The sequence below is a fragment of the Gorilla gorilla genome, chromosome 19 (genome assembly GCF_029281585.2).
Source record: "Gorilla gorilla gorilla isolate KB3781 chromosome 19, NHGRI_mGorGor1-v2.1_pri, whole genome shotgun sequence".
NCBI lineage: Eukaryota > Metazoa > Chordata > Mammalia > Primates > Hominidae > Gorilla > Gorilla gorilla.
Genome location: NC_073243.2, coordinates 84,030,677 through 84,102,765, shown reverse-complemented (window position 1 = coordinate 84,102,765; position 72,089 = coordinate 84,030,677). Strand labels below are relative to the sequence as shown.

The 72,089-nt window shown below is 34.4% G+C and overlaps 1 pseudogene; it reads left to right on the top strand.

The window, feature by feature from the left end:
* The first annotated feature begins 41,141 nt into the window (after window positions 1–41,141).
* LOC134757549 (uncharacterized) lies at window positions 41,142–68,339 on the top strand (annotated as a pseudogene).
* Window positions 68,340–72,089: the final 3,750 nt, after the last annotated feature.

Here is a 72,089-nt window from a genome sequence, read left to right as displayed (position 1 = left end):
TGTGAGATGGTATCCCACTGTGGTTTTAATTTGCATTTTTCTGATGATTAGTGATATTGAGCATTTTTTTTTTCATGTTTGTTGGCCACTTGTATGTCTTCTTTTGAGAAATATCTGTTCATATCCTTGGCTCACTTTTTAATGGCTTTGTTTTTTTTCTTGTTGATTTGTTTAAGTTCCTTATAGATTCTGGATATTATTTCTTTGTTGGGTACATAGTATGCAGCTATTTTCTTTCATTCTGTAGGTTGTCTGCTCAGTTGATTGTGTCTATGCTTTGCAGAAGTTCTTTAGGTTTTAGTTTTATTCATTCCCATTTGTTGATTTTTCTTTCTGTTGCATTTATCTCTGAGGTCTTAATCATACATTTTTGCCTAGGCCAATATCCAAAAAAGTTTTTCCTAGGTTTTCTTTTAGAATTTTTATAACTTAAAGTCTTCCATTTCAATCTTTAATCCATCTTGAGTTAATTTTTAAATGTGATGAGACATTGAGGTTCCAGTTTTATTCTTCTACATATGACTTGCCAGTTTTCCCAACATCATTTATTGAATAGTTTTCTTTCCCCATTGTTTATTTTTGTTCACTTTGTCAAAGATCAGTTGGTTGTAGGCGTGTGCCTTTATTTCTGGGTTCTCTATTCTGTCCCATTGATCTATGTGTCTGTATTTGTACCCGTACCATGGTGTTTCGGTTACTATAACTTTGTAGTATAAAGTTAGGTAATATGATGCCAACAGATTTTTTTTTGCCTAGTATTGCTTTGGCTACTTGGACTCTTTTTTTTTTTTGGCTCTTTATGAATTGTAGAATTGGTTTTTCTAATTATGTGAAAAACAACTTGGTAATTTGATAGGAATTACATTGAATCTCTAGGTTGCTTTAGGCAATATGGTCATTGTAACAATATTGATTTTTCTAATCCATGAGCATGGAATGTTTTTGCATTTGTTTGTGCTGTTTATAATTTCTTTCAGCAGTGTTTTGTAGTTATCCTTGTAGAAGTCTTTCACCTCCTTGGTTAAGCATATTCCTAGCTTTTTTTTCTTTTTTCTTTTTTTTTTTTTTTTTTTGCTATTGTAAATGGGATTGCAGTCTTGATTGCCTCTCAGTCTGAATGCTGTTGATGTATAGAAATGCTACTGATTTTTGTAGATTGATTTAATATCCTGCAGCTTTGCTGAAGACATTTATTATTTCTAGGAGTCTTTGGGATGAATCCTTAGGGTTTTCTAGATAGAATCATATTGTCAGTGGAAAAAGATAAATTGACTTCCTCTTATCCTATTTGGATACATTTTATTTCTTTCTCTTGCCTGATTTATCTGGCTAGGCCTTCCAGTATTAGGTTGAGTAGGAGTGGTGAGAGTGGACATCCTTATCTGGTTTTAGTTGTTAGAGGGAATGCTACCAGCTCTTTCCCTTTCAGTATGATATTGGCTGTGGGTTTGTTACAAATAGCTCTATTATTTTGAGGTGTGTTTCTTTGATGCCTAGTTTGTTCAAGTTTTTAAATCATGAATGGATGTTGGATGTTTTTGAATAATTTTTCTGCATGTATTGAAATGATTATATGGTTTTTGTTTTTACTTTTGCTTATGTGGTGAATGCATTTATTGATTTTTGTATGCTGAACCATTTTTACACTGCAGGCCAATATTTCTGATGAACATAGGTGAAGAAACTCTCGATCTAACTTTTTTTTTATTTATAGGTTCTTACTATATTTTCAGTTCTTCAAGACATTAAAGAATATTTTTCAAAATATCTTCCAGCCTTTTTGTCTTCGTTAAGAGAGCTGATCCAGATTCCTAATAAATGTTATAAACATAAAGTCAACACTTTAATGAAATTACATTAAGAAAAAACTAAGCTATTAAAATTACAACATTTTGGAAAAACTCTGATTTTTTAACAAAATGTAAAACGTTACTTTGAAATACTCTATGTACTAAAATTACATATCTATGTGTGCATATATGGAAAACAAACATTTGAAAAAAATCAATGACTTATTTACCTCATTGTATTTACACTCTACCTAGTGTTTACACAGAGGTAACATCAAATTACAGGTATAGTATAAATTTTATAAATATTACCTGTAGAAATAAAAACAGGACAGAGCACAGTTGCTAACACCCATAATTCTAGCACTTTGAAAGGCCCAGGCATGTCAATCTCTTGAGTCCAGGAGTTCAAGATCAGCCTGGGCAACATGTGAGACCACATCTCTAGAAAAAAATACAAAAATTACCAGATATGGTGGCACTTTCCTGTAGCCCCAGCTACTCCAAAGGGTAAGGTGGGAAAATCATCTGGGCCCAAGATATCGAGGGTAGTGAGCCATGATCTTGCTCCTGCACTCCAGCCTGGGTTACAGAGTGAGATCCTGTCTCAAAAAAATAAAGAAATAAAATAAAAACAGTTTCTTATGCTAACTCTAGTGCTTTTATAATATTAAGGACAGCTATGTACTGTATATGGCTCTCTTAAGCCTCCTTGTAAATCATCTTACAGTTTTATGCTTACGACAATTAAAATTTATTGAGAGATTTTTTTGGTGATGATTCAGTGGAACTAATTTTAAATCAAAATATTTTTAGAACCCCTTTTCACAAACAATAAATTTTATCTCTAGTAAAATAAAATAAAAAAAACACTTTCTTATTAAGTGTACCAATATTACTTTCTTGCTTAATCATGTTGATAGGAGAAAAAATTATAAATAATGATTAGAGGAAGTTATCTTTCTTGAGAAGTGGTCCCGGCAAGTCTTAGAACTTTCCTTTTGTAAATGTATTGACTTCTCACATCAAGACTTTGAAACAGGCACTAGAACACTGAGCAGTAGACAAGAGCATCTGTTTTGAATCCAGAGATTTTAATTCAAATGTTCCTCAATGTCCTTCTGCCTGTGTAAATTCAGGTGAGTTAATTAAGTCATTGGCAACTATCAAATACAAGCAGTAATATATAAATCTCATGTGATTGTACTTAGGGTCACATGAATTGATTTCTAACTCTTTCAGTGCCTGAATGATGTCTGACACATAATAAGCTCTTCAGAGATACTAAAGATGATGAAATTGAGGCACTGAAGCTTAACTAGGTTTCTTATGTCACGAAGATATTAAGCCCTACAGAAAGAAGATGTTGTACTCTAAACAGGAAATATGAAGAGAATTTCATTAAATAAAAGCAAGTCATGTAAGTATAGGCAGAGTTTAAGAAAACCATGCAAGAATAAAGCAATATCCCTTAGCATATAACAGCATGTGACCCATAGGCATGGAGGATAAATAGCAGAAATACAGTACTGCTGTCTCACTCTTACTCTATGATTACTTATTCTCTAGGAAGCTGACTCAATTTTTACATTATCACTTTGTTGAGGCTTCTTCTGTGTTCTCCTTCAAATATACTCTCCCTATATGTGCTACTATAATTTTAATGTAGCATGCATTTTACAACTTTTTGTTATTGGTGGTAGAAAATTTGTCTTGTGTTTATCGCTACATCCCCAGAGATTAGCGCAGATTCATACACAAAATATAAACTAAATAATTTGTAGGAACGAATAATCAGTGATGAACCTAGATTTCCCCACTGTAGTTTTTCATGTGGATAGACTAACTTATATAACAGTATGCTGAAATAATTGAGGTAGGAAAAGTTAACATGATACAACACAAACACTGACCATTATATGTTAATGGCTAATATACCAAATAGGATGTTTATTTCCACTATTCAGAATTCTAAAAAAGTGAGCAATTAAATTTAATATTTAATTGCATCATTTAATAAACAGCTATATTGCAAGTGAAATTACCACATTATTTATTTATACTACAATATTTCATATCCAAGTTTTGTGAAGCAGGCAGTTTTCTAGACCCTTTAAAGAAATACATTTATACTGGATAAATAGAGCCTTTGGAAAAGATGATATCACTCAGCTGAAACAACTCTGCCTTAATAAATTTAGTGGTGCCTGATTCTTTCAGAACTGTTTGTTTTTCTTTTTGTCAGCAAGTGCTGATCTTATTTGAACAGGTGGAAGAATGAAAGACAAAGTGAATGTGTCTCATAGAAAATATTTTGAACACATTATCTAAACTTTACCAGGATTGTTAGTGCTAATTTATAGCATCCGTATGTAAAGAATGTCTGTCTTAAATTTTCTTTGTAAAATAAACTGTCAGAGTTTTTCTTCTTGGTAGTTTACCAAATTTTGAAAAAAAAGTGGTGATTTTTATTACTTTCTTTACTTCCCTTAATGACTAGCACCATATTGTTTTAAATTAGATGTAATATAAGCAATATTCCCATCACTGAATTTTAAGAGTAAGGGACATTGAGGACTGTTTTAGTTGTCCAGCAGACTGATAGTTTCCCTCTATCTGCAGTTTTCATAAAAAGACTGTAATGGTGACTAACTTGAAGAATAACTGATAAGAAAAGGATATGTGTATAAGCAGATGTAGCACTGGAACACTACATTTTCCAGTAAATGCCACTGAATATTAGTCAGAATAGAAATAAGTATGTGTGTGAATTGTTTGCCTGTGTCCCCACCCAAATCTCATCTCGAATTGTAGCTCCCAGAATTCCCACGTGTCATGGGAGGGACCCAACGGAAGATAACTGAATCATGGGGGCAGTTTCCCCCATACTGTCCTCATGGTAGTGAATAAGTCTCACCAGATCTGATGGTTTTGTAAAGGGGCATTTCCCTGCACAAGCTTCCTCTTGCCTGCTGCCATGTAAGATGTGACTTTGCTCCTCCTTTGCCTTCTGCCTTGATTGTGAGGACCCCTCAGCCACGTGGAACTGTGAGTTCATCAAACCTCTTTTTCTTTATAAGTTACCCAGTCTCGGGTATGTCTTTAATGTCAGTGTAAGAGCAGGCTAATGCAGTGTGTATCTATATGTGTTTGTATGTGTGTGTATATATCTCTATGTACTCAGCATAAATATGTTGGTTTAACATTTTATATACATAAGTAAAGTAGTACTTATTAGTGAAAATAATGCAAGTTAACTGAGAATGAAAATTATTTCATAGGGGTTTCTATAGTTTAAGGAGATTAATAGAAGTGTTATAAAATTTAGAATTTCCTACTTCAAGTCCAATACAACTTTATTAAACCTTGCTGCTTTCTCTAATGTTTATTCCACAGAAAGATGGGTTAAATTAAACGTATTTGGCATTAATCATTTACGCAGTTCCAATTGACACATTTGAAAACCTGCCTCAAGAGATCTGGTTTGTTTTCTAGCCTTGCCACATGAAGATGGCTTGCAAACATCCAAATAGAGTGAACATAATAAAACAAGAGCCTGGCTACTGAATATGGAAATCCATCATTGTCTTTGTGCGAAAGCCAAGATAAGTGCAGTGAGCTTCTTAGGAGCCACAAGTCTTTTGCCCAAGAAGTCCCCAGTATCCTTGACAAACTTAGAGAGCCCTAATGCTTTCATCCAAACTTCTTTCTCCCTCTCCTTCACTGGGTTAGAATTGCATCATGCTCTGAAGACTCACCCAACCTTTTCCTCCAACCTCTTCAATTGTTCTCATAGATGTTTCTTCTAATAAATTTTTGCAGATTTTTGAAATTCTTCCTCAGCAATTGCTTCTTGCAGGATCTGAAGTAACCCATTGTGGGACAATGTTTTTCCTATTTAAGGAGAGATGGACTTGATTAGCCATTAACAGGTAAGATATTACCAGAAAGTTTGGCGTTTTCAATTCTAATATTTAATTCAACAAACTTAAAACATGGCAAGAGATCAAAAGCCTGAGATTTTTTTATGCAATCTTTTTAACTTGCTTATACCACAGAAACGTTTAGATGCTTGATATGTGTGGTGGTTAACACTGAGTGTCAACTTGATTGGACTGAAGGATGCAAAGTATTGTTCCTGGATGTGTCTGTGTGGGTGTTGCCAAAGGAGATTAACATTTGAGTCAGTGGACTGGAAGAGACAGACCCACCCTCTATCCACGTGGTCGCCATCTAATCAGCTGCAAGAGCAGCTAGAATAAAGCAGGCAGAAGAAGCTGGAAGAACCAGACTTGCTGAGTCTTCTGGCCTTCATCTTTCTCACATGCTGGATGCTTCCTGCCCTTGAACATCAGACTCCAATTTCTTCAGCTTTTGGACTCCTGGATTTGCACCAGTGGTTTGCCTTTGCCCATAGACTGCAGGCTGCACTACTGGCTTCCCTACTTTTGAGGTTTTGGGACTCAGACTGGCTTCCTTCCTCCTGAGCTTACAGATGCTCTGTTGTGAGACTTCAAATTGTGATTGTATGAGTCAATACTCCTTAATAAACTCTCTTTCATAGGTACTTCTGTCCTATTAAGCCTGTCCCTCTAGAGAACCCTAATACAATATGTTTTTATATTTCTAATAGAAAATAGAAAAGTATAGCTTAGGAAATCCCAAGTTTGGGGACATCATCACTGGCAATAATTTTCTGTAAAGAAAATAAAACTCATAATCCAGGTTGCTGGGAGAACAGTGACCTGGTATAATCCTGAAAATTGACCATGAATACACTTCATGTATTCTTTTCTTATTGCTGCTGTAACAAATTACCACCTACTTAGTGGCTAAAAAAAATGGCTAGACGTAGTGGTTCATGCTTGAAATCCCAGCACTTTGGGAGGCTAAGGCAGGAGAATCACTTGATCCTGTGAGTTTTAGACCAGCCTTAGGAAACACAGTGAGACCCTGACTCTAGTAAATACTAAAAATAAGCCAGCTGCAGCAGGCAGTTGATGTCAGGGTATCATTTGAATGCAGGCGTTTGAGGCTGCAGCGAGCTGTGATTGTGCTACTATGCTCCAGCCTGGACAACAGAGTGAGACTCTATCTCAAGGAAAAAAAAATCCGCATATTTATTACCTTACTGTTATTGAGGTAAGTAATGATGTAAACATTAGTCTTGTTGGGCTATAATCAAGGTGTGTGCATGGTTGGTTCTTTCTGGAATCTCTGCAGGGGAATCTGTTTCCTTGCCTTTTACACCTTCTGGAAGCTGCTTGCATTCCTGGGCTAGAGACCTCTTCCTCTCATCACTCAACTCAGATTATCCAGGATATTCACCATCCCAAGATCCCCAATTTAATCACATAGGCAAAGTCCTTTTCTATGTAAAGTAACATATTAACTAGTTCTGGGGTTAGGATGTGGAAACCCTTTCTTTTCAACCCTCTTACAAACAGAGAGAGAAACATTGGATGATAGAAACCACTGTCCAGACATAAGAAGCAGTTTATAAGTAACTTTGTTGTTCTGACTCAGAAATCTGGAACTCTCCCATAAAATCCGTTAATTAGTCTGAGGCCATACAAGAAAAAGGGAGTTGCCCTTGATCTTTGAAAAACAATTTTTTATGAAATGAAAGGGCAAGTAAAAGCTGAGGAAAAAAAATTAGCAAGCTCAAAATTAATCTAGACATAATATATTTATATTAATACTATCCTCAATTTGTTCTACCAACTATGTTATAAAATCTTTCTGTTTGTTTTTTTTTCAAATAAGAGGAAAAAAATTTGGTAGCAAGCATGCCTTCTTTTATACTCAAAAGTGAGAGTCCCTGAAGAACTTGCTTTTTCCAAATTATATATGACAAGCATGAATTCATAATGTTTTTCTCACCTATTTTCTTTAATAAAAATATCTCTGTGTGATGTTCAAGGAAAGGTTGCAAATCTTATATAAAGATATTTCTTTTTAACTTATATCATACAAACAAAATAAATTTAGATAAATGAATTGCCTTGAAAATAGTGATAATGAATAAAACAGAACCTATGCCTAAAGAAAAGGACACAGAAATTGTTCAGGTTGACTTTTTGTTGTTGTTGCAGTTATGTTTAGACTGTTATATTTCCCAAGTAAACTTCTTATGAAAGAGAAAAATTCTGAATAGAGCCTAAGTTTGTGTTGTAATTGACAGTAAAGTAAAGAGTAAAAATTACCTTTAGTATATTAAGTAAAATAGAGCCTAAGTTTGTGTTATAATTGACAGTAATGAGTAAAAATTACCTTTAGTATATTAAATAAATGCTCTTCATTTTGAGAAAAATATGTCATATCAGTTGAGGGTTAATTTAAAATGCTGTAGTTTAGTCTGGGAATGTGTTCAGAATACTTTAATTTTTAATTCCAATTTTCTACAAAACATATATATTGTAAATGCGTACATTATTCTTCAACCATAAAATCAAAGCTATGATTATGTTAGTTTCACACCAATCACTGATAATTATAGTGCATGATAAATTTGCAAAAAGCAAGAAAATATTTTACATATATTGTCATTATCAGAAAAATTGGTATATTAGAGTTGTAATGGCTTTTAGATCTCAAAATAGAAATAATACTTATTTAAATTAAATTAACATTACATTTACACACACATATATACATATATATATATATTTAACTATATAATTCCAATACCTACTTATAACACTTTCTCATTAAACCAAGTAAACTGGCCTGGACTAAGGCATTAAAACCATTTTCATATATGTATTTTACTTCTTCCCCCTACTTGTTGTGAATATTTAAAATCGAAGTTGATAGAAGAGAAAAAAAGAGGTATTTATCAATTCAATTGTTAAATATAAATTTATCCTGACTCTATTCTCGACACCAGCTTACTCATATGGGGCAGATATAAAACCAAATAATCTTGATCTTAAATAAGGTTGTAACTTTGAATAAGGTTGTAACTGTAATAAAATCAAAATTATTAACAGTAGTTTATTATGTGGCATAGATAGAAAGATACATTTACGAAGTATAGCAGTAGAGAATAATGAACTCTCTATTGTGACGTGAATTAAGTAGAAAACATATTTCTAAGAAGTTAGCGCCTTATCTAGGCTTCAAAGATGAAGATGAGTTTTCAAAGAAAGTAGAGGTCAAGATTGGGGGGGTTATTAATGAGAATAAAATTGTTATAGGCAAAGAAGAGAATATGAAACAGTAAGAATTTTGAAATCACATGGTATATTCAAGAAAGCCCAGAAGTCCTGTGATATTTGTGAAAAAGTGTGAGGCAATCTATGGATATAACTGAGAATAGAGAAGAATATGGGATGCAATAAAAAAAAACCTCGCATGTTGTATTAGAGTCTATAGATTTTAGTTTGTATGAAATGGGGATAAATTAAAAGGCAGGAGAGAAAAATTAAACTCTTTTTAATCATGTTAGCATTCAATTGGGAAGAAGTTTGAGAGGGCCTGGCCTAGAGCAATGGTAGACTAGTAAGAATGGTATTATTTTGAGTGATAATAGAAATAAAAGGCAAAGAGCTGAGGCAGACTAAATACTAAAATGTAGAAGTGCTAAGACTTGGCAACTATCTATGGAAGGAAAGGAAAAATGTTTATATAATTCTGACTTAGACAATTCTGTAAGGTGGGCTCCTAAGTTGACATTGACAAATGTATTAACAAATAAAAGATAATGGGGGATGCAGGAATATCCCTATCAGACTTTCTAGGTTTGAGGTGATTGTGTTAGCTTAAATAGAGTTATCAGGAAGGAGTTGGATGTAGCTGATTAGAATTTCATCTAGGCACATGTTGTAGAATTGAGAGTTTCTACAGCAGAAACATGATTAAAAATTTTACTATATAGTCTTGGAAGAAGAAGAGGAACACTAGTCTTGAATAGTGAGGTGAAACACATTAGAATAGAAAGCGTACAGGGAATATTCCTATGGTTTGCCAAAACAACATTTATTGAATTGATGCTGGGGCAAAATTAAATTACAGCCTGTTAAAAACTAAATTGCAGATAAGAAAATGGAGACATGTGAAGTATAAAAAGTCTTCTAAAAATGAAAACCCAAGGGACAAAGAAGTATTTTAGTGGGTGTTGTGCTAGAAAGGGAGAATTTTTGCATGGGGTACAGATATGAACATTTTAGTAAACTCAATAGAAAAACAGTACAATAAAGGCTGTTAAGATATGAGAAATATGAAGGGAGACGGATGGAGCAATTGCCCAGATTAGATAAATGAGGATTTGCTTTCTATCGAGAGAAGAAGAAATAGGGCAAAGTTGTGTAGAAAGAAGTGAACTTAAGCATGATGGAGAGCTGCTGGCGATTGGAGGGCTTTGTAGTAAAGTGAAATTTCATTTTGGTATTTGAGAATGGTAAACTATTTGAAGATTTTTAAGATAATATTGCATCTCTTTTGAAGGAAATGGAATAAGGAGCTGAAAACACTTGTGAACTCCAGAAATCTGAGACAGGTATCAGTTAATTCAGAAAGTTTATTTTTCCAAGGATGAGGATACATGCCTGTGAAACAGCCTCAGGCATTTCTGAAGACATGTGCCCAAGGTTTTCAGAGCACAGTTTGATTTTATACATTTTAGAGAGACATGAGACATCAATCAACATATGTAAGATGAACATTGGTTGGGTCTGGAAAGGTGGGACAACTCAAAGCAGAGGTAAGAAGACTTGAAGGGAAAGGGGTCTTCCAGGACATAGGTAGATAGGAGACAAGTGGTTACATTCTCTTGAATTTCTGATTAGTTTCTCCAAAAGAGGCAATCAGATATGCATTTATCTCAGTGGGCAGAGGGGTGATTTTGAATAGAATGGGATGCAGGTTGGCCCTAAACAGTTGCTAGCTTGACTGTTCCCTTTAGCTTAGTGATTTGGGGGTCATGATATTTATTTTTCTTTCACATTTCCCCACTTTTTGTTTTAAAAAATATTTTGGAGAAAGCATTTTAGAAGAAAACGAGTCTCTGGTCTCAGGTTTTGTCTGATCTTTCATGTTTAGGATGGTTTATTCCTAGATGGGTAGGTCCCCTATTATTAACAAAGCTCATTTTTAGCGGGTTGTGCATTCTCATGTCCTATGAAGAGAAAATAGAAGGAGGAAGGGAGAAAAACAACAACAAACAAAAGAACAATCCTGGAAAATGCATATAGACCACATAACTCTGAAGTTCATACATTAGTAGGCAGGTATGAAAGTGGCTTATGTATATAAATAGGTTGCTGTTATTTTCTTCTGAAATTTAAATTGTTTAGCTTCAGTTAGCTTTATGAAAACATACCTTAGTTTTTGGTGACTCCAAATTAGAAAAAATGAAAAAAACATCGATACATCATTTTGCAGACTTGTAGCTTAGAAAAATTAGAATTTTGTCCAAACTGTAGAAAATAATACAAATGGAGAAACATTAGGCAAGACTAGAATCTAACAACAGATATACTACAGTTTTTGAAACATTTTTTTTCCTCTTCAATTTCCCATTTTTACTAAAGATAAATCATGACAGGGCTGATTTTCTTTGTTATACTTGGACTAATTATTTGTATACAGTGCAGCAAGAATAATTATTTTTACATAAGCTTTCAAATTGGCTTTGATGGAACTTTGTTCCATACTAGGAATCTCACATAAGGCTTTTTTTTTTTTTTTGAGATAGAATCTCGCTCTGTCCCCCAGGCTGGAGGACAGTGGCGTGATCTTGGCTGACTGCAAGCTCTGCCTCCCAGGCCGTTTTCCTGCCTCAGCCTCCCGAGTAGCTGGGACTACAGGCACCTGCCACCTCGCCTGGCTAAATTTTTGTTTTTTTTGTTATGTTTTGTTTTTAGTAGAGAAGGGGTTTCACCATGTTAGCCAGGATGTTCTCGATCTTCTGACCTCGTGATCTGCCCTTCTCAGCCTCCCAAAGTACTGGGATTACAGGCTTGAGCCACTGTGCCTGGCCCAGATAAGGCTTTTTTAAAGCTGAGCTAAGCCATGGATTTGTGCCATCAAATAGCTCTGTATTGGGTGAATTTCCTCTACTCTTGAGGTCCCGAGATAAACCTGGGGCTTCTGAGCCTTTCAGAAAGTGACATTTTTCACTTAACACAGGTCAGAAATCTGGTACAGAGACTGTGTACGCAGAATATGAGGCCAGTTTTTACAAGGGCTTTATTGGCATCATAAGGAAAGAACACCATTCCAGTCAAAACCTTGGTAAAATGACCAGGTTCAAATGACCAGGTTCAAATGTGCCTGTTACATATGCAAACAGATTCTTATTGCATTCATGCAAATAACTATATTGCCATAAGTTAAGAATATTCACAAATAGCTTCCAAATTCTAGAGAAATTAGGTAGAGAGAAACAAATATGTTCCAAATTTTGTTCAGAGGAGTATAGCAAATTATTAAAAGCTGTTAATAGCTCGAAAGAAAAGTTTTCTTGCCTCTGAAAATAACAAAACAAAGGATCAGCAATGTTTTAAGCAAAAAGTCAAAAAGATTACCTTATTCTTCTATTAGTTCAGTTGATGCAGTCAATTCCTGTTCTGCTTGATACTCATGAACATTTTAGCTCTCTATGAGAGCTAAAGTAAAATGCTAGGATGAGTGTTATTATTTTATTTTGTAAACTCTACATTATGTCTTGATTAATCAAATATGTACAAATGCCATTTCTACATATTTTTTCAAGGTTTTACTATAATTTCTATACATATCCTACTTTTTTATCTGTTCAAATACTCTTTATCTTACCTTTAACTTTAATATTGCCTCTATATTTATTTCCATAGTAAGGTAGATACAAATATTTACATGCTGTTAGATTCTTGGGGAAGTTATTTTGTAATAGGTTTAATGTTAATCAATTCACATGTATCAGATATGCCTATGCAATTGCTATAATCATATTTTGCCTCATATTTTCCCGGAGAGGACATTCACTTCCTTCATTGCCATTTTGTAGATTAGCAAATTTAAAGAATAATGTAATTTCATGTATTAAGTGTTTGGAGAATAATTTATTATGTAGAGTACTGGTAATAAGGACATTTTGTTTCCTGCAGCTGGGTCATGTAATTACATTGTAATTACATGGCTGCCTTACGTGTTACAACCAAATATCTAATTTCTTCTATTTTTCACAGCTTCTATTTTCTATCCAATATTTTGATAACAATCTAATTCTCAAAATTACCTCATAACATGGTGACAAAGTTTAAAAAAATGCTGAAAAATAATATATATTTAAACAAAGGTCTAGGTCTATTTGCTGAACAATTTTGCCAATTAAATTGATTATTTTATCACTCTCCATTGGAAAAAAATTATTCCCAGTTACTTCTTCCCCCTTCCCTTCATGCACACACACTGACAAAATGCTACAACCAATTTGACATTCACTTTGAGAGGTTTTGTCTACAAGCCCACTCCTAGTTCCAATTACATTAGACCTTCTGTATCCTTGGGTTCTACATCAGTGGGTTCATCAACCAACTTCAAATAAAAATATTAAAAATATAATAATTTCACAAAATTCCAAAAAGCAAAACTTGAATTTGTCTTGTGGTGAGTACAAGGCAAGGTTGAATCCACATTAATGAAGTGATGTATAGATATTGTATTAGGTAGGATAAATAATCTAGAGATGATTTTATATAAAATCATTTTATAAAAAAAGTTTGAGAATCCATGGATTTTGGTATCTGCAGTGCTTCTGGAATTATTCCCCCATGAACATGAAAAACTATATTCTTACCATTAGTCATGTATTTGTTGGGGAGTGAGAGAAAAAGAAAAGAAACTTGCCTAAGTCAATTTAATACATATGTACACTTCAATTATGTTATGATCTAGAATTGTAGGACAAAATCTTAGTGTCTGTGGCAGGTTATGAACTAACTTCTTCATATTTCTCTTATGGCATAGGTGGTCTTTCCCTCAAAATTACTAGAAATTTTTTTCCACAAAGAGACCAATACTACTTATTAGACTAGCAGATGGAGATAGTTAATGGCACTAACGTTTATTTACGAGGCCAAATCTGGGCAGGGTCCTCCATTATAACTCATCTGATAAGCTATTGAGTAGCCTATGTTGCCTCCCCATGTGTGGTCTTTCCTAGTATGATTATAAAAAACATTTTTTTCCTCATCCTCACATCACCATGGAGAGCATTTCTATAAAGCACTTTGAGAATCACTAGTGCATTTAGGACATAGACAATAAATATAAACATTTTTAAAATGGTATTCAGTTTTTATTTACAAATTAAAGGTATTTATTTGGAATATTAAAAATCAGAAGCTAAGTCAAAGCCAAAAATACAGTCACTGAGATGAAAAGAAACAGGATAAGAAGAATCAATAAGAGACGAGGATGTGCTTAATTGCAGATGGACATAATGGGCAAATTTTGCAAATAAACAAGGAAGAGAGTGATGAGATTAGTAGCCATTTTAACATGAAAAAATTTACATCAGTATGAAATAACTTCAAGAGACCACACACACGCACCCCCCCAAAAAAACAGAACAAAAATAAAAATAAGATAAAAAAAAAGAGCAATGGTAGCTATATCCACCACATAGTATATCTTTCTTGCCATCTAGACCCCAGCAGATCAAACAAAGAAGAGTTCCTTGAATGGTTGCACTGCAAAGGATGGGACTTGATACTCATAATAAGAAGTCTTCACTGTTGGACCAAGACAGCTGATGGCCTGCCTGTGCAATAGAGACGGAAACAGTACTATTCACTAAGTTTCTTATGCCATCCTCCCTCCACTTCTACCACAGAGTGACTCTGAATAGAACAAAGTGAATGGACAGGGAAGTCTCAGGCACTCAGAACCTCTAGCTTTTCTCCCCAGGCTTCTATCAAGAAAATAATTTGTAAATATGTGCTGGACTCTATGTCACTTTGTACTCTGGTGTCCTTGTACTTCAGTTCACTAGGAATATGCCTAAGGTCTTCATTCACTCAAGGAACTTCTCATTTTGTAAGGCTGGCACCAGCCTCCTGCCCTGGATTGCATGCAGCATGTCTTCAGCTACCAGCTGCTAAATGGCACTGCAGAGTCACAGCTACAGTCACCAACCTTGAAGAGCAGGTAACTCCCCCAGCCTCTGGTCAACATCTCTTACAAGCAGCAGTGCCTGCAATACAGCAAAACGTGTCTGCATGAAGGTGAAGATATATCTCAGATATTGCTGATTTTAATACAGACCACCACAATAAAGTGAATGTCCAATAAAGTGAATACTACAGTATAGCAAGTCATACATTTTTTGTTTCATCATATAAAACTATCTTTATATTATACTCTGGTTTATTAAATGTGCAATAAGATTATATCTAAAAAGACACACATACTATAATTTAAAAATACTTTATCGATAAAATGTTAAGAATCATCTGAACCTTCAGGGAGTAGTAATCTTTCTTGCTGGTAGAGAAGTCTTGCCTGGAAGTTGATGGCTACTCGCTAATCAGGTGGTGAATGGCGAAGGGTGGGCTGGCTGTGGCAATTTCTTAAAATAAGACAACACAGAAGTTTGCCATAACTGACTTTCCCTTTCACAAAAGATGTTTCTGCAACATACTGTGCTGTTTGATAACATTTGACTCAGCAGAATTTCTTTCAAAATTGGAGTCAATTCTCTCAAACTCTGCCACTGCTTTATTAACTGAGTTTATATAATATTATAAGTATTTTGTTGTCATTTCAACAACGTTCACAGTATTTTCGCCGGGAGTAGTTTTCATCTCAAGAAACCACTGTCTTTGCTCATTCATGAGAAGCAAGTTCTCACCTGTTAAGTGTTATCATGAGATTACAGCAATAAGTCACTATTTCAGGACCCAGGTCTAATTCTAGTTTTCTTGACATTTTCACCACATCTGCAGTAACTTCCTCCTGTGGAGTCTTGAATCCTTCAAAATAATTCATGAAAGTTGCCCTCAACTTTTTCCAAACACTTGTTAGTGTTGATATTTTTACCTCCACCCAAGAATCATGAAAGTTCCTAATGGCACTTGGAATGGTAAATATTTTCTAGAAGATAATCAATTATTTTGCCCAGATCCATCAGAGAAATTGTAATTAATAGCAGTGATAGAATTACAGAAGGTATTTCTTAAGTAATAAGACTTTTAAGTCAAAATGACTTTTTGGCAGAAAACTAGACAAAACTCTGGACATAAATTCAACACTTGGGCAAAAGGACGTAATAGATATCTGCAGAACATTCCACGCATGAACCACATAGTATACGTTCTTCTTATCTGCACATGGAACATATTCTGAGCTAAATCACATGCTCAGCCATAAAGCAAGACTCAATAAATTCTAAAAACAATCAAAATTATACCAAACATACTCTCAGACCACAGTAACATGAAAATAGAAATCAATACTAAGAAGATCTCTCAAGACCACACGGTTTCATGGAAAATAAACATCATGGTTTTGAATAACTTTTGGGCAAGCAATAAAATTAAGGTGGAAATCAAAAAGTTCTTTGAAATAAATAAAAGCAGAAATACAACACACCAAAATCTCTGGGAGGCAGAAAAAGTAGTGTTAAGAGGAAAATTTATAGTGCTCAAAGCCTGTCTGAAAAAAAAAGAAAGATCTTTAATTATCTAACATCACAGCTAGAGGAACTAGAAAAATAAGAACAAACTAACTCCAAGGCTACCAGACGAAAATAAATAAATGAAATCAGAGAACAACTGACAAAAAAAAATGAGACTTCAAAATTCAAGAAATCAACAAAACCAAAAGTTTGTTATTTAAAAAATCAACAAGATCAATAATAGACTGCTAGCTAGGTTAACAAAAAAAAAAAAAAAGAGAGAGAGAGAGAGAGAAATTCAAATAAGCACAATCAGAGACAACAAAGGTAACATTACAACTGATTCCACAGAAATACAAAAGATCCGCAGAGCCCATAATAAACATCTCTAAGCATACAAACTAGAAAATCTAGAGGAAATTCTTGGAAACACATAACTTGTCAAGATTGAATCAGGAGGAAATTAAAACCCTGAAAAGAACAATGTTGAGTTCCAAAATTGAATCAGCAATAAGAAAAAAAAACTAAAAAAATATACAGACCACATGGATTAAGAACTGAATTCTACAGACATACAAAGAAGAGCTGGTACCAAGTCTACTGAAACTATTTCAAAATATTGAGAAGGAAAGACTTCTCACTAACTCATTCGATGAATACAGTCTCATTCTGATACCAAAACATTCAAATATGCAGTGAAAAAATACCGCAATAAGCCAATATCTCTGATTAACATAAACAAAAATCCTCAACAAAATACTAGCAAGCCAAGTCCTGCAGCATATTAAAAAGTTAATTCATCATGACCAAGTAGGCTTCATATCTATGATGCAAGGTATCAATAAATGTGATTAACTACATAAATGTATTAACACAAATCAATAAATGTGATTAACTACATAAATATAATTAAAAGAAAAAAACATCATCTCAATTGATATAAAAAAAGCTTTTCATAAAACCCAGCATTCCTTTATGATAAAAACCCTCAGCAAACTAGGCATCAAAGGAACATACCTCAAAATAATAAGATCCATGTATGGCAAATACACAGGCAACATCATACTGAATGGATAAAAGCTGAAAGCCCTTCCACTGAGAACTGGAACAACACTAGGATAACCTTTCTCACCACTCCTATTCAACATAGCACTAGAAGCCCTAGCCAGGGCAATCAGACAAAAGAAAAGATATCTAAGTTGGAAAACAATGGAAAAACTGTCTCTCTTCACTGATGATATGATTCTGTATCCAGAGAACCCTAAAGAGTCTGTGAAAAAACTACTGGAACCGATAGCTTCAGTAATGTTTCAGCATACAAAATCAATGTACAAAAAACAGTAGCATCTCTATAGAACAATAACGTTCAAGCTGAAACCCAAATCAATAATGCAGTCCTATTTTCTATAGCCACAAAAAGACAAAATACTTAGGAATACATTTAAGCAAGGAGATAAAAGGTCTCCACGAGGAGAATTACAAAACACTCTGAAAGAAATCATAAATGACACAAACAAATGGAAAAATATTCCATGCTCATGAATTAAAAAATCAATATGATTAAAATGCACATATTGCCCAAAGCAATCTACAGATTCAATGCTATTCCTACCAAACTACCATTATAATTAGAAAAAAATTCTAAAATTAATATGGAACCCAAAAAAAGCCTGAATAATGAAAGCAATCCTATGCAAAAGGAACAAAGCTGGGGGCACCACACTACCCGACTTCAAACCATACCACAAGGTTACAGTAACCAAAACAGCCTGGTATTGTTGCAGAAATAGATCAATGGAACAGATCAGAGAATCCAGAAATAAAGCTCCACACCCATAGCCATCTGATTTTCAACGAAGTTGACCAAAAAAAAAAAAAGAAAAGCAATATGGAAAGAACTCCTTATTCAATAAATGATTCTGTGATAGCTAGAAGGCCATATATGGAAGAATAAAATTAGACTTGTTTCTTTCAACACATAGAAATATTAACTCAAGATGGATTCAATAGTTAAATGAAAAACCTTAATCTATAAAAATTATAGAAGAAAACCTAGGAAGCACCATTCTACACATCATCTTTGGGAAATAATTTATGACTAAGTCTTCAAAAGCAATTGCCACAAAAACAAAAATTGACAAGTGAAAACTGACTAAACTTAAGAGCTTCTGTACAGCAAAAAAAAACTATCAGTGAAGAAAGGCAACCTACAGAATAAGAGAAAATATTCACAAGCTATGCATCTGACAAACTCTAATATCCAGAATCTTTAAGAAACTTAAATAATTCAACAACAAAAAAATGAAGCATCTCATTAAAAAGCGAGCAAAGGACATGAACAGACATTTCTCAAAAGAAAACATACAAGTGGCCAACAAACATATGAAAATATGTTTCACATCACAAATTATCAAATAAATGTGAATCAAACCACAATGAGATGCCTTCTCACACCGGACACAATGCTTATTATTAAAAAGTCAAAAACAACAGTTACTGGTGAGGATGAAGAAAAAAGGAAATGCTTGTACACTGTGGGAATGTAAATTAGTTCATTCACTTTGGAATGTGGTTTGAAAATTTCTCAAAGTACTCTAAAGCAGAAATTTATTTGATATATGCTCAGCAACCCCATTATTGGGTATGTATCCAACAGAAAAGAAATTATTTTACCAAAACAATACATACAATCTGATGTTCATCACAGCACTATTGACAGTACCAAAGACATGGAATCAATCTAGGTGCCCATCAATGGTGTATTGGATATAAAAAGTATTGCATATATAACCATGAAAAACTATATAGCCATAAAAAATACAATTACATCCTTTTCAGCAACATGGAGGCAGCTAGAGGACATTATCCTAAGCACATTAATGCAGCAACAGAAAACCAAATAACATGTTCTAATTTATAACTGGGTGCTAAACATTGTGTACACATGGACATAGAGATGAAAAGAATAGACACTGGAGAATACTAGAAAGGGAAGGGGGGAAGTGGGTAATGGCTGAAAAACTAACAATTGGGTACCATGCTCACCTCCTGGGTGATGGGATCAATCATACTCCAAACCTGTGTTGTGCAATATACCCATGTTACAAATCTGCACATGTACCCTCTGAATCTAAAATAAACGTTAAAATTATAAAATTAAAAAATAATTTAAAAAATTTTAAAAAACACACAAAAAAACAAAGTGACTCCTTCATGAATAGGCCGAAGAATAAATTCAGTGTTAGCAGGTATAAAAACATTGATCTCCTGTCCATTTCCATCAAAGCTCTTGGGTGACCAGGTGAATCGTCAGTGAACAGTGGTCTTATAATAGTCAGGAAACTATGCTGTAGGCAGAGGTACTCTCATTAAGGCTTTGTTATGCCATTTATAGAGCCCAGGCTGAGTAGATATAGCATAATCCTTAGTTTCACAGATCACCATAGCAGATATAATTATAATGAAAAAGTTTATTATCAAAATGTGACAGAGACATGAAGAGAACACATGCTGTTGGAAAATGGCATTGATAGACATCCTCAACACAGGGTTATCACAAACATTAAGCTTGTAAAAATATGCTGCATCTGCAAAACACACAAGGCAAACCATAATAAAACAAAGTATACATCGGACAGTGTTTATAATTAAAGGATCCATTTATTTTTATTATCTCTTTTAATTATTTATCTTATTAGTTAATAATTCTTTTTTTAATTATTTGTTTAAAAGGAAAACATTTTGTTCATATTCCTGAATGAGTTCATTCGTTTATAAAGGATAAGTTGTAGGTAAATTCATTCTTTATAAAGGATAAGTTGTAGGTAAAGTTGTAGGTAAATAAATGAAAGGAAATTCTATGTACCTCTCATCTATCACTCTATATCTATTCTATCTATCTGTCTATCATCTATCTATCATCTATCTATCTATCTATCTATCTATCTATCTATCTATCTATCTATCTACCATCTAATCTAACTATATCTATCACATATTGCTGTTTGAATGTTATGTTTTAATGTTGGACCCCTCCAAAGCTCATGTTGAAGTTTAATTAGATGTGAAGCCTTTAAGAGGCTATTGAGTAAGGAAGGATCTGCCCTTATGAATAGATTAATCTATTCAAGGCTTAATGAATGAAAGGGTTAAAGGATTAATGAGTTATTATGAGAAAGAGACTGATTCATTTATGAGAAGAGAGAGACCTGATTTAGCAAGGTCCCCTGGCAATGTGATGCCTTGAGCCACACCTGGGCACTCTTCAGAGTGTTTCCACCAGCAAGAAGGCCCTCACCAGACGTGGTCCTTCAAAGCTGTACTTCTCAACTTCCAAAGCTAAAAGAAATGAATTCATTTACCTAAAATTACCCAGTTTTAGATATTTTATTATTAGAAACAGAAAACAAATTTAAATATGTATCTATCTTTGTTAATAGTACATTGTTATGAGCAAGGAACCCTGGAGTCATAATTCCTAAATGTGAACCCATGTACAATACATTTTGTTTTGATGTATTTAACAGTTTATTCAATATCTTGGTTTCCTCATTTTGAAATGGAGATAACAGCATACCTACCTCATACATATTTGGGGAGTATTAAATGAGTGAAAATACATATATATATATGTATATATATACACGTATATACGTGTATATATATACATATATATATAATAGCAAACTGTATCACCCATATCTGATCACAGACTTGTTCATTTTTTCAAAAATCTGGCTATTGAGAGAACACTTTTTTCTTATTTTGTTTACTACTGTATTCTCAGTGTCTAGAAGAGTACATGGCACAAAAAAGGTGCTCAAAATATTTTCTACATAAAATAAAATAAGAATAATGAAAGATAATCAAAACATACATAAAGATGAAAACAAAGCAGATAGATTGATGATGTATATATTAAAAATATTTCTGTGTTGAACTTAAAAATCAAATATTCCAGCAAGACTATTTGTCACAAGCTTTAACAGTAATCTTATAATAGTCTTTATTTTTATCAATTTTATCTTATATTTCTCACTGCTGTCATGTAACATATTTTAGTGTAAAATAATTTGGTGTCTATAATTTTACATCACATTAAAGTTGCATAGTGAAAAAATGGTCAATAAAGTATATTTTAGTCATTTTACTCTGTATGAATCAATATTTGTGTGCTTTTTCAGACTCAATCAATACATTCTACTTTTTCCAGAGACCTGTGACATCAACTTTACAAATATTTATCTATCTAACTATCTGCCTATCTATGTACAGTCATGTGCTGCAAAATGAGCTTTCAGTCAACAAGAGACCACATATATGAGGGTGGACCCATAAGATTATGGTGTAGCTGCAAAATTCCTATTGTCTATTAATGACTATATTTTTAATTATTATTTTAGAATGAACTTCTATGTATAAAAGAAATTTACTGTAAAATAGCCTCAGGCATGTCTTTCAGAAGGTGTTCCAAAAGAAAACATTGTTACCATAAGAAATGACAGCTCCCAGTGTGTTAATACCCCTGAAGATGTTTCAGTGGGACAAGATGTGGAGGTGAAATACAATGATATTGATGATCCTGATTCTGTGTAGGTATAGGTTAATTTTGTGTACGTGTCTTAGGTTTTAACAAAAATATTTAAAAAGTAAAAAGCAGATATACCTAATGTTAAATGACGAGTTAGTGGGTGCAGCACACCAACATGGCACATGTATACATATGTAACTAACCTGCACGTTGTGCACATGTACCCTAAAACTTAAAGTATAAAAAAAAACCTTATAGAACTGGGTTAAAAAGAAAGATGATAATTTTGTACAGCTTACAATGTGTTTGTGTTTTAAGCTAAGTATTATTACAAAAGAGTCAAGAGATAAAAAAACTAAAAAGTTTATGAAGTAAATAAGCTACAGTAAGCCTAGGTTAATTTATTATTAAAGAATAAGAAATACAGCCAAGATGGCTGACTAAAAGGAGTGGCGGTCAGAGGCTCCCACTGAGAAGAATCAAACAGCATGCAAATCTTACACCTGCAACCAAAGTATCCAGGTTCTATCATCAGGTGGTTTGCGTGACCCATGGAGAGTAAGGAAAAGCAGGATGGTGTGTCAGCCCACCTGAGAGCCTTATGGGGCAAGGGGAGCCTCCACCCCCAGCCAAGAGAGGCAGTGAGTGAACATGCTACCAAGCCTGGGAATCTGTGCTTTTTCCACGGCTCTGTGCAACCCACAGATCACAAGATCCCACTTGTGACAGATCATTGTGACAGAAAATTAACAAGGATATCCAGGACTTGAATTCAGCTCTGGATCAAGTGGACCTAATAGGCATCTACAGAACTCTCCATCCCCAAAAAATAGAATATAGATTCTTCTCAATTACCCTAAAATCGACCACATAATTGGAAGTAAAACACTCCTCAGCAAATGCAAAATAACTGAAATTATGACAGTCTCTCAGATCATGGTGCAATCAAATTAGAACTCAAGATTAAGAAACTCACTAAAAACCACACAAGTATGTGGAAATTGACCAACCTGCTCCTGAATGACTCCTGGGTACATAATGAAATTAAAGCAGAAATCAAGAAGTTATTTGAAACCAATAAGAGCAAAGAGACAGTATACCAGAATCTCTGGGACACAGCTAAAGCAGTGTTAAGAGGGAGATTTATAGCTCTAAATGCCCACATCAGATGGTTAGAAAGATCTCAAATCAATACTGTAACATCACAACTAAAAGAATCACAGATATAAGAGCAAACAAATCAAAAAGCTAACAGAAGACCAGAAATAACTAAGATTGTGGAACTGAAGGAGATAGAGACACAAAAAATCCTTCAAAAAATCAATAAATCCAGGAACTGTTTTTTTGAAAACATTAATAAAATAGACCACTAGCTAGACTAATAAAGAAGAAAAGAGAGAAGAATCAACTAGACACAATAAAAAATGATAAAAGGCATATCACTACTTACCTCAAAGAAATACAAGCAACCATCAGAGAATACTATAAACACCTCTATGCAAGTAAACTAGAAAATCTAGAAACACTTCTATGTAAGTAAACTAGAAAATAGATAAATTCCAGAACACAAACACCCTCCCAGGAATAAGCTAGAAAGAATTTGAATCTTTGAATAGTCCAATAATAAATTCTAAAATCGAGGCAGTAATAAATAGCGTACCAACCACAAAAAAAAAATAAAAAATAAAAAATAAAAAAGCACAGGACAAGATGGATTTACAGCCACATTTTTTCCAGAGGTACAAAGAGGAGCTGGCACCATTCCTTCTGAAACTATTCCAAACAATGGAAAAGGAAGGACTTCTCCCTAACTTATTTTTTGGAGCCAGCATTATTCTGATAGCAAAACCTTGCAGAGATACAACAAAAAAAGAAAACATCAGGCCAATTTCCTTGATGAACATCAATGTGAAAATCCTCAATAAAATACTGGTAAACTGAATCCAGAAGCACATCCCTTATGAACAAGTTGGCTTCATCCCTGGGATGCAAGGCTGGTTCATCATATGCAAATCAATAAATGTAATTCATCACACAAACAGAACTAATGACAAAACCCATATGATTATCTCAATAGATGCAGAAAAGATCTTTGGTAAAATTCAACATCCCTTCAAGTTAAAAACTCTCAATAAATTAGGTATTGATGGAACATATCTCGAAATGATAATCATTTATGACAAACCCACAGCCAACATCATACTGAATGGGCAAATGCTGGAAGCATTCCCTTTGAAAACTGCCGCAAGTATGCCCTCTCTCACTACTTCTATTCAACATAGTATTGGAAGTTCTGTCCAGGGAAATCTGGCAACAGAAAGAAATATAAAGTATTCAAATAGGAAGAGAGGAAGTAAATTGCCTCTGTTTGCAGAAGACATGATTTTATATCTAGAAAAGCCCATCGTCTCAGCCCCAAAGCTCCTTAAGCTGATAATCAACTTCAGCAAAGTCTCAGGATATAAAATCAATGTGTGAAAATCACAAGCATTCCTATACGTTAACAATAGACAAGCAGATACCAAATCATAAATGAACTCCCATTCAAAATTTTTAAAGAACAAAATACCTAGGAATACAGCTAACAAGGGAAGTGAATAACCTCTTCAAGGAGAACTACAAACCACTGGTCAAGAAAATAAGAATAGACACAAATGAATGGAAACACATTCCATCCTTGTGAATAGGATGATTTAATATTGTAAAAATGGTCACACGGCCAAAAGTAATTTATAGATTCAATGCTATACCCACCAAAATACCATTGGCATTCTTCACAGAATTAGAAGAAACTACTTTAAAATTTATATGAAACAAAAAAGAGCTTGTGCAGTCAAGGCAATCTTAAGAAAGAAGAACAAAGCTGAAGGCACCTTGCTACCTGACTTCAAACCATACTACAAGGCTACTGTAACCAAAACAGCATGGTACAGGTACAAAAATAGACAAATAGACCAGTGTAACAGAATAGAGATATCAGAAATAACACTGCACATCTACAACCATCTGATCTTTGACAAACCTGAAAAAAAATAAGCAGGCCGGGTGCAATGGTTCACGCCAGTAATCCCAGCACTTTGGGAGGCCGAGGTGAGTGGATCACGAGGTCAGGAGATCGAGATCATCCTGGCTAACATGGTGAAACCCCATCTCTACTAAAAATACAAAAAATTAGCCGGGCGTGGTGGCAGGCGCCTGTAGTCCCAGCCACTCAGGAGGCTGAGGCAGGAGAATGGCATGAACCCAGGAGGCAGAGCTTGCAGTGAGCCAAGATCACGCCACTGCACTCCAGCCTGGGTGACAGAGTGAGACTCCATCTCAAAAAAAAAAAAAAAAAAAAAAATAAGCAATAGGGAAATAATTCCATATTTAATAAATGGTACCAGGAAAACTGCCTAGCCATCAGCAGAAACTGAAACTGGGCCCCTTCCTTCCACCTTATACAAAAATTAACTCAAGATAGATTAAAGACTTACAGGTAAAACCCAAAACCATATAAACCCTAGAAGAAAATCTAGGTAATAGCATTCAGGACATAGGGATAGGCAAAAATTTTATGATGAAATCGCCAAAAGCAATTGCAACAAAGTCAAAAATTGACAAATTGGATCTAATTAAACTAAAGAGCTTCGGTTTAAAAAAAGAAAGTATCATCAGAGCGAACAAGTAACCTACACAATGGGAGAAAAATTTTGCAATCTATCCATCCTACAAAGGTCAATATCCAGAATTTACAAGGAACTTAAACAAATTTACAAAAAAAAAAAAAGAAAACCATTGAAAAGTGGGCAAAGGACATGAACAGACACTTCTCAAAAGAAGATATTTATCCAGCCAGTAAACATACTAAGAAAAGCTAAGCATCACTGATTATTAGAGAAATGCAAATCAAAACCACGATGAAATACCATCTCACACCAGTCAGAATGGTGATTTTTAAAAAGTCAAGAAACAGCAGATGCTGATGAAGCTGTTGAGAAATAGGAACACTTTTACACTGTTGGTGGGAATGTAAATTAGTTCAACCATTGTGGAAGACAATGTGGTGATTCTTCAAAAATCTAAAACTGGAAATACCATTTGACCCAGTTATCCCATTACTGAGTATCTACCCCAAAGGAATATTAATCATTCTATTATAAGGATACATGCACACATACGTTCATTGCAGCACTATTCACAATAGCAAAGACATAGAATCAACCCAAGCGCTTATCAATGATAGACTGGATAAAGAAAATGTGGTACGTATACACCATGGAATATTATGCAGCCATTAAAAGGAATAAGATTATGTCTTTTTTAGGAACATGGATGAAGCTGGAAGCCATTATCCTCAGCAAACTAACACAGGAACAGAAACCCAAACACCACATGTTCTCACTCAAAATTGGAAGCTGAACAATGAGAACACATTAATATACAGAGGGGAACAACACACACCAAGTCCTGTTGGGGGCGTCATGGTGAGGGAGAGCATCAGGATAAATAGCTAATGCATGCAGGACTTAATACCTAGGTGATGGGTTTATAGGTGCAGCAAACCACCAAGGCACATGTATACCTATGTAACAAACCTGTACGTTCTGCACATGTATCCTGGAAATTAAAATGCAATAAAATTTGAATAAAAAATACGTACATTTAGTGCAGCCTGTGTACAGTGTTTAGAAGGTCTACAGTAGTGTACAATAATGTCCTAGACCTTCTCATTCACTCGCTTCTCTCACTCATTGACTCACCTACAGCAACTTCCAGTCCTCCAAGCTCCATTTATTGTAAGTGTCCCACACAGGTGCACCACATTTTATCTTTTGCATAGTGTTTTGACTGTACCTTGTCTATGTTTGAATATGTTTAGTTACACAAATACTTACTATTGTGTTACAATTGCCAAAGTATTTAGTAAGTAACATGCCGTATGGTTTGTAGCCTAGAAGCAATAGGCTATCCCAGATAGCATAGGTGGGTAGTAGGCTATGTCATCTAGATTTGTGTAAGTACTCTCTACAATGTTTATACAATGACAAACTTGCCTCATGACACATTTCTCAGAATGTATCCTGTAATTGAGTAATGCATGACAGTCTACATAATTTCAAAATATTTTATTCTTATTTTAGACACATCGTTTCTTTCCCATATTTTAGCCAAATATATATTATGTAAATATAATTAAGTATAGTCCATATGTTTGGCATAATTGCAGTTTTATAGAGTTGCAAAAATACTGAGTAACAAATTCAGATCTTCACCCATTAAACACACCCTTGTTTCCTACTCAATATTCAATTATTCTTTGTAAATTGTCCAGTCACAGAATCATTCTATCTCTAATATAAGTACCTTGAGAGTTAGAAAATTATAGCTCACATATTTACAGATTCTTATAAAAGATTTATATATTGGAGAGCCTGGGGATACATAAATAATATAAATGGAAATTGTTATTTGAAGCCAATCATTTATTTACAGGACATTCATCTAATTTTTGAGTCTAGACTGAAGCACAGATTATTCTTCTCATGTTGGTTTGCAAAAAAACTGTCAAATATCAAAGCAAGTATAATAATTTGTGTATTACTGACATTTGATTTATGATAATATGCTAATATTTTAAATATTTCAAGCAATAAAATAATACATGAAACTATATTTTTATATTTGTTTATATTATAAATATGTATGACACAATAGGAATTACTTATGAATCTTTTAAAATAGATTACATGTTAGAAAATATTTTAGGTTAAGTGTCCCACTTAGCAGTAAAGACCACTGGCAACGTTATTATCAAAAACATGACAGAATAAAGAAAGAATTACAGGATGTGGTTTCTTCTTTTCTTAAGTGCAGTTTTAAGTTCACAGCAAAATTAAGAAGGTACAGAGATTGCTCATATCCTTGCCCACACATGCATAGTCTTTAGCATTATCAGCATCCCCTACCAGAATGTACATTTGTTACAACTAATGAACCTAACTAACACATCATTATTACTCGAAGTTCACCACTTACATTAGGGTTCACTTTTGGTGCTGTACGTGCTATGTGTTTGCACAGATGCATAATGACATGTATCCACCATTATAGTATCATACAGAGTAGTTCCACTGTCCTAAGAGTCCTCTGTGCTCCACTTAGTCATCTTTCCTTCCCTATCACCCCTGGGAACCACTAATTTATTTCGGTCTCCTTAGTTTTGCCTTTTAAAGGATGTCATAGAATTGAATCACACACTGTGTGCCATTTTAAATTGGCTTCTTTCACTAACTATTATGCTTCTTTTTTCTTTATCTCTTTCTATGGTTTGATGGTTAATTTCTTTTTTGGTGCTATACAATATGCTATTGTTTGGATGTACCGCCTTTTACTGAAAGGTATCTCAATGCTTCCAAGTTTTATAAATTATTAATAAAATTGCTATAAACATCCATGTGCAGGTTTTTGTGTGGAAATCAGTTTTCAACTCATTTGCGTAAATGCCAGGAAGAATGATTGCTAGGTTATACAGTAAGAAGCTATTTCATTTTGTAAATAAACACCAAACAGTCTTCCATCATTTTACATTCTCACCACAAATTTTTGAGAGTTTTGTTGTTCTACATCCTCGTGAGCATTAGGTATTGTCAGTGTTCTGGATTGTAGCAATCAGTGTTATCTCATTGTTTTACTTTGCATTTTCCTAATGATCTGTGATTGTGAGCATCCTTTTATATGCTTATTTACCACGTGACTATCTTCTTAGGTGAGGGTATCTGTTACGCCTTTGGCCCATTTTAAAAATCTTATTGTGTTCTCATTGAAGAGTTTTAAGAGCTATTTGTACATTTTGGGTGTCAGTCCTTGAAAAGATATGTAAGTTTTTGGCAAATATTCCCTCCAAGTCAGTGGATTATATTTTCATTCTCTTGACAATGTATTTTGCAAAGCAGAAATTTCTAATTTTAATGAAGTTTAGTTTATCAATTATTTCATTCACAGATTGCACTTGTGGCATTGCATCTAAAAAGTCATCACCCAACCCAAGAGCATGTAAATTTTCTCCTATATTATCATGGAAGAGTTTTATAGTTTCATATTTTACAGTTAGGTCTGTGATACACTGTGAGTATCTTTTTTTCTTTCATGTGAATGTCCAGTTTTTTCAATATCATTTTTTGAAAAAGTATCTTTTCCCCATTGCATTGTTAGTCAAAATCACTGGACTATATGTATGTGGATTTATTTCTCTATAGTCCATTCCATCAGTTCATTTGCTTCTTTTTTAACCAATACCACACTGTCTTCATTGCTGTAGTTTTAAATACATCTTGAAGTTGAGTAGTGTCAGTCCTTCAGCTTTGTTCTTCTCCTTCAATATTGTGTTGTCTATTCTGGATCTTTTGCATCTCTGTATAAACTTTAGAATAAGTTGGTCTTAACTGCAAAATAACTTTCTGGGATTGTGATTGGTATTGCAATGAATCTATAGATCAAGTTGGGAAGAACTGACATGTTGATAATATTGAGTCTTGCTTTCCATGAACATAGAATATCTTTCCACTTATTTATTTTTTTGATAACTTTTATGAGAGTTTTGTAATTTTTCTTTATTATGTCTTATATATACTTTGTAACATGTTTAAGTATTTTTATTTTGAGGAATGCTAATAGATGATAATGTCATCTGTGAACAAAGATAGCTTTATTCTTTTATCCCAAACTCTATATATTTTATTTATTTATTTTTACCTTATTGCATTACTAAGACTTCCAGTATGATGTTGAAAATCAGTGGTGAGAGAGGACATCCTTGCCATATTGTTGATCTTAGCAAGAAAGACTCAAGTTCCTTACTATTAAATATAATGTTAGCTGTAGGTTTCTTGTAGTTTTTATTTTTTATCAAGTTGAGGATGTTTCCTTGTATTTCCCAGTTTTTGAGAGTTTTTACATAAATGGGAATTGGATTTTGTCAGATGCTTTTTTTAATCTATTGATATGATCATGTGATTTTTCTTATTTTGCCTACTGATGTGATGGATTACATTAACTGATTTTTGAGTGTGGAACCAACCATGCATACCGAGATAAATCCTACCTGGTTGTGGTGGATAGATCTTTTTATATATTTTTGTGTTTCATTTGCTAATATTTCCTTTTTAAAAATAGAATAGTTTTTTAGTCCTCTGCAGATTTTTACTTTATGTAGTTGAGATTATCTTATATATGATTTTAACAATGGTTGACACAGCACTCTTTACAAGTTTTATAAGTAAGTTGTTATGTCCACTATCTTTTCTTTAAGGCTTTTTGCATCTATGTTCATGAGAGATATTGGTCAATAGTTTTTTTTTCTTTTTCTTTTAATGGCTTTTCTGGATTTGGTATCCGTGTAATGCTGCCTTCACTGAATGAACTATAAAGTATTCCTTATTTTCTCTTCTGAGAGAGATTCAAGAGAATTAGTATTGTTTCTTTCTTAAATGTTTGGTAGAATTCACCAGTGAACTCATCTGGTTCTGATGTTCTTTTTCAGGTTATTAAATATTGATTTAATTTATTTAATAGACACAGGCCCATTTGGATTATCTATTTATTTTTATGTGTTTTGACAGAGCATGCCTTTTAAGAAATTGGTCTGTTTTGGCCGGGCGTGGTGGCTCATGCCTGTCTCAGCACTTTGGGAGGCCGAGATGGGCAGAGAGCATCCTGGCCAACATGGTGAAAACCTGTCTGTACTAAAATTACAAAAATTAGCTGGGCGTGGTGGCGAGCGCCTGTAATCCAGCTACTTGGGAGGCTGAGGTAGGAGAATCACTTGAACCCTGGAAGCTGAGATTGCAGTGAGCGGAGATTGTGCCGTTGCACTCCAGCCTGGGCGACAAGAGTGAAACTCCGTCTCAAAAAAAAAAAAAAAAAAAAAAAAAAAAAAATTGGTCTGTTTCAAATAGTTTATCAGCTTTGTGGGTATGTAATTGTTCATTGCATTTCTTTGTAACTTTTTAATTTTCATAGATTTAGAGGTGCAGAGGTACAAATTCAGTTGTGTTACATGAATATATTGCATAGTGGTGAAGTCTAGGCTTTTAATATAGCCATTATTCAAAGAGTATACATTCTACCCATTAGTTAGTATTTCATTTCTTCCTTTCCCTCCACCCATCCACACTTTAGAGTCTCCAGTGTCTATTAGTCCATACTGTATATCCATGTGTACCTATCGTTTAGCTCTTACTTTCAGGTGAGAAAGAGAAGTTATTGATTTTCTGCTTCTGAGACATTTCACTTAGCAAAATGGTCTCCAGTGCCATCCATGTTGCTGCAAAAGACATAATGTTATTCTTTGTTATGGGTAAATAGTATTATATTGTTTGTGTGTGTGTGTATGTGTATGTATCTATCACATTTTTTCTTGTCCAATCATCTGTTGATAGACACTTAGGTTGATTCCATGATTTTGCTATTGTGAATAGTGATGAGATAAAAATGTAAGTGCAGAAGTTGTTTGACATAATGGTTTATTTTCCTGAAGGTAGATACCCAGTAGTGGAATTGCTGAATCAAATGGTAGTTCTATTTTACTTATTTGAGAAATATCCATACTGTTTTTCATAGAGGTTATACTAATTTACATTCCCACAAATATGTATAAGTGTTTCCTTTTCTCTGTTTTTTCACAAACATCTATTTTTTCTTGACTTCTTAATAATGGCTATTCTGAGTAGTGTAAGATGATTTCTCCTTGTGGTTTTAATTTGCATTTCTCTGATGATTAGTGATGTTGGGCATTTTTTCACGTTTGTTGACTGCTGTATGTCTTCTTTTGAGAAATGTCTGTTCACATTCTTTGCCTTCTTAATAAGGTTATTTGTTTTATTTCTTGTTGAGTTATTGAGTTCTTTATCAAATGCATTATTGGAAAATAATTTCTCCCACATATCGTCATTTTAATGACTATACAATTCAAAATGGCCCTTTTTCATTTTTGATATTAGGAATTTGTTTTTCTCTCCTTTCTTCTTAGTGAACTTGACTCTACAGGCTCAGTGATTTTATGGATCTTTCCTAAGAACCAGCTTTTGGTTTTCTTGGTTTTCTGTATGATTTTCTGTTTTCAGTTCAGTTGATTTCTGCTTTAATTCTTATCATTTGTTATCTTCTACTCACTTTGAGTTTAACTTGCTCTTCTTTTTCTAATTTCCTAAAGTGGAAGCATAGGCAGTTGATTTTATATATTTTTTTCTTTTGTAACATGTGAATTCAATGCTATATATTTCCCTCTAAGCACTGCTTTTACTGCATTCCCCTAATTTTTTTAAGTCATGTTTTGTTGTTATTTAGTTCACTTTTTAAGTATGGTGCTGAGTGAAAGGCAGCTTACAACTGTTTATATTCAATCAGAACAACTAGAAGGGAGGAAGAGTGAGAATTCTGAAAAAATTTTAAGTTAGAAAATACAATTTAGTTTTAGTTTATGTAAATAATAGTACTCTCATTAACCATCACCACTTTGTCTCCTCCCTTGCTACCTTTCCTAGCCACTGGTAACCGTCATTCCAACATTGTACTATCTCTGATATAGTCTGGATATTTGTCTCCATTCAAATCTCATGCTTAATTGTAATCTCCAGTGTTGGAGGTGGGACCTGGTGGGAGGTGTTTGGGTCATGGGAGCCGGTCACTTATAGCTCGGTACTGTCTTCATGATAGTTAGTGAGTTCTCAAGAGATCTGATTGTTTAAGTATGTGGCATCTCCCCCCACCTACTCTTCCTCTCTTTCTTGCTTTTGCCAGGTGAAGTGCTTGCTCCTCCTTCACCTCCCACCATAAATAAAAACTTCCTGAGATCTTCCCATAGGCAGAGGCTGCCACTGTGCTTCCTGTAAAACCCACAGAAATGTGAGCCAATTTAATTTATTTTATTATTAATTACCCAGTCACAGATATTTCTTTATAACAATGCAAGAACGCCTAATAGAATCTCCATGAGTTCAATTTTTTTCACTTTTATCTCCCACAGATGAGTGAGAACATGAGAGTGTTTTTTTTTGTATGCTTGACTTGTATTTCACTTAATATAATTCCTTTCTGTTTCTTTCATGTTGTTGCAAATGACACGATTTCATTAATTTTACAGTTGACTAATACTTCATCATATAATGTACCACATTTTCTTCATCCTTCCATCCAGCGATGAGCACTTAGGTGAATTCCAAGTCCTAGCTATTATGAGTAGTGCTGCAATAAGAGAGCTGCACTGTTATGAATAGTGCAGATAGCTCTTTGACATACTGATTTCTTTATTTAGGATATATACCTAGCAGTGAGATTGCTAGATTATATGGTAGTTCTATTTTTAGTTTTTTGAGCAACCTCCATAATGTTCTCCTTAGTGACTGTACGACCATTTTAACAGGATGAGATGACAACTCTTTGTAGTTTTGATTTGCATTTCTTCGATGATTAATGATGTTCAACATTTTCTTTTCATAGAGGTATTGTCCATCTGCTTATCTTCTTTTGAAAAATTTGTATTCAGATCTTTTGCCCATTTAAAAAATCTGATTACATAGAATGTAGTATTTGATAACACAACAGGGTGACTATAATCAATAATAATTTATTGTCTATTTTAAAATAACTATAAGAGTACAATTGGCATTAACACAAAGAAATGATAAATTCTTGAGGTGTTAGCTATCCTAATTACCCTAATTTTTTAGTTATACATTATATGCTGGTATCAAAATATCACATGTATCCCATAAATATGTACACCTATTCTGTACTCACAATAGTTTAAAATAATTTAAAAAATGATATTTCTCTCTGGACACCCTGCTTGTCAGATTTTAAATTAAAAAATGATATTTCTCTCTGGACACCATGCTTGTCAGTTTTTTTTTTCCATTTTGTTAAAACCATAAAATGTTTTGCAAAGAAGCTTAAAGAACTACTGAGAAACTCTTGAAAACATTTTAAATCATTTCTAAACACAAGGAGGACTCTAATAATTAAAGTAACTGAGAAGAAATAAAAATGAGCAGAAAAATGAATCTTAACAAGTAAACATACTTCTTTATACTCTAAATTAAATTCTAGAATACTGCGATATAGTATCAAGCACAAAGAGTGCATCTGGGAATTTCAAATAAGTATTTTCTAAAGGTGGTAAAAATTATTTCCTTATTATACAACTGGCTACATGCATGATATTGAATGAAAAACTTCAACTTTTTGGCTTATGGATTTTAAATAAATAATTCGAAGGACTGAACAAATTTGTTATTTAATTCTAAAGCTATCTCTGACCATTCATATTGGTTTCTTGGAGGTATTCTAAGGGCTCTGAGGGGCACTGGGAAATTACAGAATAAACAAATTTACTTTAGGCTTCACCTTCCACAATTTTTCAGCTAGAACAGCACTTTTTGAACTTTGAATTGCTTTTTAGTATATTGCGATTTTGTATTAGATGTCACTTTCATGAAGTTTTCCAGGCTTTAACGACAAATGGTTCAGAAAATGTTGGACTGACCATTCTCTAAAATTCAGTGATTTTCTTGATAAGAAGCTAATGCTTATTTTCTACATGTTTAAAATACTTCCTAAACAGATATCTTAATAAACTATTAGTATAACTCAGTAATATTTGGAAATAAATAATTTGATGTCTTAAGAATTGTATATATTTAAATTAAATATTATATTTTTATTTTTAAATTTAAATTTATATACAAATATATAAATGTCTATATATGTAAAGTTAATATTTACATGGTGTCAATATTTAAGTTAATATACATATAAATTTAAAGGCATAAATTGATTAATATTTATGAAATTTACACAATATTTTACGTATATTAGTATTTAAATTAATACACATAAATTCACATGTATATTTATACTTATATGTAAATATACATTTATGCATATATTTATAGATATTTACATATAAATGTATGTATATAAATTATAAATTATACATATATTATATACACGTATATGTGTATATACATATATTTATATGTAAATATATAGAAATATAAATATACATGTAAAAGTATAAGTATAAATATTAATATAAATACATATACATATATTTATGTGCATATATATTTATATATAATATAGTACATATATACATAAATATAATGTCTTTATATTTATATGTATATAAATGTATATACATATATACATAAATATAAATATACAGGTAAATTTATATATAAATACTTGTATGTATACAAATACACACATATATATTTGCATTTATATATTTAAATATATGTAAAATTGGGTAAAAGATCATTATACATACATATGTATAAATGTAGAAATTTATTCACTTCTGCTAAAAACATTTTGTTTTCACACCAATAAGACACTAAAGTCATGCAAATAACACAAAGCTTCTTGCAACAACTATATTTTTCTTCAACTAGAAAAATATATCTGCAATGAAAAGAATACAATTCCATTAATTAATTAAAAATGACTCCAGAGCACAAATATGAGTTTTTCTTTTATTTTTTTTTAAATTGTACTTTAAGTTCTAGCGTACATGTGCACAATGTGCAGGTTTCTTACAAATGTGTACATTTGCTGTGTTGGTTTGCTGCACCCCTTAACTCGTCATTTACATTAGGTATTTCTCCTAATGCTCTCTCTCCCCCATCCCTCCCACCCCATGACAGGCCCCAGTGTGTGATGTTCCCCGCCCTGTGTCCATGTGTTCTCGTTGTTCAATTCCCAGCTATGAGTGAGAATATGCAGTGTTTGGTTTTATGTCCTTGTGATAGTTTGCTCAGAATGATGGTTTCCAGCTTCATCTGTGTCACTACAAAGGACACGACCTCATCCTTTTTTATGGTTGCATAGTATTCCATGGTGTGTATGTGCCACATTTTCTTAATCCAGTCTATCATTGATGGACATTTGGGTTGGTTCCAAGTCTTTGCTACTGTGAATAGTGCTGCAGTAAACACACATGTGCATGTGTCTTTATAGTAGCATGATTTATAATCCTTTGGGTATATACCCAGTAATGGGATCACTGGGTCAAATGGTATTTCTAGTTCTAGATCTTTGAGGAATTGCCACACTGTCTTCCACAATGGTTGAACTAGTTTACACTCCCACCAACAGTGTAAAAGCTTTCCTACTTCTCCACATCCTCTCCAACACCTGTTGTTTCCTGACTTTTTAAAGATCGCCATTCTAACTGATGTGAGATGGTATCTCCTTTTGGTTTTGATTTGTATTTCTCTGATGACCAGTGATGATGAGACTTTTTTCATGTGTCTGTTGGCTGCATAAATGTCTTCTTTTGAAAAGTGTCTGTTCATATCCTTTGCCCACTTTTTGATGGGGTTGTTTGATTTTTTACTGTAAATTTGTTTAAGTTCTTCGTAGATTCTGGATATTAGCCCTTTATCAGATGGGTAGATTGCAAAAATTTTCTCCCATTCTATAGGTTGCCTGTTCACTCTGATGGTAGTTTCTTTTGCTGTGCAGAAGCTCTTTAGTTTAATTAGACCCCATTTGTCTATTTTGACTTTTGTTGCCACTGCTTTTGGTGTTTTAGTCATGAAGTCCTTGCCCATGCCTATGTCCTGAATGGTATTGCCTAGATTTTCTTCTAGAGTTTTTATGGTTTTAGGTCTAACATTTAAGTCTTTAATCCATCTTGAATTAATTTTTATAAGGTGTAAGGAAGGGATCCAGTTTCAGCTTTCTACATATGGCTAGCCAGTTTTCCCAGCACCATTTATTAAATAGGGAATCTTTTCCCCATTGCTTGTTTTTGTCAGGTTTGTCAAAGATCAAATGGTTGTAGATGTGTGGTGTTAATTCTGAGGGCTGTGTTCTGTTCCATTGGTCTATATCTCTATTTTGGTACCAGTACCATGCTGTTTTGGTTACTGTAGCCTTGTAGTATAGTTTGAAGTCAGGTAGCATGATGCCTCCAGCTTTGTTCTTTTTGTTTAGGATTGTCTTGGCAATGCGGGCTCTTTTTTGGTTCCATATGAACTTTAAGTAGATTTTTTGAATTCTGTGAAGAAAGTCATTGGTAGCTTGATGGGGGTGGCATTGAATCTATAAACTACCTTGGGCAGTATGGCCATTTTCACGATATTGATTTTTCCTATCCATGAGCATGGAATGTTCTTCCATTTGTTTGTGTCCTTTTTTATTTCATTGAGCAGTGGTTTACAGTTCTCCTTGAAGAGGTCCTTCACATCCCTTGTAAGTCAGATTCCTAGGTATTTTATTCTCTTTGTAGCAATTCTGAATGGGAGTTCACTTATTTTTTGGCTCTCTGTCTTTTATTGGTGTATAGGAATGCTTGTGATTTTTGCATATTGATTTTGTATCCTGAGACTATGCTGAAGTTGCTTATCAGCTTAAGGAGATTTTGGGCTGATATGATGGGGTTTTCTAAATATACAATAATGTCATCTGCAAACAAGGACAATTTGACTTCCTCTTTTCCTAATTGAATACCCTTTATTTCTTTCTCTTGCCTGATTCCCCTGGCCAGAATTTCCAACACTATGTTGAATAGGAGTGGTGAGAGAGGGCATCTCTGTCTTGTGCCAGTTTTCAAAGCGAATGCTTCCAGTTTTTGCCCATTCAGTGTGATACTCGCTGTGGGTTTGTCATAAATAGCTCTTATTATTTTGAGATATGTTCCATCAATACTTAGCTTATTGAGAGTTTTGGCATTAAGGGCTGTTGAATTTTGTCAAAGGCCTTTTCTGCATCTATTGAGATAATCATGTGGTTTTTATCTTTGGTACTGTTTATGTGATGGGTTATCTTTATCGATTTGCATGTGTTGAACCAGCCTTGCATCCCAGGGATGAAGCCAACTTGATCTTGGTGGATAAGCTTTTTGATGTGCTGCTGGATTCGGTTTGCCAGTATTTTATTGAGGATTTTCACATTGGTATTCATGAGGGATATTGACCTAAAATTCTCTTTTTTTGTTGTGTCTCTGCCAGGCTTTGCTATCAGAATCATGCTGGCTACATAAATGAGTTAGGGAGGATTCCTTCTTTTTCTGTTGATTGGAATAGTTTCAGAAGGAATGGTACCAGCTCCTCTTTGTACCTCTGGTAGAATTTGGCTGTGAACCCGTCTGGTCCTGGACTTTTTTTGGTTGGTAGGCTATTAATTATTGCCTCAATTTCAGAGCCTGTTATTGGTCTATTCAGAGATTTGACTTCTTCCTGATTTAGTCCAGGAATTTATCCATTTCTTCTAGATTTTCTCATTTATTTGTGTAGAGGTGTTTATAGTATTCTCTGATTGTAGTTTGTATTTCTGTGGGATCTGTCGTGATATCCCCTTTATCATTTTTAATTCATCTATTTGATTCTTCTCTCTTTTCTTCTTTATTAGTCTTGCTAGCAGTCTATCAATTTTGCTGATCTTTTCAAAAAACCAGCTCCTGGATTCATTGATTTTTTGAAGGGTTTTTTTGTGTCTCTATCTCCTTCAGTTCTGCTCTCATCTTAGTTATTTCTTGCCTTCTGCTAGTTTTTAGATTTATTTGCTCTTGCTTCTCTAGTTCTTTTAATTGTGATGTTAGGATGTCAATTTTAGATCTTTCCTACTTTCTCTTGTGGGCATTTAGTGCTATAAGTTTCCTTCTACACACTGCTTTAAATGTGTCCCAGAGATTGTGGTACATTGTGTTTTTGTTCTCATTGGTTTCAAAGCACATCTTTATTTCTGCCTTCATTTCATTATTTACCCAGTAGTCATTCAGGAGCAGGTTGTTCAGTTTCCATGTAGTTGTGCGATTTTGAGTGAGTTTCTTAATCCTGAGTTCTAATTTGATTGCACTGTGGTTGGAGAGACAGTTTGTTGTAATTTCTATTCTTTTACATTTGCTGAGGAGTGCTTTACTTCCAACTATGTGGTCAATTTTGGAATAAGTGCGATGTGGTGTTGAGAAGAATGTATATTCTGTTGATATGGGGTAGAGAGTTCCGTAGATGTCCATTAGGTCTGCTTGGTGCAGACCTGAGTTCAAGTCCTGGATATCCTTGTTAACCTTCTGTCTTGTTGATCTGTCTAACACTGACAGTGGGGTGTTAAAGTCTCCCATTATTATTGTGTGGGAGTCTAAGTCTCTTTTTAGGTCTCTCAGGACTTGCTTTATGAATCTGGGTGCTCCTGTATTTGGTGCATATAAATTTAGGATAGTTAGCTCTTATTGTTGAATTGATCCATTTACCATTATGTAATGGCCTTGTCTCTTTTGATCTTTGTTGGTTTAAAGTCTGTTTTATCCGAGACTAGGATTGCAATCCGTGCTTTTTTTTGCTTTCCATTTGCTTGTTAGATCTTCCTCCATCCCATTATTTTGAGCCTATGTGTGTCTCTGCATGTGAGATGGGTCTCCTGAATACAGACACTGATGGGTCTTCACTCTTTATCCAATTTGCCTGTCTGTGTCTTTTAATTGGGGTATTTAGCCCATTTACATTTAAGGTTAATATTGTTATGTGTGAATTTGATCCTGTCATTATGATATTAGCTGATTATTTTGCCTGCTAGTTGCTGCAGTTTCTTCCTAGCATCGATGGCCTTTACAATTTGTTATGTTTTTGCTGTGGCTGGTACTGGTTGTTCCTTTCCATGTTTAGTGCTTCCTTCAGGAGCTCTTGTAAGGCAGGCCTGGTGGTGACAAAATCTCTCAGCATTTGCTTGTCTGTAAAGGATTTTATTTCTCCTTCACTTATGAAGCTTAGTTTAACTGGATATGAAATTCTGGGTTGAAAATTCTTTTCTTTAAGACTGTTGAATATTGGCCCCCACTCTCTTCTGGTTTGTAGGGTTTCTGCTGGGAGATCTGCTGTTAGTCTGATGGGTTTCCTTTTGTGGGTAACCTGACCTTTCTTTCTGGCTGCCCTTAACATTTTTTCCTTTATTTCAACCCGGGTGAATCTGACAATTATGTGTCTTCGGGTTGCTCTTCTCGAGGAGTATCTTTGTGGTGTTCTCTGTATTTCTTGAATTTGAATGTTGACCTGCCTTGCTAGGTTGGGGAAGTTCTCCTGGATAATACCCTGAAGAGTGTTTTCCAGCTTGGTTCCATTCTCCCCATCATTTTCAGGTTCACCAATCAACAAAAATTTGGTCTTTTCACATAGTCCCATATTTCTTGTAGGCTTGGTTTGTTTCTTTTTATTCTTTTTTCTCTCAACTTCTCCTCTTGCTTCATTTCATTCATTTGATCTTCAATCACTGATACCCTTTCTTCTGCTTGATCGAATTGGCTACTGAAGTTTGTGCATGTGTCACGTAGTTCTCACGCCATAGCTTTCAGCTCCATCAGGCCATTTAAGGGTCTTCTCTACACTGTTTATTCTAGTTAGCCATTCATCTAATCTTTTTTCAAGGTTTTTAGCTTTCTTGCGATGGGTTCAAACATCGTCCTTTAGCTTGGAGAAGTTTGTTATTACCGACTTTCTGAAGCTTCCTTCTGTCAACCCATCAAAGTCATTCTCCATCCTGCTTTGTTCTGTTACTTGCGAGGAGCTGTGATCCTTTGGAGGAGAAGGGACACTCTGGTTTTTAGAATTTTCAGCTTTTCTGCTCTGGCTTTTCCCAATCTTTGTGGTTTTATCTACCTTTGGTCTTTGATGATGGTGACCTACAGATGGGGTTTTGTTGTGGATGTCGTTTTTGTTGATGTTGATGCTATTCCTTTCTGTTTGTTAGTTTTCCTTCTAACAGTCAGGTCCCTCAGCTGCAGATCTGTTGGAGTTTGCTGGAGGTCCACTCCAGACCCTGTTTGCCTGGGTATCACCAGCGGAGGCTGCAGAACAGCAAATATTGCAAAACAGCAAATATTGTTGCCTGATCCTTCTTCTCAAAGCTTCATCTCAGAGGGGCACCCGGCTGTATGAGGTGTCAGTTGGACCCTACTGGGAGGTGTCTCCAAGTTAGGCTACATGGGAGTCAGGGACCCACTTGAGGTGGTCTGTCCAATCTCAGAGCTCAAACACCAGGTTGGGAGAACCACTACTCTCTTCAGAGCTGTCAGACAGGGACGTTTAAGTCTGCAGAAGTTTCTGCTGCCTTTTTTGTTCAGCTATGCCCTGCCCCCAGAGGTGGAGTCTACAGAGGCAGGTGGGCCTCCTTGAGCTGCAGTAGCCTCTACCCAGTTCAAGCTTCCTGGCTGCTTTGTTTACCTACTCAAGCCTCAGCAAAGATGGACACTCCTCCCCCAGCCAGGCTTGCTGCCTCGCAGTTCGATCTCAGACTAGCAGTGAGCAAGGGTCCGTGGACGTGGGACCCACTGAGCTATGCGCGGGATATAATCTCCTGGTGTGCCGTTTGCTAAGACCATTGGAAAAGTGCAGTGTTTAGGTGGCAGTGTCCCAATTTTCCTGGTACAATCTGTCACAACTTCCCTTGGCTAGGAAAGGGAAATCCCCTGACAGCTTGTGCTTCCTGGGTGAGGCGATGCACCACCTTGCTTCCACTCGCCCTCCGTGGGCTGCACCCACTTTCCAACCAGTCCCAGTGAGACGAACCATGCACCTCAGTTGGAAATGCAGAAATCATCCATCTTCTGCATTGATCATGTTGGGAGCTGCAGACTGGAGCTGTTCCTATTCTGCCATCTTGGAACGGAACTTGAGTTCCAAAACTATGAGTTTTTCAACGTAACATATATGAAAATCCAGAATTACACCCACAATTTAACCTGTAGTAATTCACATCATAACATTGACTTAACAAATGGTTTATGTCCTCTTTAAAATAGAATACATTTTATATAGAGTTAAACTTGTTGATTTTCATTTATATAGCTATATATTGAAAATAAGAAATATATTTCTTAAATTTTGTAATAATTGCAGAAATCGATACTGCTAAAAGAAAAATTGAATTAGGCAAATTTTTTATTATTTTATTTTTGTCAAATTTCTTTAATTTTTCTAATTTTTTAAAAATAATTCTTAGTATTGAACATGAGCAGTTTGAATTATGACAAAATGATTCTACCAATTTAACCAGTACCCAGATTAAGGAATACATTTTAACCATATTTTAAAAACTTCTTTTTATATCCTTTCTCAATCATCAATATCTCCTTATTCCACAAAAAGAAAAGCCATTATTTCTAACACCATAAATGAGGTTGCCTGAAATTTATATAAATGGAAAAATACAGTATTCAGTTTTTTGTGTCTGGCTTCTCTCTGTCAACTTTGTTTGTGAAATTCTTCTGTGATGTATATAGCTGATATGGTTTGACTCTGTGCCTCAACCAAATTTCATGTTGAATTGTCATCCCCAGTATTGAGGGATGGGCCTGGTGGGAGGTGATTGGACCATGGGGGCAGACTTCCCTTTCGCCATTCTTGTGATTTTGAGTTTTCTCCCACTCTGGTTGTTTAAAGGCATGTGGCACTTCCCCCTTCCTTCTCTCTCTCCTGCTCCGATATGTGAAGACATGCTTGCTTTCCCTTTACCTTCTGCCATGATTGTGAGTTTCCTGAGGCCTCCCAGCCATGCTTCCCGTACAGCCTGTGGAAGTGTGAGTCAATTAAACCTCTTTTCTTCATAAATTACCCAGTTTTAGGAAGTTATTTTTAGCAGTGCGAGAATGGACTAATACATAGCACATGTCAATTCAGTTTCTTTCCTATCCACCTTTGAACAGTGGAACTTACTGTAATAATGGATATGTTCTTTGTCTGGCAACTGATGTGTCGGGCAGCACCACTATAGTGAATAACATTATTGAAATATTTTTTTCAATCAACTGTTGTAGAACATTAGGGTTTTTTTAAATGGGGCTATTATAAACAGTGGTGCTGTAATACATTTGTCCACATCTAATGGTGCACATATGTACTCATTTTGTTATACCTATATCTACCTTGGAGAATGTGTATGTTCCAATTAAATAGATAGTAATAGAGATTGTTTTCAAAGTATTTGTACTCATTTTGTTACACTGAGAACCATGAGAATTCTTATTGCTCACTGAGCATTTCAACCCTCAGCATTATTGTTTTGTTTTATTTTGTTTTTCTCAGTTTCACTTATCTAGAGGAGATGCAGTGGCATCATATCATGATTTATTTTACATTTTCTTGATTATTATTGAGGTTGAAAAACCATTATGTTCTTATTGACCATCTGGATATCTAATTCTGTGAAATGCTTTTTAAATTACATTTCCAATTTTTTCAGTATGTTATTAACTTGTAGACGTTAGATACATTCTGGCTCAGACCCTTTGTTGGGTTTATGTCTGCCATATATCTGCTACTATTCTGTTGTTTTCTTTGTACTTTTACAAAAGGTCATAGCGTGACCAAATTTATTTTATTTTAATACAGTTTGATTTTTAAATGTTTTTCCTTAAGATTAGTATCTTTCATGTTACACAGTCATCTCTTGGTCTCTGCAGGGTATTGGCTTCAGGAACTCTTAAGTTTACCAAAATCCATGAGTGCTCAAGTCAGTAATATAAAATAGCATAGCATTTGCATATTACCTGCACATATCCTCCGTATACTTTAAATCCCCTCTAGATTACTTATAATACCCAATACAATATAAATATTATGTAAATCATTATACTGTATTCTTGTCTTTTGTATTATTTGTTATTGTTGTACTCTTATTTCTTTTAAATGTTTGAATATGTCTGATTCATGATTAGTTGAATCCATAGATGCAAAAGGCACATGTACAAGGGGGCCAAATGCATATGAAATAAATTTTGAAATTTAAAGCCTTGTAACTGCTCTTTTATGTTTTATTCTAGAAGATTTATAGTTTGATTTTCCACTTTCAGATATGCAATTTCATTGGGATTAATTTTTAAGAATATAATAAAGTAGAAGTTAAATTATTTTTCATAAGACCAGGCAGTTGACTTAGAATAATTTACTGAAAAGATTCAACTCCTTTTCCTATCAAGTGTCCAGATATGTTTGAATGTTTTATTTTTTTCTTGGCACTCACTCTTCTGCCCAGTTTATTTATTTGTTATCCTTGCACCTTGCTCTTGTTGGTGAGATTTTTCTCTATCTTAGTTTGACCTATTGATGGCCTATAAGAATATAGATATTATTTTATTATTTATTTTATACAGCCACATTGTTGAACACCCTAACGAGGGAATTTTCAGGAAGGCTGTGCTGCCGTTTGCAATGGTGATATTGTTTTCTCATCCTTTACAGTATTCATGACCGTGCATGTGTGTGTGTACATGTGTTATTATTTTGGCTAGAAAATTCAGATCAATGTTACCACAAGTGGTGATGGCACACAAGCATAAACAATTTATTATCTTGAATGTAAATACAGCTATTGTAATGATTGTATATGATATTGAATTTATCAAGAAAAGAATAATATTTCTAGGAAATAATATTTTTAAACAAAATAATAGTGAATATAATAAGGACAATACTAAAAAGAGGATTACAAAGTAATCTTAAGAGTGCTTATTTTTGCGAACATTATTACACTTCATGCTCCTCTTGAAATTATACAACAATAGATTGATGTGTTGTTCACTTCTTCATGGGTACATGATGTTGTACTTTATTTATAACATACTGGATGCTTAAATGTTATTTGATATGCATTTTTGTTTCTGCTTATATTTAAATATTTTATATATTATCTTGGATTAGTGGCTGTGACTAAATTGGTAGAATATATTTAGAGTATATAGATAATTTTGCCCCTAAACATTTCTCTTTTTTTCATCCTAAATGCAGTAAAATACATATACAAATTAAATGTACCAGCTTAACTGAGGGTATCATTGTAGGAAAACAGGCAACGGAAGATAAATTCCTGTTTTAAACATAATAACCTGTGGTAGCTGGAAAACTAGAAACATGTCATAATATTTTGGATAAGAGGGCCAGTGAATGGGGGGAGTATAAGTCTGAGTAATGTGTTAGGGCCACTGGGGTGAGTAGTTTTCTTCAGTTCAAATAATATAATAAAAATAGACTCACTGAATGTCTCCAAATAAGAACTAATAAATAGAACTGTTTTCCTTTAAAAAATGTGTTGTGCTGAGATAGCTGCAATATGCAGCCATACATGGTAGTGTTAAAGAGACTGAATGTAAAATGTCTTAAAACCCTCCATTGACTAAGTGTCTTACTTTGGAAAAGCCATTTAATCTCTATAAAAATTAAATTCCCTTATATGTGTAAGAGATAACATACTAGTAACATTACAGAATTTTATAAAGATTAAATGATACAATCTTAGTAAAATTTACAATGTATTGCCTGCTGCCTAGTATAAACTTAATAAATGCTAGACATTATTTGTGTTTTTGTTATTTTGTTGTCCTTAAAGTTATAGCCATTCAAATCTGCAGTCACTGAAAAGGACATTAAAATCCTAAAATAGGTAGATTACTTTACAAAGAGTGTTTTATATACCAGCAAAAATATGAGTCAATTTTGAATTTCCTTACTTCTGGTTTGCTAACACTGTTTGTAGTTAACATAGTTCAGTGCTAAATTATTGCATGGGAAGGAAAGCAAATAATATTTAAATTATTCAAATGTTTGACTAAGCTGGCAATAATAATTCATTCTAACTTTCTGATCAGTAACTGGAAAGGAAAGGGGCAGAAATGCATCACTCACTGAATATTTTACAATCCATTTACATAAATATTGGTGAAATGAATGATATTTTAAAAAAGCACACAACTCTACATCCAATAAAATATGCTACTCTCATTATTATCAACAAGACAGGTTCTAAAAGTGTTGGCAGATCTATACATTTAGGTTAGTAACATTCAGTTATTCACTTTTATGCTTACATAAATATATCAAGCATAGAAATATGTATTTGTGAATGTGCTGTAATCTATGTTTAAAGCATATATTGAGAAAAGGAATGGTTTCTTGCACAAGGCAGAAAAACAAAAGGGAAATTATATGTTCACACGATTACATGCCTATATAATTTATTCTAAGTGCATGAATATTAGATCAAATTCTACTTCAAAATCCTAAAACCAATTGTCGTAGTTATAGGTAGTGATAATATTACACTGACAAAGACGCACAAGGAACTGATTTTAGAATGTTTAGAACTACTGTATGCAATAGGGCTAACCGAATCAGTGGCTGCAGGAAAAATCTACTAAATTTACGGAGGCTATCATTAAGTTTATAAAGAAATTACTGAATAAAATTTGATTAAAAAATCAAACTATACATCGTTTGTCATTCTATTTAAATAGGTAGTTTTGGTGTCTGGAAAGATTTGTAAGTTTTTTTTAACATATACTTGACAAGCCACTTCTGAGTTGAAGATGGATTAGAAAACTTAAGTTAAAAAAATAAAGAAGTTAAAGCAAAATTAAAAGTAAATTAACAGAGAAGTTGCTGTCATTTATCGTACCTTAATAGAAAAATACTCTCTCCTACAGAAGTTAGTAGTCCATCATCTTCAGTAATCACCTTTGTAGTTTTGAATGCTAGTAGCTTCTTCATTTCAGAATAGTCACATCAATCACCTCCTAAAGATTTCTAGTCAGTGGAGTTAATAAGAATTGTGCACATCAGTTGATGATTTAGGAGAGGTGAAAAAGAAACCTGTGATAATACAGCAGTCAGAGACATTATGGGTGAATCACTGAGGAAAATTTCAGGAAAATGTCACAAAAATATTTTTTGATAAATTCGAACTGAGGTATTTGTTTCTGCAGTTTGATATAAAAGGTTTTGAATCAGTTATGTGTGTTTCAGTTAAAGCAACTTCAAAAAAAAGTAGCAATGTTTATGGTTTGTGTAAGTTTGCAGAATTAATGGTATTTGGTCATTTGCAATTAGTTAATTTTTTTTAATTATATGCCTAATATCTATTTTATATATAGGGCTGTAAACAAGAACTTATAGAGTTTTTTGTGCAATACAGACCAAAATAAGTGTTTCTCCAATTCAATGTGGTAAAATAATTAAACTGTATAACATATTCTTAAAGTTTATGTAAAATTCTAGTGCATGCCTGTGTTTATAGAGCTCCAGCTGTCAAAACTCAGGGAAAATATCATAAAGTGGAAAAGCTCTATAAAAATCAAATAAAAGTAGTGATAATACACTTTAAAAATTGTTTACACACACAGATGATGACAATTATAAATAGTATCACGTTTTATCTAATAAAAGTTGAAGTGTTTTAAAATATGTGTAAACTTAAAAAATCCTAAGGCCATTAAAATGGCATTCAAACATTAAATATATAGAAAGAATGTTTGGTTTAAATAAAATGCAAATGCTAGTATATAAAGACACTATGCATTAAATAAAACAGTGGCATGACCACCACAAAGTAGCTTAGTTTATAAGTAATTAATAAATCCTAGGTAAGGTGCTGGTAAATACTGCGAAAAAAATGAAAAAGGTAAATTAAAAGATATATACCTTTATAAATATACATACTCTTGTATCTGTATGTCCATATATATAAAGCTATATATGTATATGCATGTATACACCTATTCTAAAAAGCTGATTGATTTCCAGATTGACATTTATATTTTATAAACATACAGAAAATATAAACAAAATGTAAATGTAAAAATCTTCATAATCCCACCCAACACAAACAGCATTTTCATTTTGTGTGAACAGTATAAGAGTATAAGGAGTACAGTATAAGAGATCATACAGATACAGTATTTACAATAATACATTTTCAATGGCTTGATGATACATTATCTTCTCTAAGGTCCATAATGTTTTTAATCAACTTTGAGTTTGTCACCCTACTATCCCCAAAACATATAACATACCATTATTTTTATATTTACACCTTATGCAAATCCTGTGACATTTCTGTCAGCTCTTAATGTTAGGTTTATAACAAATACAAATATATATGATTCAAATATATTGAAATACCTTTACCTCATTAAATGTTCTTGGAAAGTGCATTACTTACAGTAAAAGTATCATAGAAAATATCTTTCTCTGAAATGTTAAAGCCTCTACCAAAAAAGTTGGTCATAAAACCATTTTAGGCAGATATAAAGTCCCCCTTTTTTTTTAAAAAAAAGTAATATCTCCTTAATTATACAGAAAGTTTTATACTATTTTACATACAAATCACTTTATATGTTTCCTTTCATGTGTTTTTAAATATTATATTGAAGCTTAATACTGCAATAAAAAGTCTGAAAAATATAACTGCAGTACTTGAAGCCACCTTCTCACTGCAACCCAAAGGAAACATACATGTGTAATGACAACCCACATCAAGATATAGCATGTTACTGGCACCCATAAACCTCACTAGTACTTACTAACAGTTCATTACTCCCCTGAAAATTTAACCAATATTCTCACTTGTATCACTTTGTAGTAGGGGAGTAATGATTCCCAAAGACATCGATGTCTTCTTCCCTGTACTTGTGAATATGTTGTTCCATAGCAAATGAGGATTAATCATGAAGAATTCATTCAGGTTTGCTCTTTATCTCACCTTAAAATAAGTAGAATATCCTGGATTATGCAGTTTGTCCCTGTGTAATCACAAGGGTGCTTACAAATGGAAGAGGGATGTAAAAGAGTCAGAGAAAGAGTTGTGGCAACAGAAGCAAAAATCCGAACAATCATTGGCTTTTGAGATGGAGGAGTGGAGGCACAAACCCAGGAATGCAAACATCCTCTACAAACCAGGAAAGGCAAAGAAATGGAATCCCCTTGGAGTCTCCAGAAAGAATGCAGCCTACTGACACATTAATTTTTCCTCAGTGACACTCCTTTCAAACTCCCAGAGTCCAGAACTGTAAGAGAATATTTTTGTGGTGTTTAAGCAAGTAAATTTACGGCGATTGGTTACAGCAGCAATAGGAAACTAATACACACTTAGATTACTTCTTTTTGAATTTTATATAAATTGAGAATACAATCTGTACTTTTTGTGTCCGATTTCCATCACATAGCATTATAATACTGATAGTGATGTGTAGGGCTACTTCATTCAATTCACTACTGCTTAGTATTCCATTATAATAAAACACCAGAATATACTGGAAAATTTGTGTCTTTTCTAGTATTGTTGACCTTTGTGGAGTGTGATGGTTAATACTGAGTGTCAGGGAAACAAAGTGTTGACCCTGGGTGTGTCTGTGAGGGTATTGCCAAAGGAGATTAACATTCCATACAGTGGGCTGGGAAAGGCAGACCCACCCTTAATTCGGGTGGGCGCAATCTAATCAACTGCCAGTGCGGCTAGACTATAAGCAGGCAGAAAAATGTGAAAAGAGAGACTGGCCTAGCCTCCCAGCAGACATCTTTCTCTTATGCTGGATTCTTTCTGCCCTCAAACATCAGATTCCAAGTTCTTCAGTTTTGGAAATCGGACTGCTTCTCCTTACTCCTCAGTCTGCAGACAGCCTATTGTGGGACCTTGTGATCATGTGAGTTAATACTTAATAACCTCATATTCCATCTATATATTCCCCATCTATATATTCCTCATATTCCATCTATATATTCCATCTATATATTAATTTATATATAATTATATATATTAATATTAATTATATATATATATTCCATTAATTCTGTTTCTCTAGAGAACCTTGACTAATACAGATTTTGGTACCAGGAGTGTTTCCAGAGGAACAGACTATTAAGGACGAAGTTATTTCATTGGTTTTAGAGTTTCTGGAGTTGGCTGCTTAATATGATTAGACCCCAAAATGCTAAGGACTCTGCTTCTAATAGTATGGAGAACACTGATAGTCCTTGGCAGAAACTGTATAGAGAGTTATGTAAAATAAATTCAATTGACACTCCTGATTCACTGCTAGTGAGAGGCAAGGAGTTTAGTGACTCCGTACATAATACCTCTGACCATACGTGGAGAACTAAGGAACATAGTGAAGCTGGTTGGTTGCTCCTAAGTGAAAGAAAATGGTGAACTCAGGGATTCTATCTCCTAGCTTCAGAAGCAGATGCTGAGCCTCAAATCTGCTAGGATTGCTCTGAGTGAGAGTCTTATCTCCTGTAGAGAAAGAGCTGAAATTGTGGAAAAATAGACACAAGCTCTAATCCTGCTAGTGGTTGACCTGCAACAAAAGGAGCAGGCACAGCCTCGCCAGGTGTCTACTGTTAAAGTGAGGGCATTCATTGAAAAGAATGGGACCCTGCAACTTGGAATGGGAACAGATGGGAGGACCCTGATGAAGCTGAGGACACTGAGTTTGTAAATACTGACAAACCATTTTTGCCAGAAGAAACAGCTTCCCCATCCCCAGTAGTGGCAACATCTCCCTGGCCCAGGCTACCATCAGCCTTTCCACATTTGTCTGAGGAGATAAACCCTGTGTTGCCTGAGGCAACACTGATGGCCTCCCCTGAGGCAGTTTCCAGGCAAAATAATGTTGATTCCCCTCAGGCGCCACCATCAATACGCCTGTTTGCTTCTAGACCTATAATTCAACTAAAGTTCTGGTGGGCTTCTAGAGGTGAGGTTGAGAGTGTGACCCATGAGGAGGTGTACTACACTCAAAAAGAACTGCTTGAGTTTTCTAATTTATATAAACAGAAATCTGAAGAAAAGTCACGGGAATGAATATTATTAAGGATGTGAAATAATGGCAGATGGAACATAGAGTTGAATCAGGCTGAATTTATTGATTTGGGCCCACCAAATAGGGACTCTGCATTTAATGTTGTAGTTTGGGGAGTTAAAAAAGATTCTAAAAGTTTATTTGCTTGGTTAGCCAAAATATGGATTAAAAGGTGGCCCACAGTGAGTGAGCGGCAAATGCCTGATCTCCCTTGGTTTAATGTAGAGGAAGGAATCCAAAGGCTTAGGGAGATTGGGATGGTGGAGTGGATTAGTCACTTTAGACCTACTCATTCCAGCTGGGAGGGTCCAGAAGATATACTCTTGACCAATGCCTCACAAAATAGATTTGTGAAGGCAGCACCTGCATCTTTGAAGGGCCCTGTAATTGCTCTTCTCTGTAAGTCAGATCTAATGGTAGGAACTGCTGTCACTCAACTACAAAATGTAAATACAATGGGAATAATTGGATCCTGAGATGGCGGGGGCCAAGTGGCAGCATTCAACCACCAAAGGCAAGGTGGGCATAGCTACTGTAATGGACGGCAGAGGGAAAGCAGCAATCAGAACAGTCTAACTCTTGTGGAGCTCTGGCATTGGCTAATTAATCATGGTGTTCCTAGAAGTGAAATTGATAGGAAGCCTACTGCATTCCTACTTAATTTATACAAGCAGAAAACTTCTAGGTCAAATGAATAAAAGACTAATTTGAATTTTAAAAAAAAAGAGAGAATCACTGCCCCTCAATCAATTTCCAGACTTGAGCCAGTTTAAAGACCCAGAACCCCTTGAGTGAAGGGGAGGCCCTATCCTTTTGATGTAGGACCCCACTACATTACTGACAATTTATGCAGTGAATCTTTCTTCCATTCTTCCCCATGGAGATTTCTGGCCTTTTACCAATGTAACTGTGCATTGGGGAAAGGGAAATAATCAGACAACTCAGGGACTACTGGACGCTGGCTCTGGGCTGACATTGATTCAGGGGACCCAAAGTAGGGGCTTATGGAGGTAAGGTGATTAATGGAGTTTTGGCTGAAGTCTAACTTACAGTGGGTCCAGTGGTTCCCTGGACTCACCCTGTGGTCATTTCCCCAGTGCCAGAATGCATAATTGGCATAGACATATTAAGCAGCTGGCAGAACCCCCACATTGGCTCCCCGACTGGTAGGGTGTGGACTATTATGGTGGAGAAGGCCAAATGGAAGCCATTAGAGCTGCCTTGACGTCAAAAAATAATAAATCAAAAAATAATACCTCATCCATAGAGGGACTGCAGAAATTAATGCCACCATGAGGGACTTGAAAGACACAAGGGTTGTGATTCCCACCACATCTACATTCAACTCTTCCATTCAGCCTGTGCAGAAGACAGATGGATCTTGGAGGAAGACAGTGGATTATTATAAGCCTAACTAACTGTTGACTCCAATTGCAGCTGCGGTACCAGATGTGGTTTCATTGCTTGAGCAAATTAACACATCTCCCGGTACCTGGTTTGCAGCCATTGACCTGGCAAATGCCTTTTTCTCCACTCCTGTCCATAAGGCCCACCAGAAGCAATTTGCCTTCAGCTGGCAAGGCCAACAATATACCTTTACTGTCCCACCTCGGGGGTGTATTAACTCTCCGGCTTAGTGTTATAATCTTATTCAGACAGACCTTGATCACTTTTTGCTTTTACAAGATATCACTCTGGTCCATTACATTGAAGACACTATGCTGATTGGATCCAGAGACCAAAAAGTAGCAAACACACTGGGCTTATTGATGAGACATTTGCATGCTAGAGGTTGGGAAATAAATCCGACTAAAATTCAGAGAGCGTCTACCTCAGCAAAATTTCTAGGGGTCCAGTGGTGTAGGGCCTGTGGAGATATTCCTTTCTAAGGTGAAGGATAACTTGCTGCATTTGGCTCCTCCTACAAGCAAGAAAGAGGAACAATGCCTAGCGGGCATGTTTGGATTTTGGAGGCAACACATTCCTCTTTTAGGTGTGCTACTCTGGCTCATTTACTGAGTAACCCGAAAGGCTGCCAGTTTTGAGTGGGGTCCAGAGCAGGAGAAGGTTCTGCAACAGGTCCAGGGTGCTGTGCAAGCTGCTCTATCACTTGGGCCATATGACCCAGCAGATCCAATAGTGCTTGATGTGTCAGTGGCAGATAAGGATGTTGTTTGGAGCTTTTGGCTGGCCCCTATAGGTGAATCACAGCAGAGACTTCTACGATTTTGGAGCAAAGCCCTGCCATCTTCTGCAGATAACCACTCTCCTTTTAAGAGACAGCTCTTGGCCTGTTACTGGGCTTTGATGGAAACGGAACATATGACTATGGGTCATCAAGTCACCATGTGACCTGAACTGCCTATCATAAACTGGGTGCTTCCTGACCCATCTAGCCATTAAGTGGGTCATACACAGCAGCATTCCATCATCAAATCAAGTGGTACATTCATGACCCGGTTTGAGCAGGTCCTGAAGGCACAAGTAAGTTACATGAGGAAGTGGCTTAAATGCCCATGGTCTCCACTCCTGCCACCCTGCCTTCTCTTCCCCAGCCTGCACTGATGACCTCTTGGAAAGGTCCCTATTATCAGTTGATACAGGAAGAGAAGACTAGGGCCTGGTTCACAGATGGTTCTAAATGCAGAATGGTATGCAAGCACCACATGAAAGTGGACAGTGGCAGGAGTACAGCCCCTTTCCAGGATATCCATGAAGGACAGCGGTGAAGGGAAACCTTCCCAGCGGGCAGAACTTTGAGCAGCACACCTGGTTGTGCACTTTGCATGGAAGGAGAAATGGTCACAAATGCAATTATATACTGTTTGATGGGTTGTAGCCATGGTTTGGGTGAATGGTCAGGGACTTGGAAGAAGCATGATTGGAAAATTGGTGACAAAGGAATTTGGGGAAGAGGTATGTGGATGGACTTCACTGAGTGGTCAAAAACCATGAAGATATTTGTATCCCATGTGAATGCTCACCAAGGAGTGACCTCAGCAGAGGAGAATTTTAATAATCAAGTGGATAGGATGACCTATTATGTGGACTCCACTCAGCCTCTTTCCCCAGCCACCCCTGTGATTGCCCAAGGGGCCAATTAATAAAGTGGCCATGGTGGCAGGGATAGAGGTTACACATGGGATCAGTAAAATGGACTCCCACTTACCGAAGCTGACCTGGCTATGGCCACTGCTGAATGCCCAATTTGCCAGCAGCAGATATCAATATTGAGCCCTCAATATGTCACCATTCCTCAGGGTGAACTGCCTGCTACCTGATGGCAGGTTGATTATATTGGACCTCTTCCATCATGGAAAGAGCAGAGGTTTGTCCTCACTGGAATAGACACTCCAGATATGGGTTTGCATATTTTGCATGCAATGCTTTTGCCAAGACTACCATCCGTGGACTCACGGAAATGCCTTATCCACCATCATGATATTCCATAAAGCATTGCATCTGACCAAAGTACTCATGTTATGGCTAAAGAAGTGCATCAGTGGGCCCATGCTCATGGAATTCACTGGTTTTACTATGCTCCCCATCATCCTGAAGCAGCTGGATTGATAAAATGGCGGAATGGCCTTTTGAAGTCACAATTACAATGCCAACTAGATGACAATACTTTGCAGGGCTAGGACACAGTTCTCAAGAAGGCATTGTGTGATCTGAATCAGTGTCGAATATATGGTACTCTTTATCCCATAGCAAGGATTCATGGGTCTGGAAATCAAGGGGTGGAAGTGGAAGTGGCACCACTCACCATCTCCCATAGTGATCCACTAGCAAAATTTGTGCTTCCTGTTCCCAAGACATTATGTTCTGCTGGCCTAGAGGTCTTAGTTCCAGAGCGAGAAATGCTGACATCAGGAGACACAACAAAGATTCCATTAAACTGGAAATTAAGAGTGCTATCTGGACACTTTAGGCTCCTCCTACCTTTAACTCAACAGGCTAAGAAGGGAGTTACAGTGTTGGCTGTTGTTATTGACCCAGCCTATCAAGATGAAATCAATCTACTACTCCACAATGGAGGTAAGGAAGAGTACGCATGGAATGCAGGAGATCCATTAGGATGTCTCTTAGTATTATCATGCCCCGTGACTAATATCAATGGGACACTACAACAGTCCAATCCAGCCAGGACTACAAATGACCCAGACCCTTCAGGAACGAAGGTTTGGGTCACTCCATCAGGAAAAAAAGCACGACCTGCTGAGGTACTTGCTGAAGGCAACAGGAACACAGAATGGGTAGTAGAAGAAGGTAGTCATTAATACCAGCTACGACCATGTGACTAGCTACAGAAAGGAGGACTGTAATTCTCATGAGTATTTCTTCCTTCTTTTGTTAAAAACAGGTTTGTGCATGTATACTCTTGTACTAAGAAAATATATTCATTTTATCTCCTTTTCCTTTATCACATGACATAATATTTATTGACTTTACATCAGCATTTAAGTATTGTTAACTTTCTGTAATAGTATTTGGTTTGGGGATTGGTGCTTTTTGGTTGTACAAAGGGTAGTTGTATTATGTTAGGCATAATTCTGACTTTACTATTGTCTTCATTTGAAGATTATGTGTGATTTCAGGAGATGTGTATGGGTTCAAGTTGACAAGGGGTGGACTTGTGATGGTTAATACTGAGTGTCAACTTGATTGGATTGAAGGATACAAAGTATTGATTCTGGGTGTGTCTGTGAAGGTGTTGCCAAAGGAGGTTAACATTTGAGTCAGTAGGCTGGGAAAGGCAGACCCTCCCTTAATCTGGGTGGGCACAATCTAATCAGCTGCCAGCATGGCTAGAATATAAGCAGGCAGAAAAATGTGAAAAAGAGAGACTGGCCTAGTCTCCCAGGCTACATCTTTCTCCTATGGTAGATGCTTCCTACACTTGAACATCAGACCCCAAGTTCTTCCCTCTCCTTGCTCCTCAGCTTGCAGATGGCCTATTGTGGGACCTTGTGATCATGTGAGTTCATACTTCATAAACTCCCCTTTATATATACATCTATTCCATTAATTCTGTCCCTCTAGAGAGCCCTGACTAATACATGGTGTTTGCAGTTTTGGAAAAATTATAAATAATGCTTCTTTGGACATTATTGCACATGCATATTAGAGAAAAAACAAAGGACAAATAGGTAGACAAAAATGCAGACATAAACATATATATGTGAGATTATTTACATATGATGTACATTAAGGGACATTTTGACAAGCTTTTGCAAGTGATTGTACCCATTTACTCTTCCACAGTCAATGAATAAAAGGTGTTCCACACACATCTTCAAATATTTAATATTGTTTGTCACAGTCATTTACTTATTTATTTATTTGCTTGTTTGTTTATTTCATTTTAGCCATTCCATTGTGAATGTGGTAGACTATCATTGTGGTTTCTATTTGCATTTCACTGACCATTTTGTTTTGCATGAAACCACATATAGGGATGCAGTGGTATCTAGGTTACCTTGTTGCTTTTTTAAATTGTGTTTTGCTGATAAATAATGATGCTGAATACCTCTCTCTGTGATTATTTGCTATCATATATATTATCTGATGAAGCATCTTGTTTGATGTTTTGCCCATTGTTAATTTTTTTTAATTATTAAATTTTAAGGGTTCCTTTTGTATCTTCCGGATATAAGTCCTTTGTCAGATACGTGTGTTACAATTATTCACTCTAGAGCTTGGCTCACATTTCTGCTGTTTTAAACATCTTCCAAAGACAAAATTTTTAATTTTGATAAGGTCTAATTTGTCATTTTAAAAAATTATAAATCATGTAAATTTGTTGCTAAGCCCAAGTTCATGTAAGTTTTCTTGTGTGTGTGTGTTTATTTTTTTCTTTCTAGAAATCTTATAGTTTGTTTTACATGGAGGTGTATGGTCTAATCTGAGTCAGTTTTGGATAAGTTGTAATGTATGTGACAAAGATTTTTTTTTTTTGCATTCAGACATCTTTTTATTCCAGCACAATTTGTTGAACAGTCTGTCAATTCTCCATTGAATTGCTTTTGCATCTTAATCAAAGTAAATTGACCATGTCTCTATGGTTTTCTTTTTGAGCTCTTATTTTCTCTTGTAACAAATGACTTTATATATTTATTAAATATGTGGATGCATTCATTTGTCAACTGTCTGTCCAAGGTTTTGCCCATTTGTTTATTAGATGATATGCTTTTCAAATGTATTTTCTTTAATACTATGAATTTCTAGGAATTCTATTTTTAGATAATTCTTTACTCTTTTTATTAATATGTTAACTTATTTTTAGTTAATATATTCATACATTGAATATATTATCTATTTTTAGTTTACTTTTTATTTTGTTTTACTTTATTTTTTACTTTCTTGGTATAAATGCTATGTTGATTTACTTTTCATATTTTTACACTATTGACTTTTTTCTGAATATAGCTTTTTTTATTATATTTCCACCAAATACCCTTTATCTTCACTAAGCTTTAGCAGGTTTAATCTGTACTCTCTACTATCTTCATTTGGAAGGTTTTATTTTAATTGTTACCATGCTTTTCCCAGCTTCCCTGAATTTTGGCATATTCTCAGAATTGTTTTTGTAATACCAATCCTTGAAGAATATTTTTCTGCTTCTGAAATTTTAGTTTCCTCAAATTACACTTTATCTGAGTCTCTTTAAACACGTAGGCACTTTCAACTACATATCAGTTGTTTCCCCTTGTCATTAAATATTTTGTCTCCAGGGGATTATGCGTTTAAAAAATGTGCTAACACCAAAAGTCTGACATGAAATTTCCTTTCTCTATATTTTCATAATGTAGTATATAGCAGTTGTTAATTAATATACCACATCTTATTAAAATTACAGGTTGATTTGTCTTCTTTCCTTCACTTGCTTGTAAAATTTTTAAGGACATAAACTAAGTTTTATCTTTTGATCCCTAGAACATACTAGATATTTTGTCATAGAGTTTACTGTATACTTATCTATCTATCTCAGTATCTATTATCTATCTACAAAAAGAAACATATTTAACACATTTTCAACACATTTTCTCTACGATTTTTTTTATTCCCTCAGGGAAAATCTCCCCTACTCATTTACAGCAGGTTATTTTCACAGACCGTGCAAATGCATATGAGTTACTCAGTAGAGAGTGAATTAAATACCAAGAAAAATCAATGAAGTTCTGAAATAACTTTTAAAGAAATGATACACCTTAAAGTTGATGCAAATGGCAAATATGGAATAGATGCTTTCATGTCATGCTAGCAGATACGGCATTGTAAAGGTTTTAAAGTCAAGTGGTCTAGGGATTACATCTGGGCTTTTAATCACATTAGAACATAACTTTGAAAATATTTCTGGATTCATTTAAATCAATTTGCTCATCTTTAAAATATATGATTTTACAGTAATTTTAAAGATGGTATTGCATGACAAGATAATATATGTAACAAGCTAAGATCAATATAGATTTTATGGCAAATAATAAATGGCATCTATAATTGTTGTATTGCTAACACTACTTTTATCATTTCTACTACCAAGATTATCTCATAGTTCTGACTTAAGGATATAGTTACTGTATTCATTATAAAGTCTACAGTAATATGTTTTATGTGGTTTAGGCATGTTTTGAAGAGCCTCACAGATTTCTAGATCTATGAGCAATCCTGAGCATTCCTCACCGTTGGCATGCATGTTAAGGACAATAAATTGAATAGCCCACACTTAATTTCTGGTTGCTAGCACCTGGTAACTTTAAACTCCCTGCCCATGCCATCTCATTCACTGCCTTTAACATATTCTCTTTGGAAGACAAATGTTTACTGAGTGTGTACTAAATACTAGGTGTGAATTAAATGGTATTGAACAAAAAAAAGGTATTTATAGTCGGAAAAGAGACAACAAACAAGTTAATAAATACCTCGTTGATAATGGTAACCATGTAACCATGAAGAATAAAAACGAAGTGTTATCATAAAAGAGACAGTTTATGGGGATGGGTTATTTGAGTCATAACAATTAATAAAGTCATCTTAGATAAGAAGACAGTTGAACAAAGAGCTAAATAAAGTGAGACAACAATTACTCCCATAAAGAGAGGGGGAGAACATTCCAGGACAAGAAATAGCAAGACCTAAAATGCACAATGGGTGTGTTTGAAAAGTCCAAGAAGTACAAAGAAGGCCGCGTTGGAAAAGGTGTGTGAATGAATGAGATTGGAAAGTGATGAGGTCAGAGATCCAAACACAAGAGTGTTTGGTAACTATATCCTGTAGAGCCATGTACAGCATAATGAAGCCTTCTAATGTTTTGTTGAGTGAAATGTAAACCATTGGGAGAACATGAGTAGAAAAGTCCAACAGTCTTACTTCAGTTTTCAAAGTATCACTTTGGCTGATGAGTAAAGACTATAATTTAAACAGGCAAAAGTAGAAGCAGTGAGACCAACTTGGAAGTTGGTACTATTTTCTGAGTGATGAGTAATGCTGACTTGAAATAGAATGACAGAATAAACATTTCAGAACTTAGTTGTATTTATTTCAAATACTAAGCCAAGAGAAATTGCTAGCAGATTGATCATGGAGAGATGTAAAAAAAAAAAAAAAGACCAATGAATACAATTAAATTTTAATCTGTGCAATTGGCATAATTGAGTTACTATTCAGAGAAAGGGATAAGTTTGGGGAAAGATACCACTTTTCTTCATATAGAAATAAAAAATTTAGTTTTGCACAAATTTAATTTGAAATGCCCTATCAGATTTATAATTGGTAAGCACCACTTTAAGTTAATCCATTAAAAAGAGAAAATTTATTTTTGTGGAGACTGTATCTTCTTACCCTGAAAAATAAACCTTGATACATTTTATTTCATTTATATTCAGTAAAATTATATTTCATGTTTCCTGAAAAAACATATGCAAGTATTGATTTTAAAAGAAGTAATGACATAAAAGCATCGACCTCATATTTGTCTTTTTCATTATATTTGAAGTGTATTATTTATTTAAAAGTTAGCACTTCGTGAATTTCTGTTGGTATTTAATCCATTCTCTAGTGAAGAGATAAATGCATGTGCATTTCCATTGTCTACTTCTTTTATAGTTTCCTAGTCAAACACTACCAGATCCTCACATGTCAATACCTTTGTGTGAGATTTGGGAAACTTATCATGATTTCTAATAAATCTTTCATCTCTTGCAAATCTTACAATCTCATTTCAGAAGTAATTGCATGACTTCATTGCTTTGTATTTTTTGCTGTGGATACTTAGAGAGAAGGTGAGGCTAATAAATTGAGATGGTAGGCTAGGATAAAGGCAAAAGATAAATATAGGCTAATTTTATGAGGACTAAATTCATTAGTAAATAATTTTATTTCGTGATATCTCTGATGTCACTGAGGTACATAGCAAGGTTTCCGCATATAACATGAACAGGCGTTTGTCTTCATAGGCTGACCATGCTGTTAAGGAGAGTGATCCAAGTAAGCTTTACTCTGTAGATAACAAGAATCACCCAGCATCCTTTGCAGCAGCACCACAGTAACTTACAGTGTTGGAAACCTTTTCTCAATTATATAGGAATGTCCTTTAGGCAGAGAATGACTCATAACTTTCTACGGGTAGACATGCTCGACATTAGGATTGCCAGAGATTGTCATGTTTCCCTGATTTACATGCATCTGAATAATTTTCCCTCGTTCAATCTAATTCATCAGTTCACAGCCCCACTTTTATCTCATACCTTCATATAATCTGGCCAAGTCCAAGCCCAACATTTTATCTGCCTCTGTAATCACCTACTCATGGAAAAGTAGTTTTCTACTTTTGAAAAAATATATATTGGCTGGGCGCGGTGGCTCACGCCTGTAATCCCAGCACTTTGGGAGGCCGAGGCGGGTGGATCACGAGGTCAGGAGATCGAGATCATCCTTGCTGACACGGTGAAACCCCGTCTCTACTAAAAATACAAAATATTAGCCGGCGTGGTGTCGGGCGCATGCAGTCTCAGCTACTTGGGAGGCTGCGGCAGGAGAATGGCGTGAACCCGGGAGGCGGAGCTTGCAGTGAGCGGAGATCGCGCCACTGCACTTCAGCCTGGGCGACAGAGAGAGACTCCGTTAAAAAAAAAAAAAAAAATAGAAAAAAATATATTATCCATTTATTGGTTGATGGACACTTAGGCTGATTCCATATCTTGGTCATTGTGAGTAGTGCTACAATAAACACGGGGGTGCAAATATCTCTTTGATACACTGATTTCCTTTCTTTTGGATATATACTCATTAGTAGCATTGCTGGATCATATAACAATTATATATTTTTTTTTTGAGAAACTTTCGTTGCTGTTGTACTCATTTGCATTTCCACCAACAGTATGTAAATACTTCCCTTTCTTTTCACCCTCAGGAGCTAAAAAAATAATTGATGTCATGGAGGTAGTGAATACGATCACTGTAACCAGAGGCTAGGAAAGTTAATGGGAAGGGGGCATTAACAGGTGTAGTTAATGAATATGAAAATGCAATTATATGTAAGGAATAAGTACTAGTGTTCTGCAAAATAGGGCAATTACAGTTAATAATTATTGTATGTTTTACAATAGCTAGAAACTTTGGAATGCTTCCAACACAAACAAATGATAAATATTTGAGGTGACAAATACTCCACTTACCCAAATTTGATTATTATATGTCACATACTTGTATCAAAATATCTCATATACCCCATAAGTATGTACAATCATTTATTACTGAAATTTTTAATGAAAATACATCATGAAGGTTTGTTAAGTTGAAAATTATTCAAATAGCATGTAAATATTAAACCAGAGACAAATTATTTAAAAATTAAAAGTTGCTTTATATGGCAGGCCTTCATGACGGGGAGAGTAGTCATCCACAATAGTGAAATGTTTCATAATTCTTGTAAATTACATACAAAGAAACACAAACACATACACATACCCACGGTGGTATGCTGGTCAATGTTTACCAACAGACTACCCAGGAACAAAAGACATGATATGTAGCCTTTGCCAATTTCTGTGATATGAAAACGTCTACCACTGCAATTTACAAGTTTCTTCTGTTAGTTTCTTAGAAGTGTGATATGGTTTCAATATCTCCTATTGAGTTGTTAAACCAGTGTTGGAGGTGGGGCCTGCTGGGAGGCGGTTGGATTACAGGGGTGGATTTCTCAGGAATGGTTTAGCACCATTCTCTTAGTGCTGTTCTCGTCATGGTGAGTAAATTCTTATGAGATCTGGTTGTTTCAAAGTGTGCAGCACCTCCCCGCTTATTCTCTCATGCTCCTGCTCCTGCCACGTGAGAAGCTTTCTCCCCTTTTGCCTTCTCCCATGATTGGAAGCTTCCTGAGGCCTCCCTGGGAGCAGAAGCTACTGTGTTTCCTTTACAGCCTGCAGAACTGTGAGCCAATTAAATCTCTTTTCTTTATAAGTTACTCAGTCTCAGATATGACATTATAGTAGTGCAAGAATGAACTAATATAAGCTACCATAACAAAGTACCACAAACTGGGTGGCTTGAAGAACAGTAATGTATTGTCTTATACTTCTTGAGTCTTAAATGTCTAAAATTGAGGTGTAGCCAGAGCTGATTCCTTCTGAGGACCCTGATGGAAAGATCTGTTTCTGTTCTTTCTCTTTGGGCTTGTAGATGGTCATCTTCTCCTTTAGTTCTCTTCACATCATCTTCTGTCTATACATGTCTCTGTGTCCAGATGTTTCATTTTTATAAGGACACCAGTCCTATTGGATTAGGGTTCACCCTAATAACTTCATTGTAACTTGAATTATTCTTTAAAGACCCTACCACTAATAAGGTCACATTCTGAGGTACTGGTGTTAGGACTCAATGTGTACATTTGCGGGGAACACAAGTCAACCCATAACACTGTCTATGCAATGTATCTGAACATTGAATTAGGAAAAGATTAATAGTAATAGGTAATTGTTAGTCTCTCCACCATTTTGATAGAGTAGACAAAAAAAAAATCAAGAACGTAGATAAGAGTTAAATTTAGTAAAATAATTAGAAAACAAAAGTTGTATTTATTACCTTGGTTTTTGATACATTTTATTTCTTTATACATACATTAATTTTTAATAATGCCTGTGTTTAACAATAAACTTATAAAATTCTTAGAAATTTAAAAATAAGCTGTTGAGAGCCAAGATCAGTCATTCCCAAGAAAAGTATGTGCAATTTTTCAATTGTTTAATGTGAAGATAAATTCTAAGCTTTTATGCCCACTTAATTCCTGCTTTCTCTCAGATCGCCTCTTTACTAAACACTAAAAAAAACTTATGCATACAGATTTTTATTAATAGTTTGCTTGTCTATTGGTGGTAATTTTTAACTTATTTTTTTTAAGTCAATGCCCTTGTATATAGGACATTGTACTTAAGAATACAGATGAGTCATTTCCAGTAAAAGTACACACAATCACTCACTGTTTAATGCCAACATAAATTCTAGGCTTTTATGCCCACTTAATTTCTGCCTTCTTTCAGATTACTTATGTAATAAACACTAAAACATTTTTATTATGTATGTATATTTTTATGAATAGCTTGCCAGTGTATTGATGGTAATTTTTAAGTTATGCTTCATTTGAATCAAATGCTTTTCCATTTGCAACTACTGAGCTCAGTTATACTCATTGAAATTTGTATTTGTTAATATAACATAGACTAGAATAGACAAGATACATGACAAAAACTTTTCAAAATTCTAATATTAATTTTTTATATACTAAAATATGATGATTCTTAACTCTCATAGGTGTTTAAAAGTATAAGAATGTTAAAAAATTACCTGCATAAATATTAACATATTCATACATACTCACTTATACATATAATTTGAATGAATTTATAGATAATTCATAGCCAATTTCAAGGTGACAGTCATGAACACCTTTTAAAACACTGAATGTAACACATATAAAAAAGAATTGTCTTTCCAATAACATTTTCCTTGGATAATTACACTTACAGATTAACCAGGTTGGCCAACATGGTGAAATCTAGTCTCTACTAAAAATACAAAAATCATCCAGGTGTGATGGTTAGCACCTGTAATCTCAACTACTCGGAAGGCAGAGGCAGGAGAATCGCTTAAGCTTGGGAGGCAGAGGTTGCAGTGAGCTGAGATCATGCCACCGCACTCCAGCCTGAGTGACAGAGAGAGATTCCATCTCAAAAAAAAAAAAAAAAAAAAAAGCTAAATGTTATCCTTATAAGAGATTAGCAGGATGTAAAGAAAATTTACATGCTGCTTAAATAGCCATGTGCTACACAAATTATCAACTGGTTTATACATTTATATCGAGAGTACAATGATAGTTATTTCTTTAAAACTCCATAGAACTAAATCATTTGCGTATTAAGAATATTTCTTGTTAACTATTTTTTTAGTTTTAAGAAATTCAATGAATACTACAATGCAGATTTTATTTGTACGTCTATGCACACAAAATTTAAAAAAATAAATGATTTAAACAACTTTTCTGTTGATACAGTGGCTAATTGTTAACCAGTTTTAATTCATATATTTAGTTTGTATGCTATGATTACTAACCATTAGTTTTAAGAAATAAAAGGCACAATGAACAGTTCTAGTTTTTAAAAATAAATAAGCCCTTATTTTCTTCTCAACATATGATCATGGAATTTTTAACGTTCTTTTTCTTTTTAGTTTCCATGGAGCATTTCCAAGTGATGTCTTACTTTTTTTCTATAATGACTATCAGTCCCCGAGGATTAACTCTATGGCATCTACCACTTGGATTATTTAAGCAGTCTTTTAACAGAATTAATTATATCATGCATGTAATGCTCCAATGCAATATAAAAACGTCTTTCAAATTAATCTTACTAAATTTTATATCTGACTACATAACTGTTCTGCTCAAAAAGTCTTCAGTGGACTCCCAATTGCCTTTTTCTTCAATAAAATCTCTGAATGAGCTTTTGAAACTTCAATTCAAATATGACATAAAATTACATTTGCCGACATTTATTAAAAATGATTTACTGACAGCACATTTTATAATGCATTATGTCAAACATTTGAGATTACACAGATAAACTATACAATATCTTATTTTAAATGGAACATAATCTAATAATACACATAGCAAAGTCAATCTGATATGGAAAAATGTAGGTGTGCTAACAGAGTATTTAGGAAAAAAAAAAAAAAGCAACTACATTGAAGACTGATAAAAACCCTTATGTGGAAAGTACTATCTAGTAGAATGTGTTCTTCCCAGTGTATTGAGCCTAACCAGAATGCCTTCCAGAGCTGAGGTAGTGTCAACTGATTGTTTCAGCTAACATGGGATATATTTTGTACTGCCTTTCCTAATTGGATAATTTCTTTCATAGGGATAACGTTCCACATGGTGAATATAAATAGTGAAATATGTCTTTTGGAAACTCTGTTAAGAAACTAAATGTAGCCTAATTTCAGGGAGACCTCCCGAGTCCTCTGAGAGCAACGTGATCTAATATTTTCTTAAATACTTCAACAACTTATATGACCATTCCTAATATAGCCATTATCTTTATAGAAGGGAAAGGATAAGGTTGGATATACAACTGAGGACATTTCCAGGCAAAGTTTTGAAGGAGTGGCTTTGTTTCTCTTTGCTGCTCATAGTAAATATGAAGGAAGGAGAAACATTGAGATGACAAACAAAATAGAAATAGAACTTCATAATTTTGAAAATTGTCAGCTTGTGCAGAATTCAAAAGATGATAAAATTAGGAGGTTCATTGTCAGGAAAGTGTGCTTTGGAGAGAAAGCCCAGGTTGGGGCTGGACATTTGTTTAGTGTCTTGATAGAATCAAAAGGTCAGAGTTTTCTTTCACGCAGAGGTTTATTTGAAGAAGTTAACATGACCAATAACTAAACATTGAAGTATTTACATATATTAAATGGTCTTTGAATAGTACATATATTAATATATATGTACAAATATTGCACATATATATACACACACAATGAAGTATTATATGAAAAAAATGCTCAATATCACTAATCATCAGAGAAATGCAAATTGAAACCAAAATGAGATATTATCTCACACTGGTCAGAATAGCTATTATCAAAAAGACAGAGGATAAAAAGCGTCAGTGAGCATATGGATAAAATGGAACCTTTGCACACTGTTGGTAGAAATGCAGATTAGTACACAGCCAGGGAAGTTCCTCAAAAAATTAAAAGTAGAACTACCATATGATCCAAACATCTCACTACTGGGTACACATACAAATGAAATGGGGCAGTATGTAGAAGATATATCTGCACTCCAATGTTTATTGCAACATTATTCACAATAGCCAAGATATGAATGCAAATTAAGTGTCCATCAGTGGATGGGAGGACATCATGTTAAGTGAAATAAGGCAGGCATAGAAAGACAAATATCACATAGTATCACTTATATGCATAATTTTAAAATGTTGAACTCATAGAAGCAGAGAGTAGAATGGTGATTACCAGGAGCTTGATCTTGGGGATACGGGGTGAAAAGTTAGAGGAGAGGCTGGTCAAAATATGCACAATTTCAGTTAGGTGGGAGTAATAAATTTAAACAAGCTATTTTACAAGATGGTGACTGTAGTTAATAACAATATATTGCATTCTCAAACATTTCAGAGAGTAGATTTTAAGTTCTCTCACTACACATACACACAAACACACACACACACACACACACAACACAGGCAACTTCAATGTAACCATTCCTCAATGTAAATACATTCCAAACTACATTCGTACACAGTAAATACATGCAACTTTTATTTATCAATTTTAAATGTATTTAAAAGAAGAATTATGTATAAAAAGATAAAACTGAATTTTCTGGAAATAAATAGCTACAATTAAATTGTCTTTTATATACTCACAGATATGTACAATTGTCAGGATAGTTATTATTGGAATATTTTCATTATCTCAGAATAAACCCTCTACCTCTCTGTTACTACCCCATTCACTCTTTTGTTCCCATGCTTAAGCACCCACTAATAGTTTTATTTCTATATAGGTTACCGTATTCTGGACTTTCATATCAGTGGACTCATATAATTTTTGAACTTTTGTGACTAGTGTTTTTTGTTTAGCATAATGTCTTATAGGATGATCCAAGTTGTAGCGTGTAGCAGCCCTTCATTTCTTTGTGTGACTGAATGATATTACATTTTATGAATATACGATACTTTATCCCTTCATCTTTTGATGAATAGAAAATTGTCGTAACTCACTTTTTTCAATATTTAATTTTCTTATTTCTACAGTTGTTATGATTCAAAGTAAAATTCCATTAAGCAATTTAATATAATCGAATATTTTATAAGATTTCTAGGTTGATATTTGTTGGTTGTTTTGTTTGCTTTTACATTTTACTTCATACTGGATCTGAATTCATTTTGCCATAGGCTGTTACAATTATCCTAATAGATATGATTTTTAATAGTTTTCTTTACTATTTGATTCTTACATCTTTCCATTTTTCACATGAATGATTTTCATTTTACTATTTCATATCTTTTTGTCTTAAATATATTTTTGTCTTAAATATATTTTCATATCTGGTTAAATATGTATTTCCCTCTTTTCTCTCTTTCAAAAGTATTGGTTTTTGTCTTGTATATAACATTTATAATTGCATTACCAACTTAAAAATCATCTTTAAATTTTGCTTTCCATTGTTTCACGACAGCAAAATTTGGAGAAGGTTTAGATCTTTTTCCCCACACCACTATTATTGTGTAGCTTTTGGTTAGTCAAAGCTCATTTTTAACATTACAGTTGTATAGTTTTATGACACTTAGGTTATAGAATTTCATTGTAAAGGGTATTTCAAGACTTTATTTTTTTCTATCATTAATTCAATATTTTCTGATGTTTAGTTATTCTTGGATATATAAGTTGCTATCATATGTTTAGATTATAACTAACTCTTTCTTTACCAAACTCTTATTAATTGTAATTTTCTTGTTTTCTTACTTTTTCTAGATGTTATATTATTATTTTATATCTTAATGGTTTAATAACTAAATGGGTTTTCAAACATTACATACCTTAAATTTTTCCATTGAATATTTTATATGAATAAGTTGAATAATATTGCATTTGTGAATTAATAAACCATCTTCATAGTCTTCTGCTACCAAAGATAGCCTCTATTCCTTTGCAATATTCATCATCCTCATGTGTTCTGAAATTTTCTGTTATAAAATGTCTCGGGGAATCTGGGAAAATAGGAGAGTAGGAAGTATGAGGAATCGGTCTTTCCACCTACACAATAGCGTGGACAAAATCAGTCTGTCTGATATAACTATTTTGGAATTCTGGGATCTATTAAAGTCTTCCGACTTCCAGAGAAGGAACTGTGGTAATTTTGGACAATTTAAGCTCTTCGCACAGTATTAGTTCCCTAGCTCTGTGACAGGCAGCTGTGTCCTTGTTCCTGGAGAAACCTGCACACAACTTACAGGAGCCAGGATGGACAAAAATAATTCTGGTTTCCTCCTCCAATATTGAGGTACTGGGCACTGATCTTTGACTGGTGCTTATTATTATTATTATTATTATTTTATCACAGAAGTACAGAGAGATACGCAGCCATCGTTATTGCACCTTTTATCACTATTACTGTTTGTCCCCCTACAGCCTGAAGTGACTTCCCGAGGATTTAAAGAACCAGCATCATTTTTCTTTCCTTCATTTCTCTCTCTCTTTTGGAGGGTTGTGGAGGAGACAGACATTAAAGACTAGGACATTCAAAAGCAATGGAATGTACAAAGGAAATTAGAATGTGACTACATATGCTCAGGGAAAGGTATGAACCCAGAAAAAACTGAGAAGCATAAATTTACACCACAGGCTGATATTTGACATATAGACCCTACAACAATCAAGAAACAAAAACGATAAAGATAATAACAGAAAACAACGACCTCTGGGGAAAGAGAAGGGCCAATTTCAGAGTTACCACATTATTAGATTCAGATGTCAGTTTTCAACAAAAAAAATTACAAGACACTAAAAATTACAAGAGAGAGCCAGGCATGCTGGCTCACGCCTGTAATCCTAGCACTTCGGGAGGCTGAGGTGGGTAGATCACTTGAGTTCAAAACCAGCCTGGGCAAACATGGCAAATCCCCATCTCTACCAAAAATATAAAAATTAGCCAGTCTCATAACCCAGTCTCTAAGTAAATAAATAAATAGATTAAAAATTAAAAATAAAATAATTAAAAATATAAAAAAGACAGAAAATTATGACCATTGAAATAAAAGCAATCAATTAACAAAACAGTTTCTGAAAATGATATTTAAAAAAAATTGACAATAGGGATCTAAAGACAGATTCAAGCAGGCAGAGGAAAGAATCAGCAAAATCAAATATATTACAATAAAAATTATTGATGTAGAAGAACAACAAAAAAGAGAATACTGAAGAAATGAAGAAAGCCTAAGGGACATGTGGGACATCATCAAGAGGAATAAATACCCACTGAGGTAGTCTCAGAATGGGAAGAGAGAAAGAACGGGGCAGACAGACTATCTGGAAGAAATAATGGCTGAAAACTTTTCAAATTTTATGAAAGATGAATATAAACATCCCAGATACTCAACAAACTTTAAGTAAGATGAACTCAAAGAGACCCACACTATAACACGTTATAATACAGCATTTCAAAGACAAAGACAATGAGAGAATCTTGAAAGCAGTAAGAGAGAAAAAACTTGTCACATACAAGAGATCGTCAATAAGATTATCAGTAGATTTCTCACCAAAAACTTTGGAGGATAGAAGGCAGTGGGCCAACATATTCAAAAAATACTAAAAAAAAAAAAAAAAAAAAAACTCTCAGCCAAACTTTGATATCCAAAAAATGTCTTACAAAAGTGAGAGAGAAATTACGACATTTTCAGTTAATTAAAGAAGGAATTTGTTACCACTATAGCTGACCTGAAAAATATACCCTGGGGAATTCTGCAGGGTAAAATGAAAAGAAACTGGACAGTAACTCAAATCCGTATGAAGAAATACAAATCTCAGTGAAAGTACATAGAGGGGCAATTATAAATGTTAGCAATATTATAGCAAGGGCTTGTAACTGTATATTTTTGTTTTCTACATGATTTAAGAAACTAATACATTTTAAGAAAACAATTATTAGTCTAAAAGGTAGTGTTTTTTTTATTTTCATTTTATAGAGACGGGGTTTCGCTATGTTACCCAGGTTGGTCTTGAACTCCTGGACTCAAGTGCTTCTCCTACGTTAGCCTCCCAAAGTTCTGGGATTATAGGTCTGAGCCAACACGCTTGGCCTTGAAATCTATTGTAGTTTTTAACTCTGGTTAGTTACTCTAGATTTTGTTTTCTATATAATTTTAAAGACAATTCATTTAAGAGAATTACCAGTTTATGTTTTGGGGAATACAATGTATAAAGAAGTAATTTTGTGTCATCAAAAACCAAGAGAGGTAGGAATGGAGTTGTTGAAGGAGAAGAATTTTCGTGTTGCTGAAGTTAATCTGATGTACCTTTAAGGCAGAGTGGTATAACTTTTAGGAGTATAGAGTTTCAATTTTATAAGATGAAAAAAGTTTGGAGTTGGAAGGTGATCAATAATGGTCACCTAACACTATGAATGTATTTAATGACAGTGGACTGGACATTTAAAAACAGTTAAGGGGTAAATTTTATATTATGTACATTTTACCACAATAAAAATGTTGGAAATATTAATAATTACCCAATTACAAAATGGGGCAGGATGTTAAGAGGTTTCTTTTAAAAAGTTATACAATTGGCCAAAAAATATTTAAAAACCTCTCAATATCATTATACTTAAAATAATGGAAGTAATAATATCATTACCAAATAATATCATTATGGAACTTCAAAAGAACAATAAAAATCCACTGCACACTCACTAGCATGGAAATAATTTAAAGTATATATAATATGCATTAGGATGTAGAGGAATCAAAGCCTTTATATATTGTTAGAAATATAAAACGATGCAGCCATTCGGAAAACAGTCTGGCAGTTCTTAGAAAAGATGACCATAAAGTTGCCATGTAATACAGCCCTCCCACTAGTAGTTATGCAACTAAGGGAAATGATGAAATGTAAAGCATATACATGAATGTTCATAGCAGTATTATTCGTAACAAAAGGTCAAAACAGCCTAAATGCTATCAACTGATGAACGCACAGATAAAATATGGTACTCCCATAGAATGGAAAAGTATTCTACCTTAAGAAGAAACAAATAATTGATACATGCTACAATCATGAATAAACCTTGAAAACTTTATGCTAAATGAAAGAAGCTACACATAAATAACCACATATTGGATAATTCCATTTATATGTTCTTGAATAGGCAAACATTATTCCATTTATATTGACTTAAATAGGCAAATCCTTAGAGAATAAAAGTAGAGTAGTGGTTGTGTAGAGCTGGGGGAAAGGACAATGGAAAATGTTCATGGATGCAGATTGTCTTTTAGGGTGATGAAAATGTTCTAAAACCATGGCGATGGTTGTACAACTCTGAATATACTAAAAATTATTGATTAAATAATGGATGGTTGTATGGTATGTGGATTATATCTCAATCAAGATGTTTTTAAAATATAAAATGGACATGTTTCAGTTTATACTTTATTCCACAGAACACAGTTCTTAAGGATATTAGTAATTAAGCAAGCCAATTAAAATACCTGAATTTAGCAAAGTCAAACAGGCTTTTTACGGTAGGGCTCATCAGAACTATTAAAATTCTAATGTGCACTATGATTCTTGTGGATTTTATGTGGGAAGTAAAGATAACTATTGACCTTGAAGCATTTTATTCTGCTCTTCTACTGTTAACAACCAGTACTTATTTCAGGGAAACAACCTTTGGAAAACGGTATTCTACAACTGGTCTTTTCTTTCCTAGTCTGGTATAAAATGTTGTGCACAACTTTTATTGTTCTTCTTTTAAGAGTCATTTTGTATTTGAAAAGATTATTAGATTATATATTTTCACTGGTTCAACTTAAATAAGGCTTTAAATTATGCCAAATTGATTATTTACTTATAAACTACTCTCTCATGTAGATGGGTGCATATTAATGAAAATCTATAGGCACAGATATAAATAAAGTGATGCTGTTTAGCAAAATCAGAACAAGCTATTTGAAGAATATGATATATAATATATTAAGAATATTGCCTCTGACCAACGATATGTTCTGAAGTTTAGCTGGCCTTTAAAATAGTTTCATATATTCATAATATACTTTTATACATGAGTATTATATAAATTAAATTAATATTTAATGTTTTATATTCTTCAAGGAAGGGCATTATGCTTGGTGTGAAGATACCTTTAAAATGGAGTGAGATACAATTTATATATATCCAAAAACTATAATTGCATTTTTTAGTGTGGTAAGAACACTTAACATGAGATCGCCCCTCTTAAATTTTTAAGAGCACAATACAGCATTATTATCTATA